At 44.4% G+C, this 64,417-nt stretch overlaps 1 protein-coding gene across 1 annotated transcript; it reads right to left on the reverse strand.

Moving 5' to 3' along the window:
* Positions 1-5,822: 5,822 nt before the first annotated feature.
* On the reverse strand, positions 5,823-60,132 carry LOC121673128 (rhombotin-1). Its single transcript, XM_042046197.1, has 5 exons — positions 60,068-60,132; positions 59,564-59,665; positions 21,127-21,340; positions 10,296-10,421; positions 5,823-6,272 (listed from the first exon to the last, which is right to left on the reverse strand). The coding sequence occupies exons 2-5, from the start codon at positions 59,586-59,588 to the stop codon at positions 6,167-6,169; spliced, it is 471 nt and encodes a 156-aa protein (XP_041902131.1). The 5' UTR covers positions 59,589-59,665; positions 60,068-60,132; the 3' UTR covers positions 5,823-6,166.
* Positions 60,133-64,417: the final 4,285 nt, after the last annotated feature.

Genomic DNA, 64,417 nt, shown 5'->3' on the forward strand with positions numbered 1-64,417 from the left:
TTGTGTTTCTTTACTTTACTGATAATTTATTTCTCTCTCTTTTTATTTTTTTTCCCTGCTTCCCAAGTGTTGAACATTCGTGCTAGTGAGCGGGAGTGGGCAGGCAGACAGGCAGGACGAGGGGGGACCGCCTGCCTGCACCCTTGGCTGCATCCCTGCATCCACAGCATCCTTGTCCTGCAAAGTGTTGGGCACCCCATCACCCATGCTGGGAGTGTGCACCCCAAACTGGCAGAGTTTTAGCCAAATTCAGCTCTGGCACAGATGTGAAACCCTCCATTGGTGGGAGATGGACGTGTTAAGAGTGTGACAACGCTGGCTCCCCCAGGTCTGGCACCCAGGGAGCAGGAATATGTTGCAGCTGGAGAGTGCAGGGGTCCATCACTGCTGCCCTGGGTGAGTTTCAGTGTGGCAAGAAGCAGTGCGACTTGCATCCCCTCTCCTCTAGCTGCCTGTGCTTCCCCAGGAATGGAGCCTTTTAAATATGTTTTCATCAGCTGACATTTAAGTATGAATAAACAACTATTATGCATGCACTAAATATTCATGTTTTACAACATTGCCGTTACACTGAGGGATTATTTATGAGGCTGCTGCTCCCCACTGGTGAGGGGACTGGCTCAGGGCAGCCAGGAGCAGCCCCTGGGCTGTCACTGTGGCCACGACAGAGCCACAATATTGATGTTTGTACCTTGCCAAAGGATGGCATTTCCTAGAGCTTCCTCTGGGGTGCAAAGGCAAGGCATGCTGCTCTGGAGGATGTTGTGTCCTGAACTTTTGCATTCCAGTTGAGACTTTGGGGCACCTTTCCTCCTCCTCCTCCTCCTCTGGCAGAGGTCACTGCCTCAGCCCCCAGGGCTGCTGTGACTGCACCATGTGTGCTGCCAAGGCAAGATGCTTCACTGCATCTCTGGGCTCTGTTCAGCAAGAATTTAAGAAATAGTAATTAAAAAAAATTAATGATGACAAAGACACACTCTTCTCAGAAAAGCAACCTGCAAACAGAATCCCTCCTTCTGAACCCAAGTGCTGAACATTAAAGGGGTTACTTAGGTTAAATAATAGACTTACTGAAAAGCCATTCCTAGAGAGAGGGGCCCTTTCTATAGGTGCCACTGGAGGGTGGGACAGGGACACCTTGGGCAGGGTTTTGGACATCCATTGCCCTTGAGCCACCAACTGGAGGCCACGGCTTGAGGAATCACCACTGTGATGGGACCCGAAGCCAAGGGGAGAAGAGCGACCCAGCAGCTTCCAGAGTGGATGTCACCCAGGGTTTGTCCTTGGAGGGTGGCAACCCATTTCAGAGCAGCATTGATGGCCACTCTTATCACTAACAGGCTACATGTAACTCCACTGGGATAGACATGGATGGCAAAGTGCGTGCGGATGCCTTTTGAGGGTGGAAAAACCCCAGGTGAGCTGCAGAGGGAGAGGCAGACCAGAGGAAATTGATGCTTTTCCACTGCTGGGATGCACACAGGCCTGCAGGGTAAGCCCCAGAGTGAAACAGGTTTTGAACAACAATATTTTCATTAAATAAAATCACAATTTTCTACAGTTTCTGCAGGGATGTCAAGACCTTTAAGCAAATACCTGAGTCTATTCAATAATAAGAAAGCTATTCTCAAGGTAATTTTCTAAGTAAAATCACCCATAACAGCTCAGGTTGCATTAGCAACATTTCTTTCCAGCAGTGTTATTATCAAGGACTAAAACAGGCAGCTGGCCCCTCTGCTCCCCTTCAGGCAGACAGCAGGCAGCACCTTCTTCCTCTCCTCAAATAATTTAAGTTAGTAGTGAAACATTCCTTCCAGGAAGCTCCTGCGCCTTCAGGTTCATGTGGCTGGTCAGCAGTGGAGCCTGGATGTGCATTTATATTTACACCTCCGCTGTTTACTTCACTTATTAGGGGCTTCATAGTGCTTTTGTGGCAAAACTGATCTCTGTTTTGGGCACTTGCCCTCCAATCACTCAAAATAATCTACCAATATTTGGTACTTTCATCTGCAGCTGGTCCCCTGCTTCATTCCACCTCTCTGTCTCTGGCCGTTTCTCTGGGTTTGGTCCTTCCAGCTCTGCTTTCTCTCAGACCTTCCCTAAAAACCTTCAGCACCACAAAACTGCCCTGCCAGATGTCTCAGCCTGGACAGAGTTGCCCCTGGCATCCTTCAGCATTTTGCTATTAAACCCAGAGGGGTCATTCCCTTCCTGTAAGCAGCAGAAGGCAGCAGCTGCTGGAGCAGGTGGGAAGCCAGGGCCCCATAAACAAGGACAGGGCTTAGCAATGGAACACAGAGTGAGCTAATGAAGAATTAAGTCACAAGCTACCGCTGGAAAGCCATTTCCTCCTCCAACAACTCCACATTTCCTGACCTAGCAGGGACAGCCCCAGGTCCTGGATCATTGATGTCACCCACAGCCACCATGGAGCATCCCCAGCTCCATCCCACCACCCTTCAAGCACAGCAGCTGGCACGGCTCCATGGGGCTGCTGGATCATTTGGGAAGGGGCTTTTGAGTGATTGCTTGGAGGACGTTGCTCACGGCTCCCCCACCCCAGCAATTTGGAAGTGAGGTGCAGGGCCCCCGCTGTGCTGGTGGACAGACAGACCTGGGCAAGTCCCTGGTGTGTGGCAGGGGCTGTCGTGGGAGCACTCTCTGAAAGCCTGGGGAGCCTGTTGGTGCTGCAGACGTCTGCCCCTGTGCCCATAGGTCTGCTGATTTCCACACTAAAGACATTTACTGTACGTGTTTGCCGCTAGGGAAAGCTGCTGTCTACGACTCAGCTCTATTACTGGAAGAGCAGCAGCGGCATTTGTGCTACTCTCAGTATTGCATTTCCAGGACCTGCTCTGTGGCTTTCGAAATCCTCCTCCCAACTCCCCACATCCCCCCATGCCAATTAGGGAAGATGCCTGGTGGGGGTGATGGCCCCCTCCCCTGTGCGGCAGTGCCGCGCCGAGGGACTGGCGCCGAGCGGCGCGAACCATCCCTTCTTGGCCTTGGGAAGCGCGGTTCATAAGCCAATGACAGAGGGATGGAACGCAAATATAGCATTTCTTGTAAAGTAAATTAAGCTAACAACGAGGTAACAAACCGCTGTTAATATTAGATTAACTTGTTTGGCAAGATATGAAATGGGGTGAGCCGCATTGCCGGTGGCGCAGTGCTCAATAGCGCTAATGCTGCTCAGGGAAGTATAACATCCCTCTGACAGACAGGGGGCATGCTCCAAAAATAAAATAAATTAAGTCTGCAGGAAGAGCCAGAATCTGTGCAGCAATTACACCAGCATTAAAGATGAATGGAGACGAAGCCTAAGATTTTGATTGCCTTTAAACACTGGCTTGTTTTTTAATCTCAAAATCAGACTGCGCTGTGATCAGCCATTAGCCCCAACCACAAAAAGTAAGAGAGACAGAAGATCCTAGATTTTAACATTTGTAGTATGAACTTAAAATTCCTCTTTGATCTAAGATAAGGAGGCAAATGGCAGATAATGCAGAAGTTAAAGCCAGTTGAGTGCAGTTGGCAGCTGGGGCTGACACAGGGAACAATGGGGGCTTGGGCAGAGGGGTCACCGGCAGCCGTGTCCTCAATGCGGGGACTGAGGCACAGGCTTAAATGTCATACTATATGCCAGTGGTCACTAAACTGATTAGGCAGTGGTTATCTTTAGCAGTAAAAAGGCTATCTGCTAATACTAAATGATTAGTGGCTAAAATGCCATTTACTCTGCTCTGATTCCTTGAATGAATATTTATGCCAAGTGATGACTGTAACACCATCAAAAGGTTTCCATGCTCTGCTCCACAGAGTGGAAGCGATTATTCAACAGCAGGTCTGCACTCCAGCACTTGTTTCTATTAAGCAAATTTGCAGCATTCAGACAAGAATTCATGATTGCATTGTCCTCCTGGGATTTTTATTCTAAAGGTATCCCACCTCCAATGCTCTTGGGGCCACGGGCTGTGGCAGGTAGGCCTTGTCTGCTGTGTAGACACAGAAAAGAGGAATACGGATGCTGCACAATTTCTCCCTTGTATTTTTATTAATAATACATGACAATTGGACATTTGCCACACCCCATTCAGCACTGAGAAGTTGTGTCCTGCCCCAGGCCTTCCTCCCACCTGATTCATGGGCCATGGTGTAACACAGGTACCTTTCTCTGAAGGACTCGATTTTTAAACTGGTACCAAAGCCTTGCTTAAGAATCTGAACTGAAACTGAACAGCCCCACCAGCTTGTTTGGTGAGTGGTTTTGGTTTGATTTTACCACTCCCTTCCTCACCGTGGGACAGCAGCCCTGCACTGCCATTGTGTGCTGGATTGCAGTAAATCCCATGGGCGGGCAGGCAGGCAGGCATCGACTCAGAGCACAGGCAGGGGGAGTGGCTGTCTGGCAGCCCATTTCAAAGCAAGGAATCAAAACATTTGGGCAACAAGCTGCTCCTTCTGTAGCCCCAGGGTGGCTGCCTCCGATAGCCCCTACAAAAAGGGCATCAACTTCACAGTTTCTCAAAAGACAATCTCCTCCAACCCCACGAAGCACTAAAACAGAATGGCAGTTTGAACACCCTATATCCATAGGCAGCTATAAGTGGCTCTATAACTGCTATTCCATGTTTATGGGAATAAAAAGGGATGAGGCCACGCATTTTATACTGGGTCTCCCAACCCAAAACATCTGTTTGCGAAGGAAAATCACTCAATCAATCCACATGTCTGAGGTAGCTCCAGATGACAGGCAGTATTTTGAAGCAGGATAAATGTCTGGTGGTGTTTTGCTTCTGCTTAGCTGTTATTCAGCACAGGCGTACATAAAAGCATTTCATGCAACAGGCAGAGCAGCACCAAGCTGCACTGCATCTGGCATTTGCAATTCAGAGAGCACACACAAGCGACCCAGGACCAGCAACCAATTAAGTCACATCAGAAAAAAAGTAGTCGGTGTCTATTTATTAAAGGAAAGAGGGGTAAATCTAAGAAAAAGCACGAAGACAAAATAAATAGAATTGCAACCATCCTTTACAGCTACTGGTGCACTATATTAAAGTGACACTCACTATACAAAGAAATGTGTTTGATACAGTCCAGTGGGTTGCACATGAATTGCATAACCTTGAAAATCATTGCACAAAGCATCGCAGCAGGAACACAGTTCAGAATTTTTTCTCCGGGAGATGCCTCAAATCTGATCACTTTTATTGTGTGAGAGGTCAAAGCACCTGGCACAGAGTAAGCAAAAAGGGCTGGGAGCAGGGATCTGCTGCATCAGCGCCCGGTCACGTCCCAGCCCTGACATCAGCTCTCGCAGCAGCTCTGACCTGGACAAGTGATGCCCCACGGGAAAATCCCACTGCCTAGCAAAGCCTTGAAATTAATATTCTGATCAATGCCCAGGCACCCACTGGCAGGGCTGAAGGGAGCCTGCTCCTCGCAGCCCAGACTGGAGACACCGTTTGAGCCAGCCAGCAGGAATTCCGTGGAACTGCTCTGTCTGCATCCACAAGGAGCCTCTCAGCCAGCAGCTCAGCACGGCACAGCAGCCTCGGTGGGACCCCGCCAGCGGTGCCGATGGCTCCCAGCCATCACCTGCCCCCAGCTCATTCCCTCCCATTCTACGGGGAAGCAGGTGGTTGGATGGAAGTGTCCACAACCCTGCAGCAGCATTTTACCCGGTTATTATGAGAGAACCTGCCTCTGCTGTGATCCATGCAGTTTCCAGGGATTTATGTACACGTTTCCAAGTCTGCTCAGCATAAAGCACAGGAAATACAGGCTTTTGCCACACGGGGAAGAAACCACAGCAAAGATGACCAGGAAACATTCATAATTTTTAATTCACACCAGTAATAAAATTGCATTACATTTTTCATAAAATAAATGTTCCAGTTTATATACAGAAAACAGACTGTACAGAGCCCTCCCCCAGACCCCAAAAACTCACAAACATACAAGCAATGCAGTGCTCAGCTAAGCAGGCACAACTGTACATCTAAAATTGTAACTGCTTTGTGTTGGGGGGGAAAAGTACTACAATGTATATAGTCCTCTCTGGACCAAGAATTAAAAAAATATTGCAGGCAAGCTGACAGACGCCCTCGCTGCTCGTGCGGCCAAGCGCCCATCCCACAGTGCTCCAGCAAAGCAGGGGCTGTTATTGAACCTGGGACTCGAAGCTCCCATTCAGCTGCCCTTCCTCGTAGTCCATCTGACACAAGATCATGTTGTTCTTCAGGAAAAACTTGTCTCCCACGCAGAATCTGGAAGATGAAAAAGGATTAGTGGGCGTGAGTATGAACGGAGGTGACTTCGGGGGGAATTTGAGGCGGTTTGGGTCTGAAGGCAGCTCTGGTGAGCAGAGTGTGATTTCTAGCTCTGCCAGTGCTGAAACCCCTTGCTGTCCTGGGGTTTTGCTGTCCCTTTCCCTGGCACATCCATGCTTGGCTCCAGGCCACAGGGAGCAGCTCAGGGGGCAGGTCCCACTCTCTGCATGGCAGCTGCAGGAGGAGGTTGGGAGCAGTTAAGGGATTTGTCCCTGCAGACAAGAGGTATTGGCTCTCCAGCCAGGAAATCAAGCGGGCAATATTACACGGAGCCTATTTGAAGTTTTTGCTGGTATCCACATTTCCACAGTTCCCTTGGGTGAAGCAGTATTTACACTAATTTCCAGGCAAGGACTGGCTATTAAGTCCTCCCTCACCCCCTTGTGTACAGTGCTGAACAATAAATAGAAATTTCTCGGTGGCTGGACTCCTAACCTTTATCTTCATTGAGCGAAGGGCACTGCTCTCTATATACCATGTAAATTGTTCTGTTTGTCTTGAAGTTGACAGAGAAGCTTGTGATATTTAACAATTTTATTTGACCATTAAGGTCAAAAAAGTTCCACATATAAGATTGGAGAGGTGCAACTTGGCAGCCAATAGCTCTGCCCGCCCTGCCTGCTTGCTCGGGAATCAGAAGCTAATCTTTACTTCTAAGATAACAAATAATGTTCTCTGCACCCAATTCAGGGGCTGGTTTTTGTCCATCACACTGGCAGGGCAGTGACAGACCAGAGCACAGGCTGCGCCAAGAGCTGAGTCTGAAATCAGCCTCAGGTCCCTAAAGCAGAGAGACACCCTGGGTCAGGCACTGTGCCTCCAGGCAGCTCTGGAGAGAGGAAGGGGTAGGTACCAGCCTCTGGCAAGGCTAAATATCCACTGGGCTTTGAAGGAAGATAATTGGAGATGACCCAATCCTCAGGAGACTTAGCAGACCTCAAATGCCCATTTCCCCTGCTCCCAGGGAGAGCTTTGGCACTGCCTACTCCTTGTCTAAAGTGCTTTCATCATTTGTAACTCAGGCAGCTTCAGGCAGAGCATCCCCATAAAACTGAGTATTTTCTGCCAAAAGAACAGGACTGATAATTTTAGAGCTCCTTCATAGGGCCAACACGGGCACAAGTTTTCTCCAACTGGACACCTGCAAATAAGCTGATTAATTTGCCAAGTTGGTGCAGAGAGAACTGGGCATTGGTTCACACTACATAGGATTTCACTGAAGACCTTCCATCTTCTTCCCTCTGTGGCACATGCTCAAGTAGTTCTGAAATTCAACCTTTTCTGTATATTAAATAGATAAAAATTACTCCTAATTTAAATCAACAGCTTTTATGGTAAAAAACAGTACAGCACACACACTCTCCTTATGACCACCTTCCCCAGAAGCTGGTTTTCTCACAATGAATAAAAGACACATCTGCTTGCTTTTCACTACTTATCCCCACCTTAAGAGCCATATAAATCTCCAGGAAGAGAAATGCAAAAATTACTCTTGCCACCAGCATCGTCAACAGCTGTCTCTTGCTAAACCTGGTTTTGGGTCTAGAGGAGCCAAAGGAGGAGCTGGAGAATTTGGGGGTTTAAAGGGCTGAGTAGTAATGCAGGAGTTGCTGCAAACCTGATGTTTTAGGGAATACAGTAATGAAAACACTGCACACTTGGTAAAAATATTAGACATTTTGCTGTGATAGATTCAGCACTCTCTACAGAGTCCAGCTATAGAACGGCAAGTAAACTGGAAGAGATCTAAGGAAAGGTCTTCATCATCAAATCTCTTCAGAGCTGAAGAACAAGAAAGGGTTTCAGGTGAGGTTTCCAATTCAGAACTAGGACTGGCATCCACCTCTGCAATTTTGACTTTAGGTTTACTTAATCTCACTGTTCTCAGTGTCATCTCTTACAGGATCACTTCCATTCTGCCCTTTCAAGCCAAAATCGCTACAGAGTAAGTCATGAAAATTTGTAGCCCTCTGGCCTCAGCCAAAAGTAAGAATCTACACGTAGCCCATCTTTCAGAACAACTCAGCCCCTCACAAACTGAACAAATCCCTTGTGCATCACAGCACAACTCTGCCAGAACGGGGGATTACCTGTGCTCTCCTGCCGGGCAGTGACAGCCCTGGAGGTTGTCTGAAGGGCAGAGTGGGACCACACTGGCAGCTGGAGAGGAAAGGGAGGGAGGGAGATGCTCTGGAGTCTTTGAAATAAAGGGTGAAATTTAAAAGAAATTCCTGAGAAAGAAAAGTAGGCAGCACTGGGTTTTTCCGTGAGAGAAGAAGGGTGAAGTAGGGGGTTGGTGACAGATACTCATCCTGCAGACCTCCAAGGCCAGTCTAGCACTCCTGCCTGTGCAGCCCAGAGCTGGGACGTGCCTCTGCCTGAGGGGACATTTGAGATGCTCCAGCCCTAGTTCTGGGGTGGAGTTTGGGAGCACCCCTCTCCTGCCCAGGAATCATCAGGAGGCTGGAAAGAGATGCTCCTGAGGGCCGAGCCTGGCAGCACCCACAACACGCCCGAGTCCGGAGACAAATCCCAGAACCGACTGGTGATTGTAGCAGTGTGGAAGGAGCATCTAGGGGAACGAGGGGATCAGCTCTGTGTTCAAGCGTCACCAAACAAGACCGGGCAACTGAAAGCTCCCGCGTGGCTTCCGCAGGGAGCCCAAGGCCAGGAGCCACTAGATGTCACTGCCGCCCGGCACTGCCACCGCGCCCGTGCAGGCGACAGCATCCATGGAGCTCTGTGCCTCCAACAAGCACTGCCCCCGCCTTCAGTGAGTGAGGGGAGCCACCGCAGCCGCCTCCTCCGTGCTCTGGCACCAACCTGCTGACACCAAATTCATCTCTAGGGCTGTCAGAGGGTGCGAGAGCAGAATCGGACAGGATCTCCCAAGTTCAGGGGCAAGGCGGCAGGGGTTTGCATTCACACATGTATGGCTGCTTCATGAGAGATCCCACTGTGACTCTTTTCTGGAGTGAGCAGTGCATGTGTAAGTCAGGCTTTTAGCTTGACTTTTACAGAATTGGGTTCTCCATCTTCCCACAAGTTTTGTCATCTCTCTCACACTTTCCCACGGGATGAGGCACGGCATCCTAGTTTCATCTTTGAGAAACACAACCACAGACCCAGAACAGGAACCCCAGCACAGCCCTTGGACCCTGGGCAGTCAGTACAGCCTGACTAAGCAAGCAGTAAGGACAGCAAGCAGTTTCAGGTCTATCTTAGACAAGGATGGACAGATGGATGCATCAGAAGGTGACACGGTCTGGTTCTGTGGGCTTCCATTCTGCCTACGATGACCAACTAACACGGCAAGATTTTTCATGGCCCTCCCAGATTCAACTGGCTACAGGTAGTCAAAGTGAAAACACTGTGCATGATGCTTTATTATACTCTCTGATAGGCATCTTCCACTGGGTAAAACCCTGCAGAAACACGTAAGCCCCACTCAAAATGATACCACCAAGATGCCCTGTTAGTTACACAACAACTGAAGGGATTTGTTCCTAGTGCTGGAAAGGGCTCAGCCAGAGTATCTTTCTCCTTCCTGCCCCTTCTCTTTATCCTTCTTCTTTTCCATCCCCAGTTTTGAGCGTGTCAGAAACATGATTTAAGCGAGATAACGTCAGTTTGCCAGAGGAGGTCCATTCACCATCGTCTGCCTTCTGCAAAGAGGGTAGATCCTGAAAGGACGCTGGAGCAGTTTGTTTTATTCAGCAGCAGCTGTACAGTCTGTGTCTATGTCCTCCCCCTTGCCCCTCCAACTCCCACCAGCTCCAAGGGGATTTGCAGTAAAAGGGCTACAGGTACTTACATGCATCCCCCAGGTCAGCCTGGCAAACCAGCCCGAGCCCTGCCAGCAGGCTGCGAGCCCCAGACGGGCAGTGTGCATCAAACATTTCCCCTATTTCACGGGCAAAGGTATAAATCAGTTTGTGTGTACAATAACTGTGTCCTCACCGCTGGTTGCAGAGCTGACAGGCAAAGCAGTCCAAATGGTAAACATTATCTCTGGCCCTCATCACCATCTCAAAGGCAGGGATCAGTTTACTGCAGGCAGCACAATTCCCGGTGGTACCAAAGAGCCTGCCAAAGAAGCACAATCATTAGAAGCCATTTTAATTAAATGGTGGAAGGACTAATTAAGTGTAATTAGCAGTATCAAATACTGTATTGCACCAATAAATAGAAGTTGCAGTCTCCATTTCACTGACCAACCAGCGTGAGGGAACTTGGGATAAAACTGCCTGGTGAGCAGGCTCCGATCATCGAGATGAAACTTCATTTGGTTTGTGAGCCTAGGGCTAATTTGCTGTCTAATGGAGAAAAGCATTAAACACTTAGAGCACTATTTTGGGGCTCACAAAATTTCAGTCAAAAACTATCTGCCTCTCTGCAGCAGTGGGGTAGGTGCTGGGAGCTGCCTGTCCTGCTCCACATGGGCATGCTGCACTTGGCCGCAGCCTGACGGAGGGACAGGCTGGCAGCAGGACACAGAAGTCCTGCAAACTTTGCCAATCCTGGCAGGCAGCGCTGTAACAGAGCTCAGGAAGAGCCTCACTTACCTGCTGTTTAAAAAGAAAAAGCACGACTTCTCTTGCAACGAGTGCCCAGCGTTTCGCAAGGCACCTCAGAGAGCAAGCCCTCCTCCCCGGCTGTGCCCCCCTCCTCCTGCCTCCCCAGCCCTCCCGGGAGCCAGCTAAGCCCTTCCACGGCGGCCTGAACAGCATGCTCAGCCGTTCCACTTCAGCTCCCCGCTCCTCCAGGACAGCCCTTCAGCACTGGAAGCTTTGCCATTTCCATCTTGGCTTTCACTATCTGTCTCCCCAGATGTCTGCTGCTGTTACAGCTCCCGTCGGGGGACTCAAGCAAGACTGCGGCATCCTTCCTGCGGCCCCCTCGCCCGAGGTGTCCCTGCAGACCCCGTGTGTGCCAGGGGCACGGTGCCACTGCGGCATCGGAGCCGCGCCAACCGGCCGGGGGCACTGATCCACGGGCTGACAGAACCAAGGTTCACCCCAGCCTCTGGTCAATAGGCATATGGTTAGTTACTTGGCCTAGAAGATGATAGAAATTGTATTTTGGGGGCGATGAGCCTCAAGACGTACGATCCCTGCTGGCCATTAGCTCTGCGCACGCAACGCGCCGCTGCCCGCAGACAGATCTGGGCTCACGGTTTGCTTCAAGCCATCGGTTCTGGCTGATTCCACAACACACAGATGAGAAGCATCAGGAAAATCTATAACCAATTTCTAAACCTGCAATTTCCAAGCTAATCAATACTAATTATTACTGGCCAGTAATTGTGAATTAAAACACCCAGCAGCGTTACAGAAACCTCCACACAACTCTCCCACCCTCCTCCACTGCCGTGCTCCTGAAGTCAGCTCGCTCTCCAGCTGTAAGAAAGCCCACCCTTATTTTTCTTTAGAAGTGGTATCAGTGGTCTTTCATTAGGCCTGGCCGGAAAACCCCAGGCCTTCCTGTGAAGAAACAGCACTGTGTTTTCCCTGAGAGCAAAACAATGCAAGCCAAAACAGAAACACTTGTGCAGGATGGAAAACTCGCAAAGGGAGTACTGAAACGTCTTGCCCTACAATTCCGTCACCTGAAAGCTGAAAGGCAGAGTAAAATCCCAGCTGTATCATTTGCACCAGCAAAAGTCAGCCCCTTTCTCCCTGCAAGCTCTTGCTCCTGCCCCCACAGGCAGGCCAGGCAGGGGAGGCAGCTGGGCATGGGCCTCAGCTGCCTAACGCCAGCAGACTGGACTGGAAAAATGCGGCACTGAGAAGCGTCCAGGTCTCCACCCTGGAACGCCTTGGCTCTCATTCAGCACCCACTCACAAATCAAGCCATTACTCCAGACATCCCTCCCTTCCTCAGCGTAGCAGCCCCTTTCCACCTGGGCACAGCAAAGCCTGACAGCTTTTGCCAGGATTTTCCCATTTCCCATAAAACCAGGCATCCGTTTTTAGAGTACCCAAGTCACACCAAACTCAAAAAAATGAGTCAAATGCATTAGGCAGGGAAACTGGGAGGTTAATCCTAGATTTGCTCTGTGCCCAGCACTACTACATGCACAAGTATAAAATATCCATTATTCATTAGCATCACAGTTGTGTGGAGCTCAATCTAGATTAAACAAAATAAAGGGGCCCCAGACAGCACCATTTGCATTGTTAAGCAGGTGCTTTTCTTCAGCCTTCAAATAGGAGACTTTTCTAAATGGAAATGATGGGGAAATTTGGACAGATGTTCACTTAACTATTTAAACAGTTAGCTTAAGAAACATGAAAAATGTATTTGGCATCGTATTCACCTGTCTCCTTTCAGGGGTTTTGGGGGTAAACCAATTGTTAAACAGCTTTGACTGTTTGCATGAGATCTGAAGCTTATGTTCTGTCCAGCTGAAATCGTGTTGCCTTCTAATGTCTACATAACGTAGCTTCCAGCGAGTCGGTGTGCTAATCTTTTTCTCTTCTAGCAAGTTTCACAGCCCTCCACACCCTCCCTTTCCCAACAGATGAACATTTCACACTTATTCTAGCACCTCCTAATTTTAATCTGCTTTTCGGGGAGTGATTTAGAGCCCCATATATTCACCATCCTTCTAAAAATACGCTGTAACTTGTACCTCAGTGAACACGACTTTTTTTCAATCTGTTGGAAGAAGACGCAAAATGAATGGAGTCTTTTCCCTCTTCTTGTTTGCTTGTGGAAAACCTGCCACCTCTGACATCTCCTGATCCAGAAGCAACTTGAGCTGAAACTTTCTGAAGTGGGGAGCTTAATGTTATTGGAAGGAGGGAGAGAAGAGAAGGAACAGGAGGAAAAGCCTTCTGCCCCAAGCCCCATCTGTGGTTAAATTTAAAATAACCCCACATGAACAAACTGATCTGCATTCTGTCCCCCAGACACCTTCGTAACAGATGCAACACTCTCTCACGCTTTCACACACACGAAGTTGAAGCGCATCAGAAAAATCTATCAGAAGATGTTTAGCCTCTACTTACCAGCTCCGAGCCATTGGCATAAAAGAAGCTGGAAATACAGAAAGTTTTCAGTTTGGGGTTGTTTTGCTTCTTCTGAAAAACCCTATTTATTCACTTCCCTTTGAAGTTAAAAGGCAACAATTCTTAAGTACAGATTTATTCCCCTTTATGTAACAGGAAGACCCAGCCAGCTTGTAAATAAGCATAGACTATGCAGATTTAAAATTTAGCACAATTAAACTTTTAGCCTGTGGTAGTAATTATGTTTAATGGCTCTTAGCCTGAACTTAACCATGTCTATTGTTGTCAGCCAGTCTAAAAGCAGGAGTTTGTCCAAGGACAATTTTCTGTAGTTTATGGGCACACTAGAAACCCTGCTATGCTCTGTTCTCATTGGCCATTGATGTCAGTGTGTATAGTAAAAATTAAAGCTAATTGGCACACAGGAGCAGCCCTGAATGCAAATGAATTAATGGGAAAAGAAGGGAGTGCTCCTGGAAGCAGTAGGCAACTGTCAAAGGATGGGTTTTATGTAGTCCTGTCTGGGCTAAAGAGCAGTCTTCTGCATGGTGATCCGGACCTCAACAGCTCCTTGAGTACAACTCAAGTTAATTCAAACTACGGCAATGTCACAGCACCCTGCAGGGTTTTTTTTTTTTTTGGGGGGGGGGGTGGGGGAAGAATGGTAAAGGGTTCTTACTGGAGGGAAAACAGTAAGAAACTTCTCATATGAACACGTTAAGTTTAGCACCTTTTAACAGATTTTTCATTCAAACAAGATGTTTGGGGGGCTAAACTGAGAACCTGATTGCCTATTTCTGTCACCACTAGGAACAACAATCTGGTTTAGTCATTGCCTACAAGGAGAGAGTCTCCATTTCTTCTCGCCCCCTCTAGCCTGGTGTCTGACTAGATAGCAGCTTGCAATCAAAAAAGAAGGAGAAAATCTTCCCTCTGCAGAAAGAGTAAAAATTTTGGAGCTGTTGACTCCACAGGAGACAAAAAAAGAGGAAGAAGGACAGGCACATATAAATAATGAGTGGTACAGAAAGGAAAGGTTGGCAGTGTCAGTCAGATTTTTTAAACACAAAACAAGTTCAAAATTCAAACAGCTGAGTCGAGACTGACAATCCCTCCCCAAAAAAGGGGGTTTTGTCAACACTGAAAGATAAGAATTATGAAATGAAAGAGGACTGAACACTAACCTACAGATAAATATCTACATTTGTAGAGATTGTGTACAACTATACATTTTTCTACATGTTTATATATCCAGATTATCTGGATGTGCAAGTTTTAGAAGAGCTATGGAACTCCATACTCATATCTTCTCCAGGTGACAGGGGTTTTCCCATACACCTTCTCTGCTGCTGTTTATTTCTTAGTTTCATCAGGACCTGCTGTAGAACAAGACGTGCTTTATGTACCTGAAACCCATCATCATGAAAAGAAACGATTTCGTCCCCACCTTTTGAAACAAACCACAAACTGGTTTTTCAGTGAGGGTGGCTCTTAAATACTGCAATCAGTATTTTTCCCACCTGTGGATATCAGAAATATGCTGAGCTACAAGCGTGATTTGACTGGAAAATTGAATATACCAATAAATGCAGGGAAAGCCTGAACATCACTAAAAAGATAAAAAGAATAAGCTTAAAAGCAACTTCAGACAACTTCCCTGTGATCAGCCTTTGTGTAATATTAGAGAAAGCCTCAGTGACAGGAGATCAGCACTGTAAATACATATTAGCTGGTGCACCCTCCTATCCAGAACGCCGTTGTCAGGGCTGCAGTGGGAAGTCGTGTCAGCTGAAGGAAAGGAAATGCATTTTGATACTAATGAAGTTGGTCAAGCTGTCCTCTCATGAAGCCTTCAAGTTCAATCCCAAAGAATTTACATCTCGCATGCCAAAGGGTTTGGCATTCAAGGACAGCATGGCAGGGGGAGTTGAACCAGTACGGAACAGCCCCTGGCCAAGTGGCCACACTGGTTCAGAGATTACTGGGCGTGAACTTCAAGGTTGCTCAAGGGAGTCTGTTTTCACTTGAAGGACACATCTGAATGTTCACTTATTTTTACTCCTGTGGCCTCTCCCTCCATCTTTCCAGCAGATATTTACAGAGGGGTTGGGACTATTAGCAGGTAGGAGAAGTCCAAGTGCTCCTCCCCTGCCCCATCCGTTCCCATGGTATAACTGTAGCTGCTGACCTTAAGCCCATCCTTGCTCTGGCACTGCTGAACACAAGTGCAACAACGTCCTCTTAGGAGAGTTTAAACAGAGCAGTCAGAAAACGGCAAAGCTGAAAGTGCTGGAGGCATGCTAGTGTACCAGAGCCAGGCAGAATTACTCCCCATTAGCTTTCCTCCTCAGTGAGAAGTTGTGGAGATGGAAAAAAAAAGGGCAAAAAGCAAACAAACAAACAGTACGGGCACAGGCTGTGAGAAACCCAGCTACTGTGGAGGAAAAAAAAAAAAATCTGTACTTTAACACCACAAAGCACACCAATATTGCCAAGACACATTGTATTTTGAGCCTAATTAATCCTCCTTAATCTGTACAGACACCAAGCGTAGAAGTGAGGGTGTCCTATGTAGCATGCAAGACACTCCCTATTGCGAGGCAAAAGCAGCACTTCTGTCTAGTGACATTTTTAGGCTCTGAGCAGACACCATTTGTTCAGACACACTGCATTTATACCTCTCCTTCCCACGCTGAACATGTCCCTTGAAAATCCGGCAGGGCATGCTCCTGGTGCGTGCATGCACACTGTGCTTCTCCAGAGGAAAAAAAATGTCCCAAATTCTCTCCTTCCTGCTTCAAAGGTGCTGCAGCTTCTGCAGGTTGAAGCCACACTTGGAGTATTGGTGATGTCTTGGGGAGATTAACTGAAGTTCTGTCTCTTGGGGCACACACATCTCGGTTCCCAAAGGCTTGTTCTCACACATCCAGCCGTGGTTTAGTGGTTTGGCTCAGGGCTGTTGTCACTGACTCGAGGAAGGCCACCAGGAGGAGGGAATTTGTCCACATTCTCCTGTGCCAATAGAGCAGGGCACCCGTGTTTGTGCTCTTATCCCACAAGAAAATTAAACCCTGCACATTTGCCAGATGCAGAACACTTCACCTAAAGGGCTCCTAAAGTGATTCACTGACAGAATGAATGCCCCGGGGTGTTTGGAGTAGAGCAAAAACCCCAGGACTCAGCATTTGAGTCATTTAAGCAGGAGCTGCTGAGGGTGGCATTCAAGCCTCCATGATACAATCAGTGCTGAGGGGTGACAGGGAATGGCAGTCCTGCCAGGAGGTCCCCGTCCCTCAGACAGGATGCAGAGGGCTGCTCTGCTCCCTGAAGGCACCAACACCAGGTGCAGAGCGATGCCGTGCCGAGTTTGCAGCCCTGATGTGGGAAGGTGGGTGAAAAGAACTGCCATGAAACCCACTGAGAACAGCATCAGGGTTTCCCAGAAAGCCCTTCTCTTTTACTGATTCACCATCATTTTTTAATGCAGGTTTTGAGCTTTCTTTGGAGTCTAATTAAGGCTCCAATCAGTTTACCTGATGAAAAACTTTCCCAACGCCAGCATATCAAACACGCAGAAGCAACAGTTCTGCTCCTCTCAAAGCAAGCCCGACTTGCCTTTGCTCGTGTGAGGGCACCATGCTGAGTAAAAAGGAAAAATCACGTTCTTCATCAGCACTTCACAGTGAAATTTAAGTTGTCAGTTCCTCATGGGAAATCCTGATGCAACACCCGGCCCGTCCCTGTGAAGCGGAGCTTGGTGAATGTTTAATTATGCCTCGGAACAAACACACATCGCTGCGTGGGGGCTGCGAGGAGCCATCTGAGCCTGCATGCTAAGCTGCTCTGTCCCAGAAGCAGTTCCTTCAATAGCATTTGCTTATCAAAAATAATTAGAGGTAGGAATGCTGGAACTGTGATTATGGAACAAATGGTAAATCTATTTGCTGAGACGAAATGTATTGAAAGATACATCGAGACACAGCTGGAGACTGAGGTGATACCACAAGGATAACAACTCGAGATCCAATTTCATCTTTCATGATTAAAAAATGAGCAAGAAAGTGTTTTATGAAATGTGAAGGTTAACAAATGTTCCTTCACAAGCAATGACGACAGTTTATCTTTTGAAACAAATGATCAGGCTGCGGTCGGCTCGCAGCTCCTGGAACACGTTGGAAAGATTGCTGCTGAAAACCCACCGAGGATCAGCACACACAGCTGGCAGCCCACCGTGCTCCCAGTGCCTGGGACAAAGCCAGCTCCAAAGGAACGCTGCCACAGCGGGGACGGAGCTGGCCGTGCTCCTGTCCCGACCCTCTGCCACAGGTCCATCCCTCGCCCCAATCCCTGCAGTGGCCGTGGTTCATCCACACCTGCCCTCAGGAGGGGTGGCACAGGAGGGTCCCAGAGCTGCAAATTGCCAACAGACTATTCCAGGAGCCCTCTGGCTGAATTCCTCTGACTGTTCTCCAGTCCTTTGGGGTGCAACTACATTGTGAAGTATGAAAACTTGTTTTTAGGAACGAGTTCTGCTGAAATTTGACTAGTAGACCAAATACTGTGAGTTGTTCAACAAGGAAAAAAAACGTGGATAGAAACTCTAAAACTACTAATGTGAAGGAATTATATAATGACAGGAATGGTTAATTTGCCAAGAAGAGAAATTCAAATTACCAGGAGGGAACAAACAGTAGAGAAGATCGTGATGGCAACTTTAGCTCCTTCTATTAATAGAACTAATAGTTAAATAGAGGGAGAAAGAAATATTATATGTAGAAGCCAACACAAGATGTTTTAAACTAAAAAAATTGCTTTATATTTCTATAAATATGGGACTGTGTACCAATGCCCTTATTCCAATCCTGGGAGCCTGAAAGGGTTTCTTAGCTTCAGGAGAACAGATCCCAGGAATTCAGCAGAACCCCCCAAAAAAACCCAGTATAAACTAAATTTACTTATTAGTAAGAATAAAAGCCATGATATCTGTAAAGCTGCCTAAACAGCTGAAAGCTAATTAACAACACTGTTACAGAATTCATTATTATTCCTTTCTAGCCGAGTCCAGGTCAAATTTCCTAGGATATGACAATTATACTGTTCTTCCCAACAAAAACACTCAAAGCTCTAACACCCTAAATTCAGATGGGGGGAAATATTTAATGTAAAGGCCACATAAGTCTTCACAGTTTAGCCATGCTGCACAAATAGCAACAGACTTCCCCCTTGTTGGGCCAGGAACTATTCCAACCCGAAAACCGGAGACAGAGGTGTTACAAGACCCCTTTCAGGCACAGAAGTTTGTTCCAGAGACTACATTTAACTGGTGCTGTGACAGAAGCTGTATGGCCATGGTCAAACACAAGTCCCAACTGTTGCCTTCCATAGTTCGTATCATGAACTGCCCTCTCTTCTCAAAGCTGGGACATGGGCCATTTCCTGGGGTCTGCAATGCCTGGCTTCTTTTCCATCTGCAGCACAGGCTTCTGGTGTGCCCCAGAAAATTCACATCATCTAGGGGCCAGTGGGAAAATCACAGATTAAGCTTTTCCACCTCAAAGCAGCATTCTCGGGATAAACCAAGGAAAGAAAGGAGTGCTCTACAACTCCAGTGATATAGAAAGGTTCCTCTAAGCCTAACAGCATCAATAGTGCTGTCCTTTGGCACTTTAACATGTCTGCTTTGATGCCACACATTATTTTTGTTATGAAACTAGAATAAACCAAAATCAATGCGGTGCTTATTAAATGGACAAAACATGGGGTAGCTCACAGGTCTCAAAAAGCAAATGTAAACTGGAAACACTGTCCAGCTCAGTATTTGTAGCAGGGTTCTGCAATACATAGAATAAAGCTGAATATCTATCTTCAGGGTCAAATAGAAAAAAAAAACAAAACCACAAGTATAACACTTTTTCAAGACCAGAAATGACAAAGTCAAGAGAAGTGATAAATAATGAAGTGGAGAATGACAGATGGAGAGACCTGGATCACTTGGCAAGCTGGGTGCAAACAAGATAAAGAAAAGATAATGTATAAACAAGATAAAGTACAAACAAATACTTCAGAAAATAATGCAGCTGTTCTTCCTGGAAACAAAACTATTCCTGAAAGTAGCTCTCCTAAGAGATTTTGGGGGTCCTTGTGATAGTATCTAGCATGACCCAATTGTGATACTGCAATGAAAGACTTCCTCACAAAGCGAAGAACCGAAATATTCTTCACTGACACATCAGAATTATGTCCACAACACAGAAAAAGTATAGCTAAGCTGAAGAAGAACCAAAATGCTAATTTGGGGGTAGAAATCTCTGTGTTGAATTTGAACCTTCTGGAGCTCAATTTTTTTTACCTTAGCACAGACAGCGTTAGGGATGCTTCCAGAGCAAGTGACTTGTGACATTAGTAAATATTCAGATTTAGGGAAGGTACAAAAATTATTTCATTATAGTGAAGATAGTTGACTCTTTCCTCATCACACCCGTTCCATTTTTCCACGGGCTGCTTATCCTGTCTTTTCCACCTCAGATGTGTTCACCCTTACCCAAGCTCCTCCTCACTTCTGGGGACACGCCCCACCTAACCAGATATGGAGCTTCAACTTCTGCCTGTGTGGCAGAATTTCAGCTGGGATATTTCATGTGTGCCCTGAAGAGTTTCAGCTCCAAAACCCTCCTGTGAGCAGGATGCTCTTGTGCACTGCTGGGCTGAAGGGCAAGGTGGCAGCTCCCACATGGCAGCTGATAGACTCAGTCCTTCTGTTTGGCTCAGCGCTTAATCTCTCATCTTTAGAAGGAGAAACTTGTTTGTTCAAGTTTACTGAGATAATATTTACTGAAGATTTTCAGAAATGCGTTTTACATTGCAACACATGAAGCATCTGAGCACTGACACTAATCTAGGCAGCCCCTGAACACTGCAAGGTTAGAAGGCATTTTACCTCCCCGCCTTCCAGCAGCGTGCTGGGTTTGCTTTGCTTCAGATGTTTTGCTGGTTGAGCTTGCCTGGGAAATGCTAGCAGTGCATGAGGAAAAATAAAAGAAAACATACACATTAGCTGGAGATCAAGTGCATTCTTCCAAAGGGAAAACAAAGCAAAACTCAGAGTGTTTTGCAGTGTGACCCTCATAATAATATTTGCATTAGGCCTGCTGTCTTATTAATATTCATTTATGTTTGCATAAAGTATCTTGCACAAAACCCCCATACACCAGGCAAAAAATCCCATGTGTTATGCATTGCAGACACACACTGACAGGATGGTTCTAGCTCCGAGTTAGTGATGGTCTCTGCTGACTTCCTCAGACAGAAACATTTTTTGAAGTTGATCTGTAATTTTGGAGTTTTGCTCTGTTTAGTTAGGGAAGAGACAAGAGCCCCTTGGGATGAACCTTACTCAAGACTAGAAGTCTGTCTGAAAGCTATGACTGAAAAAGAAAAGGTAAAGGTTTGGTCAGGTCTCAGTTGATATGCAAGGAGAATTAAGAGTTTTTCCTAATTTACTCAGCAAGCAGAGTTTGTTCTTGACAGTCCATAATAACAAAAGTCATGACCTCCTCCTTCTACCTTCACCTAAAAACAGGATTTCACCTCCCTGATTGCAAAATACGTTAAGTGCAAATAAAAAGCCCTGCTTAGACAGTGGAAGAAACTCCAGTCTCTTCTGGGCAGGGCTGGCCATGCACGAGCACACGTGTTCACAGGAGAGCTTTGGGAAGCCAGACAGCCGGCAGCACGCTGAGAGGCTTCGGGAAGAGCCCACAGTACGTCCCTCTATTTACCTCAGGTAATCTCTGCGGCAGAGAATGAGATTTGCTTTTGTGTAAAGAGTTGATCCAACCTCTCCAAGACGACAGTCACAGCAGGCACACTTTAGACAGTCTTCATGCCAATACTTATCCAGAGCCTTCAGCAGGTAGCGGTCCTTGATCTTCCGGTTGCAGCCAGCGCAGCCCTTCTGCTTCCCTTTGGGTTGTACGGATAACATGGGCACACCTGCAACGCAAACACAGCACCTCCTTTAGAGGACATCCAAACAGCTCGGCCAGGCTGCGGCATTTGGGGCAGATCTGTGAGCAAACACTGCTGCTGCTGCCATTACAAGGAGCTCACATTGCAAGGAGCTGACAGTCAAAGGAATTCTAACCTCATCTGCTGTCGCAGGCTAAGAGGGAGTGCGACACTTGCAGGAACGCAGCCCTTTTTTCCTAAGGGTAGGACTGACACAACGCACCTGACTTTTTCTAACAAGCATCTTGCAGCAGAATAAACTGGCTGCAATTTCAACATTTGTTTTTTCCCCTCATTAGCTGTACCCTTGTGTTGTTAATTACCTGCCACAGACAATTAAAAAGAGCAGAAGAACCATCAGTGTATCTAACCCCCCCATCCCGGTCCAGCATCTTGGCTGAATCAAGTTTGATGGGGAAGGGAGAGGAGTGGGTATAAAAAGATGTTCTATGCCACTGTTTTTCCTCTCTTGTGAATCCTGTTGGTGACAGAGGCCTGACTGAAAACCAGAGCAGGCCAGGGACTGCTCCAAAATAAATGTGATTCAAATACCCTTGAGAACAACTGCACCAGTGCCCCTCTGCCACTAGTGAAGCCACATTCTTTAAGCAAAGCAGAGCTTTCCTCCTCCTCATGTATTGATGGAGACAGTAGCAAAAAGCCAGGAGTTTCTTCCTCCCTGGAAGTCCCTGCTGGGACTGCAAAGCAAGCATAGCTGGGTATGAGGTGGTGACAGCATACTCAGGTCAGGAGGCTGGGGGAGACTTGCTGTGGCCACCTTCCTCTCCGTGCTGTCTCCAGGTTTTTCCTTTTCTCCAAGCAGCCAGTGCCTGCCACGGTGAGCACTGGCACAGCCGTGATACCTGTCACTCTTCTCAGTTTAAGAGCGAGGCAGGAAAGGACTTCATGGAATCAATAGGTGGAAAAATAAACAAGGTGAGGGACAGGACAGGAAATGATGAAAGAAGAAATTAACTCACTGAGACGCCAGAATTGCATTTGCTCTAGAGCCTTGATTTAATTTGTTATGATTTTTATTTTTACTGGTGTCAGTCACTAAAAATGACAATGCTGGGCCTGTAAGAAGCACACTGTGGGCTTTAGCAATGCAGAGATGATGAGAAGGGACACTGTGGCACAGTAGCAGGTGTCACTGGTTATATACTGTTACACAACGTTAATCCACCCTTTCTATAGGAAGCGCTGGATGTCCCAGAAAGTAGCAGCTTGATAATAGAATTATTAACAGTCCCTTAACCAGAGAGGACCGAGCAAGTGCCACTGCAGTAAGTGACATGTGCTGCTTTCCTTAAAAGCCAGGGTGACCTGAGAGCGCCTAATGGTCAGCACATGTAAACCCACCACTCGCACAGTAATAATTGCTTTGTCAGAGCTGCGAGCAGATGACAATAACACTTAAGACACCTCCACACAAACAGCGAGGTATTGATCCATCTGTAATCAAAGTGGTCTCAGCAGCACAGAGACAGGCCAAGTAACATTCAAAAACCCTAAAGGCTTAAAGAGGCCTCCTGCCCTCTCCTGCAGCACACTCAAAACCTGCTCGCCAAATCCCTAGAAGCAAACTTTTGATGCCAGTGATAAATCTGCAATAATTAAGTGAAAACCCGTGTTAGACTGTCACATATGCAACCTGTAATGCTGCTGAGAGAAATTCTACATACAAAGCCACAGAGAAACACACACACGTTTGGAAAGAGGGAGAAGACAGGGAAGCATCAGAAGTGGATTATGCTCCAGGTGCCAGGGGTCAGACTGCAGAAGTCCTGCACGCCTGGTGAGAGTTTCTTACGAGAATGAGGGAAGTGGCCCCATGGTTCTAGACACACCTTTTTTTGGTTTTGTTTGTTTTTTTAATCCAAAGTACATTTTAGTAGCAAAGAGAAGCTTCAATTTTCGAGTAATTTCCATGCTCTTCCCGACTCCACGGCAGCACATTGTGAGAAGAGGCTGCCTTGTTGTGAGGCAGAGAAGAGTGAGCCCGTGAATTTGCATTTGCAAGCTGTGTGAGATCAGTACCAGTGATGAAAGAAAATAGTTCGCACTTATGAAAACTAGGACCTAGATGTGCGAATTATGTTTTTAGATAGGAGCCCCAGACACCAGCAAGTCATTACTCACCCCTCAAACAGGCTCTCTACATGTGTACCTCTGTGTTAGAGGCAGAGGAGCATTTCTCACAAGGAGCAGGGTCATCATACAATTCTTTTGCAATGTTTGTGAAGGTATCATGAGGATCCTGCATCTGGAAAGACACAGATTCCAGATAACCGGCACACCTTAAACCCCTGCTCAGGAGGCCTGCTGCGTGGGTGGGGTTAGAGATCAGCTCTGTGGTTCAGAAATACAAGATCCTCAACCAGATGGGACTTCCCAAGGCCCCACCTTTGAAAGCAGTGCCCTTTCAGAGGTACAGCTGCCCTCACCCAGAGAGAGGGTTACACTGCAGCAGCATCGTCAAGCACGAGGGCAGTTGTGCAGGGATGAAACCTTGGCTGGGCCATTAGGAGAAGCTGGTTTGACCATTTAGGGCAGGTTGGGAGGGTGTCCTGTGGCAAGCAGGCCCGGATGGCTGAGGGCTGACTGCACGGGCAGTTCTTGTTCCATCTGTGGCCCTGGTAGCCCTCGCTCTCTGCAGCCAAGCCATCTGAGCTCCTCGCTATTGCAAGAGCACCACTGTCTTATGAGAGGCTCCTGCGAGTAAGGGGAATGTAACACTTTGATTTGCTTCTAATAACTAGCAAAGGAACAGGTATAGATATATTTTTAAGCAGTACCTTAAGCAAGGAAAAAAGCTATGTGTTTGGTCAGCGTTCAGCAGGGGGCTTTCTAATGAAAAAAGGTACCATTTCAGAGATCATATGATGTTCAAAGCTGCTATTCCCACTCAGATAATAACGAGCAAGGTCAGCCTCTGCTGGTCAGGTTCAGTGTTTTGAAATTACATTTTGGGCTGTGAGATTTCCCTCTGACATCCCAACCAACCGGTCTTCACGGAGCACACAAGCCACTACAGAAAGTTGCAGCTGCAATTAGCTGGTGAGTTGACACAGCAGGCAAGGCGTGAAACAAATTTCAAAAACTGCCAAACTTGATCAGCAAGGGTTCCTCAAACACTTGCCATGTCATTTCCAAGCAACAAGAGAGAAGCATCTCAGAAGCTTAACCCTTTTCACAGTCAGAGGCTTGCAGAGGGAGGACACAATCAACACCAAACCCTGCTTTCCTCCTGCTGCCTCCCACTTCCAGCAGACCTCAAGCAGCCTGGGCTCTGCAGGCAGAAACCACCTAGAGAACTGCTCTTTCTTTTCGGAATTTTCCCCACTGCAAGACTGTGATGCTGCTTCGTTTCTCTATGCACGTTTTTCCCCCAGTACTTGCCTAAAAATGCCAAGATACCTACTTCAATTTGTTAAGGGGCTGTCAAGAAACAAAGGGGTCACCTTCAACAACTTCATGTGTGCTCTGTGGGCAAGGATTAGAAAATGAGGAGTAGGGTTGCAGAACTAGAAAAATTAACAGCTGGACACTCACATATCTAAATATGTGATCACAAGGGAACACTGATTATTGCCAAATTCTGGAAGTACCATCAAGTTGCTCTCTCCTCTTCTGTTGCTAGATAACCAGTGCTCTCTTTTCTTAGAAACAGTAGATGAATCCTTTCTATTTCTGTCTACCTACACTCCGTTCTTTGCCCTTTACAACTTAATAGATTTGCTGCTGGTAAATACAAAACTAAACCCGAGCGCTCTGAGTGCTCAGATCTCCAATACACATTAAAAAATTATAGACACCACCTCTGGACATACTGAAATTTATGTCTGTGTCTAAAGAGGCTGTTATTGTAGTGAGTAATCCAAACTTTACCTCTATTCACAGCCAGACAAACAAGCTTTAATCAGCCCGTATCTGCTCAGTTGGAGTCCTTCTGTAAAATGATTCATCTGGCTTTATAACACAAGTGTCCACTAAGTACACCTCAAAATTTTTCTAAGCCATTTTACTGATATTTCTATTCACATGGCAATCAGCTGCAGCTCCTCTAAGGGCACTGTTCATAAAGCTTCCTTTCCAAGAGAGCCTGGGAACTTTTCATAAATGGCAGACCTTTTAAATAACAGTTATCTGCACTGGTCCTACGGCGCACGGCTCCACAGTGCTCTGGTCTGCAAGAGAGCTAGAGGTCCCTTCTGAAAGCAAGGAAGTTCACCACCTAATTTCTCTAATGCAACTCTAAAGGTTAATTGGCCTGAAAGAGTAATGGGGGACTGCTAGCTAATGATATATGCCTCAAGGCTTAGCAGCTTGCCTGTATTTTATACACTCCAGTCCAGAGCATAAAACACAGGTGATATCACCAGGACTTTTCAGACCCCCTCCACTCCAACTTGCCCCCCTCAGCCTCCCCTCTCTCCCCGAGCCCTTGGCTACACCCACATGTGCTGGGAGAAGGCGGCAGGAGCTGGAGGCAGCTCTGTTCCACCTGCATTTCATGCCTTATTAGAGGGGGCTCCGAGAAGTGCCGCCGCTGCACTCCTCATTACCACTGCGGAGAACTAAAAACAACCCTAATGAGGGGAGCCAGAGCGTACAGTACGGGCTGGGAGGAGGGACATCCTCCCACACTCCCCAAGGAATCCGGCCAAAATCTTCAATTTGCCATTTATGACAGCTAATTAGTTATTCTATTCAAAATCTTTGCTTTAAATAAAAGAACTAATTATACACAAAGGTCAGTCCCCCACCTCCTGTGAAGCACACATAATTGGCTTATTTCCCCAACATTGTGTGTATGTTTTACACAATGCTCTCAGGCAGATGGCTTTAACTCTTTCCCTCGACAAGTTTTTTGGTGTTGGCTTTTTTGTTGTTGTTGGGGCTTTTGTTTGGGGGGTGGTTTTTTTGTTGTTATTTTGGCTTTCTTTTTTTAAAACACCAAAACTTTTCCTCAGAGTTGCTACCATAAGAGTAAAAGCTTGCTCAACAACAAAGCAAATAACTATGCACACACTTCTAGTCTCCAAAAGGTTTGTGACAATCACTCCCGGTTGTACAGCACCTTGCACAACACAGCACTGGAATTATGTTTTTATTCTCCAGCACAAATTCTTCCTTGAATGAAGTGTCTGAAGGCACTGCCCCCACATTTCTGAACATTCTTCTGCCAAACACCACAGTTATTAAGGTTTACATTACACTTTTAAAAAATTATTATTATTTTTAAGGGTTTTTTTAAGAATTATATAAGTGGTTATTATAGGGATGCAGCATTCCAGTGCTAAAAGCAATTCTGGTTTAAAGGCCAGGGGTTTGGCAGTTGGGCAATTGAGCCTAGGTTTCAGAGTTCTATTTGAGGGGAAAAATATGTTTATTTCTAGCATCAACACCCTTTAAATGAACTGACCTCCTTTTGCCTGCTAACAAAAACCCCAGCATTTGGCTGCAAAAGATGAAAAAGTAACTGAAGAGTGGGAGTAATCTTATTAACTCCTGTCTCATCACAATAAATAGGCTGCAGTCTTATGTCTTTTATCAGAGGATCTGATATCATTTAAAAGCATTAGAGCCCTGCATCATCCATTTAAGTAAATGCAGACAGTCATTGCCAAAAAGATGCAGTGAATTTCATTCCCTTAAAAAGAAACTCACTTTGTGTTCCCAGTATTGTATTACTCACCTTCTATGAATATTGCACACTGTGAAACAAGCCAGACCTTGCACTCCCACTGAATGGAGAGTACGCTGTCTCGGGCATCTTCACCAAGAATTTCATCAGAAGAATTACGGCCAGCAAGGTGAAACTCATCCTGTCATCTGTATATCCAATTAAAACGTTACATTTGGAACACTGAGTACTTGCAACTAAATGCTTATGAGTAAGCCGTTGACCATTCATCAGAATTATTCAATGGGTAACCACAATCTTTTTTCATTTCCAGTTTCATGCTGCAATATGCAGCTGGTGATTTTTACAGTTGCTTTAGCAATTCATTTGTGGTATTCTTTCTTCCGAATCATTACTGAACAAATCTCCCAAGAATGGCAAAAAAGTAGTTGGAGAGGGCAGTTAATGGGAGAAACAACATTTTGATCACCACTTCTATCTTAACTACTCTATAGTCCTCTGCCCAGTAACACAGCAATTTCTTTTTGTCCATACACTTCATGACAGGCTGTAGAGAAATACATTTTAGAGTGTAGTGTCTCCTGGCAGTTTCAGCTGCCTAAAAGTAACCCAAAGCTTCACGAGTGGCTAAAACCCGCTTCCAATCTCATATGTAGGGACCCTGTTTCCAAGCCATTTGCTCAGACATGCTACCATATCCAAAATAATCATTGCCATCATTTGAATCTGTACCAATGCAGGTCCTGATTCAGGACATGAGGTTTACGGTTAGAATCCAGATTTTCATTTTCTTCACAAGTTTTGGGTCTTCCAATACCTGTTTTTAGCCTCTCTCAATTACAGAGTTGCTCCTACCAGAGGCCAACCTGTAGCTATAAAGAAACACATGGCAGCAGGACTAAACACAAACCATAATAATTGTTGCTGCAAGACGGTTTCTATAAATCATTTCAGGAAGCAATGTTTTCCCTGTGCTCATAAAATATGTTTGTTTCAGCTTTAATTTTTCGTAATTGGCACGTGTCCAAAGTTTATTCTTAGCACATCCAGTGTTTCAGTAAAATCCATTTTTACTGTTTGAAGCCCTGGAAGCAGTACAAAGACATGCAAATTTCTTCTGCTTTCAGCCTAATCTGAGAACATTCTGATCAACTTTTCTCCATTAGTTACAATTTAGCATACTGCAGTCTGGCAAAGACCCTTATTTCAGGTGGCCAGCTCCCTCCTTCAGTGTCTGTAGTAGAAGAAAGTCTGGCAATGGAGTGACTACCCTCAAACCAACTTTTCAGTGGTATAAGAATGAGAAAACCATTATTGGGAATGAGAAACAGATGAGAAAACTATTATTAGGGATGACTGGCCTGAAATTCATCCCATATTCCTCAATATTCCATCAATTTGCAGGTGACCATTGAAAAGACACTAAGCTCAAAAGCTGTCTATTTAGTGGGTTTGGGTGTCAGAGAAAACCAGTGGAAGAAGAGTCTCTGAGTCAAATGGTCACAAAAGTAACAACTCATGCCTCACTTTTCAGCTCTTTTAAGAATAACCTATGTACCAAAATTAAACACAAGGAGGGGGTTTGTTTCCTTCCCCCTTTTCCAAAAGGCAAGAAAATCAAATGGAAAAACCTGATATCAAGTTAAATATCCCAAAGAGTGTTTGAGAAGTAAAAACTCCTCTGTTATTTCCAGGCACATGTGTAATACTGCACAATTCTCACCTCCCAGTTCAAAGGGCCCGTTTAACATACGGAGGTTTCAAGACACAAGCAAAGATGCACGGCGCAGCGGAGCTCAGGTTTAGCAGTGAAACATTAACATCACCCTGAAAGATCTGGCATGCTATATATGTGAATCTTTTAAGGAGAATAGAACTATATCATTGCACAATCATCATCATCATCATCTTTTCTTCTGCCTCTTTGCAGACGTATACAATGTCAACCTAAGCTTTCGGCAACCTTAATAGAATTTCAGTGCCCACTGCCAAATGGCCATTTGATGTTCTGCTCTGTGTACACTGAAGAAGCAATCTGTCACAGCCCTTAATGCAGGCAGTGATGACTATCCAATCTAAAGCTTTCACAGGCTTATAGATATTTCTCAAGCTTTTTGGAGCCTATAATAATTTGCGCAATACCACAAAAGAATTTGGAATCCTGGTGCGCTCTGTATTTAATGAAATATGAATATACTCCTTTAAATGTTTCTAGAAGAAATCCTACTCAAGCCAAAAGCATATTTTATACCATCAATCACCAGAAAGTTGTGCTGGCAACTCTGAAATAGAAAATGCTATAGTGATTGCAAGTTATTGTAGTATGAATATTGTAGGGCCCCTCCTGCCCTGTCCAAACTTACTGCCAAGCCAAGCACTGATGCTCATGCCGTGCACAAGATTAGTGTAATAAATATACTAGGACTAAAATTTATTTGCATGTAAGAGACAAGGAGAGATTTGCCTATGGAGAATGTGGAGGGAATCTATCTACTTAATGCAATCTGTGTAAGAGATACAATTGCTGCTGACTGACCTTCCAGAAGTCGTGAAATACACTTCCCCAGTGATTTAGAAAGATGCAGTTATCCGCCAAACCTATCCTTTTCTCCCTTTCCTAGCAAAACCAGGGCAACCCATCTGCTATTAAAAGTTGAAAGGAGAAGGGCAAGCTATTTCCTTGTCTTCTTGCTGAATGGAAAAAACACAACAGACAGTCCTTTGCAGGACCATTTGCATGCTGAGCTGTCAGACCATGCACTTTCCATTAAAAGAGATAGCATCCCTTTTCGTAAGTCCATTTGGGATCCATTTTAGTGTTATCTAAAAATCAAATCTACATGGTAATCCTTTTAATGTACTCTTGACTTTTAAAAACAGCTTTATGTTCCTTCAGGAAATGTTTTAAGCCATTACTCAGTAATTACTACTCACCCATGAAAACACCGATCTTTTACAATATATAATCAGTTTGCTGACTTGAAAAACAAAGCAGACTGGAATTTTGTCTCATGAAAGTAGCAAAGGAAAACCAAGGTTAAGGGAGCATCCCATCTCTTCCACGCCTCAATTATATCCAAGTGGTGTGTTTTTCCTGTTGCAGGAGAGAGGCTGAGGTGGTCACAGTTCCAAGTGCCTGTGTGTGGAGACTCTCAGTCTCAGTCGTGCACTGGTGAGCAAACCAATAAATAAATACTGATTGAGGAAGTGGAGTTTGTACCACTGTAGATATAAATAATACCCTAACCTTCTGCAAGCCCTGAAGTTTCGAGTGACACTACACAACCTTCCGAAAGGCCGTGGAATTTGTGGAGCTGCTTTGGTAAGCTTCAGCTGCACAAGAACAAGTCTCAGAAGAGGTGTCAAAAATGGTTCACATCTAGTGCAGCTTTACTGGATTTATCCACACCTGCAGTGTGGAATGCCTAGTCAGACCCCAGGGGCTTGAAATTACCTTGAAAGTCCTACTACTAGCTCTTGAAGGTTTTGCCTTGCTCCTTTTTCCAAACTCCTCAATGCACCCAGGGGTGGTTGGGAGGCAGAGGAGAGCTCGAGTGGGATGGAGACCCAGAACTGTCTTGTCCTTTGCAGCAGAAGCCACAAAGAGGAGCAGAGTGTGTTCTGCTCAGGTACAGCTGCTGTCTGAGAAGGACCAGACAAAAGCCCATGACCAGTATGGTGCCGACACTCAGCTACAAGAGGTCCCTGGATATCCTGGCCTTGCAAGCAGTTTGACAAAGACCCAAGATGTTTATACAAAGTGTAGCCCACCAACAACCAATCCTTCCTCTCCCAGTGCTGACCCCAGAGAGCACAATTCCCTTCCTGATGGCTCTGGCAAAAGCAGTTTAATATTTCAGGACTAGATAAAGGGCAGGATGATGTTTGTCAGAAAGAATTTGCTGTACCTTGCAAATAATATCAACCAAAGTTGTTGTTCTCTTAATGCTGTGAAGATAGAGAAAGCAGAGAAAGCAGAGGCTAAATACTTCATTGCCTCTGTTCTTCTGCTTACTGAGGCCTAACTTAAGCCTTACTGAGCCACAGTTTGCTTCCACAGTCAGATTTTACTCAACCCCATTTTGCTGCTGCAATTAGGACAGAGAAAGTCCCGCTCTTGGACATTTCCCCTTTCATTCCCAGGAAAAGGTATGCAGACCCCAGTGCAAAGCTGTTCATTAAACATTTGTTATAGCTGCAGTTGGCTAGTAACTATATGCCTCAAATTAATTTTTATTATTCACTTCTGATTAATTCAGGGCTCACAAGCCACAGCTGGCCATTAATGCTACCCTTCTTTACAAGAAAATATGCTGATAAGAATGAAAAGTGGTTTCTTGGCTGTTGTATACTCATTTTATAATGAGTTCCTTTGAGGTGACGTATAGAGGCAGGATTTGAGCACTATTTCCCTGGACAACAGGAAAGACACAAGTAAAATTGTAAGACTTTTTTCTTTCGTTCCCTTTTTTTCTTTTTTTTTTGATATGTCCAAGGAAGGCTTTGAAAACCCTGCTGCAATTCATATATTCCAGAATAAAGCGAACACTACGGGTTTGGGGCAAGTTAGCATGACATTTAGTTTGCATTAAAACATCCTAGAAGTCATATGAAGTATATCATAACAGAGCATATTCTACTCTATTAAGCATTCAAGAGCATCACAGTGTTCAGAATATGGATGAGAAGTTGGAATTGCACAAGACATTCCTCCTCTTACGACTGACCACTGAGTTGAACTCAAGCTGATCCTGAGGGAGCCATTTTCATTAACCTACTGTAGCTCTCTAATCCTATTCCTTGAATTTCAGACCACCACCACTACAAGAATTTATGACTTGCTGCCTGCACTTTGGATGGTACTCACACTTCACTCTTTTCTTCAATGCATCCTGCTCCTCTGGATGATTACCACTATGCAGCAACCCATCCCCTTAAAAGTGCAAGCCTGCTCTTCAATTCAGTTCTTTATGCTCCATTTAATTCTCACCAACGTACGTGAAGATGACGGTGGTTACACTTGGCCAGAAACAATGAAAAAACATAATAATCGTATGACCCAACCCAATGTGCAGAACAGAAAGCCTCCTGAAATGTACCTCCTGAAGTCTGGCCCGGATATGTAGCTACTAATGCTTTGCCTGAAACCTCAGACTAAAGAGAAATTCTAAACCCCTAACCTTCAGCTCCAAAAATGCCACACTTCCAGGCCAAGAAACTTACTGAGCAGCTTTCCCTCTGCTCCATTTCCGCAGGAGCGTCCGCCGCTTGATTTGCTCAGTTTTCACCCACCTCATCATGAGACTCCTGACTGCTGCAAAGAACTCCTTCACTGAACTAATGAAATAAGGAGTCTTAAGTGCCCTGCAATCCTTTTTAGAAAACGCTGTATCTCCAGATGAGTCTCAATTTCACAGCATCAGGGAACTGTGTGCCAACGCGCTGAACCGGAACGCCAGGGCTAGCAGGAGTTGCAGACAACAATGCTAACATCAGGGTTATTTTAGATTAGAGCACTTCCAAATCAATTTTGGATTTAAACTTTTAAATGCACTCTCCAGAAGGAATCTGCACTGACTGAGTATTTTCAAGGCTAATTTTCTAAGCTTGAATGAAACCCATTCTTATCTAAGAAAAAGATGCAACTAACCTTTGCCACAAAGGCTGGGTCACAGCTAGAAAACAAGGCAGACAACAGTCCTGGAAAGGAATAAACTGCCTAACTAAAGGAATAAAACTGCTAACAACTACAACAACAACAAAAAAAGCCATACTGATTTTGTTGGGAAGAGATTTTAACTGAGACCAGAAGCTGTCAAGATATTTGGGATCCAGGGCACTTCCCCTACAGCTGAAGTACCCCATCTCCCATGAGCTGTCCTGTTCTAGGAGGGGTAAGGGAATGCTCTGGGCTCTCTGGGAGAGCAGGGCTGCACTCCAGGAACAGGCATCGTGCTGCAGTGGGATAAAGGAAGATCTGAACATCCACAGCCTGATGGCAGTTTTTCTCCAGACTGAAACTCCTGCCGAATTAAGACAGATCCTCAGCACTCTACAGAAAAGAAAGTGGTTGTGATGAGAGAAGAGAATTTGTAAGACAGATGGGAGAGTTAAGGTTAAAGTTCAGACCAGAAGCAATTAAGACGGGTAAGAGTGCTCTGCAACTTGACACAGGTTTGCTTTGTATTCAGAACTTTTCACTAGCATTAAGCATCTTAACTTGTGTATAGAGAGATTATAATTAAAACCTGACAAGCTTAAATTAGCCATTTAGAAAAGGTTCTCCAGAAAGCTTTTAAAGTAGACTAAACATATCTATTAAAATGGAAGAAAGGGGAAAAAAAAAAATCAGAGCCATTTTCAGTTACAATAGTTTTCCCTACCTAGATATTTCAAGAGATTAGACAAATTTGAAATCAAAGTTCTGCAACTGTCCAAAGCCACTTAACAGGGGGGAGAGAGAGGAAGCGTGGCAATTAGAAAAACCTTTAAAACCCCCTCTATTTAATAGCCACAATCCTCTGGATGAATATAAGCACTCCAGAAACCCCATTAAAAAATAAAAAAAAAAAAAAAAGAAAGAGGGGGGAAAGAAAAGAAAAAGAGATCCTTATTTCCCTTTGGGATTTTGAGCACTTCAGGGAGTGCTCTATTATGGTTCCCCAGGGACAGGGGAATTATGTCAATCTGCCACAAGGTGGGCAGTTAGTGAGGGAGGCAGCCTGGGAACTGGCTTTCACCAGGCCATTCCAATTAAAGCATAGGGAGCATTTTCACCTCACACTGGCTATTTAGATTAATTCCTAGTGTTTCAATGCTATACATTTTTTCTACAAGTTCAAGAAACTGAATCTAAAGCAAATTTGCTTCTTTATCAAAGAAAGGAACATATCCACCAGTGCCAAATGAAACCAGGTAATTTATTCCCCCTCCAAAGAAAAAAGCTACAAATATTTTGATATTCCAAGTAAAAGTTCACAGACTAAGTGTCGATAAACTTTGTTTAGGGTTGTGAAAATAAAAGTCATTAAGGGCAAGGCCACTGCAAAGGCCACCTTATTACAAATCATATAATATTCCTTCTTCCCCTGCCTTGCCTGTTCATAAAGCAGATGCAGTCCTGGAGAAATATGGCTGGACATCTAGCTGGGACAAGCTTTGGTTTCCCAGCACACATATCCAGCCCTGCCATGCACTCCTCTACTGCCCAGGCCAAGCAAGCAATCCCAGCTGGCTCTCAGCACACCTTTTAGTGATGAAACAGCTTCAAACATCTGCTTATTAACCTAAAGAAGCTCCTACATTAACCTGTTAACCTAAAGAACAATCCTACATTATTCCTAGCTCTGATTGCTCCCAAAGCCACATCAGCTCCTCTCAACCCTCGTTTCTAAAGGTCTGGAGCAGATGCTTTTATATGCATGAAGTACATGATATGGGTATTTGGATAGGCCATAGGGGTGCCCTTGTCACAACCTGTTGCATATTGAAGACTCAGAAGTTCCACGATCGCAGCATCCTGCTTTTGGGAGAGAAAGGAAGGTGGATAGGGAGTGGAGGAACAGAAGAGAGCACAAATGTTATAGAAAACATGGTGCAGACACGAGTACTGTAGTTCTTCAAAGTAAGGAGAGAGCCAGCACCTGTCCCTGAGAAAAATAATCAAGCTGCAGCAGCAATGATCGCTCTAAACCCATGTCGTTTATCTGCAGCCTACGTTCACTGCCTCCACATGCAAAGTGTAATCCTTTTCTCCAATCTACCTCAACTCCACTGCACTCCATGCAGCACCTCTTTTCAGAGGAGTGTCTAAATTAGCCAAGCGCAGGAAAAAAGAATGTTACTATAAAGCAAGCCACGATCTGCCACAGCAAAGCGTGAGATGAGTAATTTGCTACTTCAAGTCCTAGGAGGTCTTCCTTTTTTTTTTTTTTTCCTTGAGTGCCAACAGTATTTGAAGTGGTAATGTGCATACAGAAATCTCAATTACTTTGCTTCATCTTCATAGACCACCAGTGCACTTATTCCTCATTCACTGTGAACCCAAAGTCTGATAAGGAAAAACAACACCTGCTCCAGATCTAATACCTAATGGAAGTGTGTGAATGAGGATTTCCAAAGTTCAAGATCCATTTGTGTCCTTAATTGATTTGCTTACAAACAGGAATTGGGTGCAAAAGAATAGATATCTGCATTTCAGACACCCTAAAGTCCAAGTAAAAAAAAATCTATCCCATTTTTGTTTATCTGTAGCAGCAATTTCACAGCAGCTGCCGGGTGTGCAATCGCCACTCTGCTTTCAGAGAATTAAACAGCAGAAGACTTCTCTAGAGACTTCTCACTTTTTATACAGGTTCAGCCTTATTTTCACTTCATTCCCAAACCTATGGCAGCTAAAATCCAGCTCCACTCCCAAGCAGGTCCATCAGGCACACCAGAGGAGTGCAGGTCCCTCTTCCCAGCGCTGTAGTGGGACCATCACTGTACCCTCCACTGCCTGTCCCACCGTGCCTCTGTCTGCCCCTGCTGGCAGCTGCCTGGGGCACGGGTATTTTTCCCTGGAAGTTCCTGGCAGGAATTCCTCTCTCAGGTAAGAGCCTCTGCTCCCCTCTGAGAAGAGTTTGTCTCAGTTATCTCAAAACCCCCCAGTGGTGACATCTCCCTGTTGTTTTCTCCTCTCTCTCCCAATTCCCTCAGCCTCTCTCCATGGGTACTACCAATAAGCTGACTCTGAATTGGACTTGCTAAGCTCTCTCTACTCTGTCAATAGGACTGCTGGCCATCTTTGATGGACATGTATCTTGTGCTCAAAAGCGTACAGCTGATCTCTGACCTCTGGGGAGCAAAAACTTGTCACTGTCGTATGACATCACCAATGATATAAATGAGGTACTCCAAAACATTTACTTTTATTTTAATGAGCTCCATGACAAACTGTTTCTACAGCCTGAGCAACCAGAAAATTTGATTTTTTTAAAAACATGATTCCTGTGCTGACACTGCATGTTTTTTGTCTAGAGACTCCCATATTACAACCGCAGAACTGGGGGGTGAAACGTGTCCATCTCCAAAGAGAAGTCAAGCCAAGGGGCAGCACTATTTAAACAGCCAAGAAAACCAGGGGAAACCCTTCCAATGCATTAGTGCTCTGAGACATCCTCTATCTATGCAAAACAGGCACCACTTCCATGCTTGAGCTTTGCCCATCCCTCTGCCCAGGATCAACCCCCAGCACTAACAACCGTTCATCTGCCGCTACGAAGGTCAAGGGCTCCGCCGGCCCTCCGGAGATCTGAGCTACTGGTTCCACAGAGTCTGCCAGTATCAAACCTGACACGTAGATTAGTAGTTACTCCCCAGACATATCTAGTTTCCCATTTCTTCAGTTTCTAGTGTCAAAATACACTTGCAGTACAATATGCAAACCTCCACTGACAATACCCTCTCTCTCTCTTCACTTGTGCTGGGAGGAATTCCTGTTTTTTCAGGAAACAGTTGTACTTTTATGTTAATGTATTATAATACTCATATACCCCTGAGCTCATGATTTTGTTATGGAGCATCAAAAATGGTAAAGCTGCATTCCACAACTGCCACCATGTTATCAGCACACAGAGAAATATTTTGGAAGTTGGCATTTGAGACAGATGTTCTGCATTATAAACACCAGAGAATGATCAGTCTTTGATATGCAGTTCATGGATGGCTTCATCACAGCTCCATGTGGTGGCTTTCCTTGAGCCAATCCACTGCAACACTAAATATCACCCTGGTAAGATTTCAATAAGCACAGGCACCTGCATGTAACTCTCTTCAGAGGGCAAGGAAGAGTTAAACCAAGGGACCACTTCTTCCCATTCCACATGACAAAATCAGAGCAAACCTGTGTCCTTGCCTCTTACACAGCCTTAATATATTAAAACTATTACTCACTTTTACTCATCATGAACAGGGTTTGCCTCATTTTTATCCCAAACTGTGAAGTGGCAATTTCTGCCAGCACTTCTGCAATCCAGGTCCACTCTCACACACCCACAAAAGGCTCCTGCCACATCACACAAGAGCCACTGTCCCTTTGTTTTGGGATGCCAACATCTTAAAAGCCTTACAAGTAGAAGGGGCAACCTGAGTAATTTCATGCCCAGCTGCAAGGAACTTTTAACAGGGAAGCAGACAAAATGAAGCTTAAAGGGCAGGTATTAAATCTCATCAGTCCACTGTGTGCCAAGATTATTAAGAAAGTTTGGAATTACAACAGAGCTCTACTTCAAAACCGACAGACCTGGTTCTCCAAGGCGACGTATTTAAGTGGCTGGCAGACACATGCCTGTGTCATTCAAGATGCTTTTACACGGGCCCAAAGCTGCACAAGCAGCCTGCACACAAAAGAGGTTCTTGCACAGCACATGGGGGCAGAGAACAACTTGTCCTCATCAGCTCCACTGAGGTAAACGGGCACCAGCTTTGTTCCATTAACTACATTTATTACGTGGCTGCACTGGTTCCTTTCCCTCTCCCTCTGTCTGTCAAAGGACAAGCCAGCTCTGAACTCTGGGACTTTTTATAAAACTGCCATTGGCGGTTTTTGAGTTCCATTAATTCAGGGACAATTCTGCAGAAAAAGTCCACGTTTGGATGCAGTGTACCTTGTAAAATGTCGAGAGAAGAAAAAGAAGCCACGGCAACACAGAGGCTCAGGCCACGGAAATGGCAAGAGGATATCAAATGTTGCTTTAAGTGCTGAAATATTTGTGCTTTGAAAGAAAAATGCCTTCAGGAATCCCAGCAGGAGTCACCTCTGTATAAAGACTTCACTTGTAAAGGGACATTTATTATTCTCAACTAATAGCATTCTGATAGTCACGTTTACATTTCTAAGTGTCAGATTCAGCAGAATACAAAATGACTGAAGGCCTCGTATTTTGCTCTGAAAATGGCCATAAAAGGATCTAAGGGTGACAAAGAAGAAAAAAAAAAAAAGAAAAATCCACATTTTCTAGAAGACATATGATGTCCTTTGGTTCCTTACAGTTCTGAAGCCTGGTTAGTACAGCAAGGCTTTCAAAATACAGGTTTAAACCTGCAAACAGCAAAGCGAAATGCCACTACAGCTCCTCATGAAATTAGGTGACGACCACACTGAGAGGCAGTAATAGATCTTGATCACATCCTCCCATGGATTATTAGAGAAACCTAATGTGGCAGAACACTGTATAGCAAGTTTCTGGAAAAATGAATAGCTAGAAGCCTCAAAAAAATCCACACTTTGCCAGCAAAATGTATATAATGTTACTGGATTTCAAACATCCGAAATGAAAGGAGATAAGAGAATGAACACCTTCATCTTGTAAGAAAAGACAACCTGTTTGGGGGAAAATCTAGAAATAAAAAGCCACTTCAGTGACACGGTGTAACTGAAGCGGCAATAAATTCTTCCCACATACACACACACGCCCACAGGTTGCTGGTGGCACATCACACACATGGCCAGGACTGACACACAAACGTTTGTCACTTGTGAGCCTCCCTAGGGCTAAGGAGAAAAAGACAACATTAACTCAACCATGGGAAGGTAAGGATCATATTTTTAAAAAACCAAAACAGTAAAAATAAAAGTGCAGGTACTTAAGGCCCAAAGATATTGCAGTGCCCAATTCCCCGAGGCAATAGGTCGTCTTTGTGACATATAAGCACATGTACACCAACCATCAAATCCTTTTTCAGTCACCTCCAAATAATATATGTATCTAGAAGAACAATTTTACTCATGTTCACTTTCCTCTCTCTGCTGGAAAGAGCTGCAGCCTGTTTAACAAAAATTGGAACACGGGTTGGTTTTTTGTCATTGGGTGGGTTTGTTGTGGGCATTCTTTGATATTTTGTTGTTGTTGTTGTATTTAAAATTAAGAATACCCCATAGAAAATGAACCCTTCCCATCAGGTTACAAAGGACTTCAAATAAAACTGCCTAACCACCAATTCAACTGTATAAATCTACATGTTGTGGGCATTCCCAACGAACGGCCTGATGCTAGACCTGTAAAGAAATAATTCAGTACTCAAGTAATAGCATCTAAATTTAAAAAGCACCCACAAAATCTACCAGCTTTAACTGGAACCTTCAGTGCCCAGATTTGGTTTCTTGGGCAGGTTGGGAAATGCAATTTATTACCATGGGGGAAGTACAGGTGTTGAAAACTAATTCAGCAACGCCTCCAAGCATGGAAGCTGTCCCTCAGCCCAGGGGACCGGGGATTTGCGGGCTCTGCCACCACCTCTGGACTCACAGGACAACACCACCCTAAAAACCCTCGGGAAGGCCTGGGGTGCCAGCAGCTCCCAGTTTGGATTAAGCACTATGAACCAGAAAAGCCTCAGATTAGAAGTGCAGTTCTGCCACTGATTTTACATGTGAAAATCTGCATGGGTGCCTTCGCTGGCAATGGGGAACCAGCAACGCCGATTATTTCCAAAAGATTTCAAGTGGTCTCCAGCACCATGAAAGCACCATGGTGCTTTAAAAGTGTAAATGTGCTGCCAGCTGCAAAAGATTTAACAGGCTACACTTACCTTATCCTAAGATCCTTTATCAAAGGCCAGGTAGATTAAAGAGATTAAACTTTCTGGAGTATTTTAAAACTTCCATAAAGTCCCCACACAAGTTTACCTTTTTTTTTTTTTCCACAAAAAAACCTCTGAAAACGCTGAGGTGCTCTGGCAGATACAACGTAGATGTATCTTAACAGCAAAAAGGCAGTTTTCCCTCCTTCTAAATGATGGAAAGTCAATTTGCATCATAATTAAACCAAGGCCCTGTAACGTTACTTTTAGTTAAAACAGTAAACTACTATAATAAAAGTGTACCTGGGGAATATTTAGAGAAAGCACTAATGATTTCTTCCCTAGTGGTTAATAAATTCACTTCCAGATCAATTTGTTCATGATAGAAACTTGAGAGCATAAACAGTTACACAAGCACATTAGAGTGTGTCTTTCTCAGTATAAATGATTTATTACAATGATTAGCAGCACATAAACAATTTAAAATACAACTCTAATTATCTTTTTGGAAGAAAAGGAGAAAAACCTTCCTGACTCCTTCTACACATTATGTTTTACTTTTCTAAGTGTGTACTTTTTAATTAAATCCAAATGTCACAATAAATTTAAAGTGTTTTATTACCACCCTGGCTAACTAAGCCGTTCATGCAAACACCCATTATATTAAACCAGATGCAGGACTGAAAGTGGATGAGGAAAGAGGAGAAAGAAAGAGGGGGAAAGGCAATTACTTCTGTATTTGACAAGAGATTTGTACAAATGTTTAAAGACAAGAAGATCTTTGGCAAGGTTTCCCTGTTTTATCCAGGGAGGCTGGCCAGCTAATTGCTCTTTAATACCTGTTTCCAAGTTTGAAAACGTCGCACCCTGTTAAACTTTCCCCATCCAAAGCATAAGGAGAGGACAGCAGAAAGGTAGGAAAACCAGTCTGCATGAAACCTCGAACGATTCACCACAAACAGCAAAAGCAAACCGTGCCTCCACCTGTAAATACACACAGCCTCTTCTGTGCCTGGAGACAGCAGAGGGATAAAGACACGTCCTTCCTAAAAGCTTTGAGACCCCCCCACGAGGTGGCCGACCACCAGCCCCTGCTGCTCATGATGACCACCACCCATCTGTGGGATGAAGGGCCACCTCCCCTTAGCAGTGTCCAGCAAGGAGGTGGATGTGGCCGGTCATTCCAGACAGCTCTCCCACAGCCAGGCTGGTGCCACCAGCACAACGAGGGACAGGGGCAGCAGAGGGCATTTCCCTCTCAGGTACAGGGAGAAGGGGAAGGAAAGGCTTCAGGTTAGAGGAGCTGGGGGGCTGGGCGTGCTGTGAGATGGGCTGGGAGGGAGGGAAGGAGGGAGGAAGAGGGAAACCCAGCCCTAGAACCTCCCAACCCATGTGGCAATCCTGAAGCCTCAGGGCCGCTCCGCAGCACTTTGTTTTACTGCTTCCTCAGCAGCCTGGTCTAAACAGGACAGATTTAGCATAGTTCAACAAACGCTACCCATTAAAGAAAGCAGCTGCGATTATTAAAATAGGTTAGAGAAAACGGGCACGGTGCAGATAAAGCTTTTGACCTCAGCGTGCAGCTCTCTCAAGAACATTTTAGCATAATTTATCTAAATTAAAAACCAAACACCGAATTCCAAAATGGCACAAAAAGATCGTTTAAAAAACGCGATTAAAAAAGCAGGTCAGGGGTTGGAAATTAGTAATTACTACTACAATTAACCAAAATCAGACAGAGACACATGAATTGTGCACATTACTGCAGTTCACGTCAGAAAGGCAAATGTGAGCAGAGCGCAGAAGAAAAAGCCGCGAGTTGCAGAACCACTCGTATAATTAACCTCTGCCACAGCAGAGGACCTGCTCTTGTAAGTCTGCGCCATTTGTTTCTAGAGAGAAGTGCTGCCAGCTCCTACACCCAGCTATCACACCACACTCTTCACCAGCAACCCAGTTCCTTGGAAACCAATATTTTGATTTTCTTCCGGCCTGAGATCTTAGTGCATCTTCACCCTATTAGCAGTACTTTTGCCCTTCACCTCCTATTTTAGCAGTTCTGAAAAAGATGAGAAAGGCCAACATCTGAACGTCCTGGTATTGAGAAGAGGTCATTTGCCAAAAATGCCACCTGCTAGAGCCCATATTGTTTGAGAGCAAAAGCCCATTGAGAGCTGCAAAGAACAAAACATAAAGGTTTTCTAAAACAGACTACTTAACACTGGATGGAGACAGAAATACTCTGTATGCAACTAACATCCTTCAGATGATTTTCCTTAGGTTTTGGGGGGATAAAAGATAATTTAACAATTAGCACTTTGTTCCCACTTCAATCTCAGAAGGGCTCTTTGTGAGCTTCCTTGGAACAACTCTGAAAGAGCTCAGTGGGAAAGAACAGACTGACTACTGTTTTGAACTATAACCAAAATGAACTATTCTCTAGGTCCTCCCTTGAAGCTATCATCTACTTTAGGTTAGATGAGGGAAATCTAGGTTCAAATCTTATTCAGGCTCCAGTTTAATTTTGAGAGCTCAGAAGGCTCCACAAATCATTTTAAGTTAAAGTAATGAAAATAGGTGAACTTGAGAAGGTGGACAGGCACGAATGATCTCTTCCAAAATAGGGAAGAATCCATCTGTTCCCTTTTAAAGTGCATAAAAGTCTTTGTAGCAGTAATGAAAATTCAGGGATGTAAGTCATGGACATCATAGCAGTCTATTAGAGAGAGGACTGGGGCTGTATTACCGAATACTGTGAGCTGCGGTGATTACATAAAAGGGATGCAGCAAAGGCAGCATAGCAGAGGGCAAGCCAAATGATTCAAGGACTCCAGAATCTCAGCTCCCCAGAAATGGAGGGAGAAATGAAGATTTCTATCTTTTGAAGAGGCAGGATGAGTACAGAGCCACAGGGATGTCTGAGAGAAGCTGTGAAGATGAAGGCATAAAGCAGAAAGGGCTCCTCAGACACAGAAGGCAAATGGCTGCATCTCCAGCTTGGCGCCACAGCCAGCACAGGGACAAACAGGCTCAGCCACAGAGCTTGGGAAGGTCTCTGCACTTCCTCTCTTCATTCCACACACCAAACCATGCCGTTCAGCCATGCACTGAACCAACCACCCACCCCTCTGAGCCCTCTGCACGGGACTGTGGCACAAAGAGGAGAAATGCTGCACCCACCACTTCCCAGTTCTCTGGTTGGATCTGGTTCCTGTGAGGCACCCTGCAAAACCAGCCAAACCTCATGAGACTCGTGGGAAGACGTAATACTAGTTGATCATCAGGCAAAATAAAGACCAAACGTTGACAAACCCTTAAGTAGTTAGAAATATTCCTCTGTGTGTATTTTAAAAATGGCAGGTTCCGCACGGCCTCTGTTTGCCTCTGCATCAGTTTTTCTGACTTGGAGCCAGTAATAGCAGAAAGTCAGAGAACCCCCAGCATGTCCTGCTCTCAACTCATGCATGCCCTTCTCCTTGGGACTACACTTACCTCCTCCCAAGCACAGAGATCCAGTTTGCTTCCGCATTTCCAAAGGTACTTGTGTGTTTTGTTGCGTATCTCTTTGCTAGTATTTTTAAAACATCTCCGTGTGCCTTATTTGGTTTGTGCATTGTTCCCAAATTGGTTTTCCCTGTTTTAGAGGAAAAGCACTTTGCCATAATACACAGTATACAGCAGAGTAAATCAAGCAAGGGAGGAGGTGAGGATGACATATTAAATTGCATAAGTGGAACAAAAAGCACAGCCAGATTAGCACTTGACGCAATGTAACACAAAATCGTACACCCAGAGTAAAGTGGAAACAGACTGACAGCCAGCACCTGTGCTGATCTGCCCTTGGGTCTGGTACTGAAGCAAGAATCACATGAACTTACATGTTTTTTTTGCAATTCAGCATGTAGCATTCACACCGGAGATCTGGAGCCCTGAATTTCATTCCACCACAGATTACCAAAATGCTGCTATTTTGTGAAAGTTACTGTACTCTCATTGCACTTCTCAACCTTTTTCTTGATGCTTAATTCAAACATTCTAACTCAGAGGCTGTTTCTTGCTCTTCTCTAGGCATGCACTGACCTACACAGCATAGTACCAAACAATAAAAACACAAGCAGGATCAAGTCCTGTGGGATTTTTCTTCCTACATGATATCTTAGGGATTTCTTCCAGGACACAGAAAGGATTTTCAGCATTTATTTCAAGAAAATCCTGCCGTTCAGCATCCACAGGATGTGCAAGACCTTTCCTTCACTGGGTAGGCATCTATCCTGAACTCAAGGGTAAACAAGTGGAAGGAGAGCTGGCAGGGAAATGCTGAGTAAACACAGCCCTGCTATCAACACTACTCCTTTAATGACGAAATCATTCCGGTGTTAAAGTTGCCTCAAGCGCTTGATCATGATATGGAGCATGAGGAAAGTTCAAAATCAACTCCTCCTCCTGCATTCTCATACAACCTCAAACAGTAATAGGCACTTACCTGGCTTGCTTTACAGATCTTGCTTTGATAAGCAAAATTTTAACTAGGTTAATACCATTTGAAGAGTATTCATTTAATTGAAACAAAATGAGACTTGTCACACTGTTCACAGCTGGTACTGTAACAACTCTCATGACCCTCCCTTGTAGCAGGGACCAGCATAGCGACCTTCACAACCGACTTGTTCTGTAGATCTGATAGAAACTTGAGCCAAGACCAAGAAATGTTTGCTGTCTTTGATTAAGCATCATGAAGGAGCATTCTTTGGAGAGTCAGTGCTGCAAGCTCACAAGCTGAATGAGAACAGCACACACTGAGAAACCCTAAGTACAGTTCAAGATTTGGCAAGGGATTTGTTGAGCTCAAATTTTTATCTATCTGCTTGGGATGGGAGTAGGGTGGGAAGCAAGTCATCATTTGAGACTAAAACACTTGGAGCTTGTGCAGTGATGAGGAAGGAGCCAACCACCCCGAGCAGAAAGAAGACAGGATGAAAGGAAGCAGAAGCAAACATTGAGTAGCCATCAAGTGTAGCACAGGGTTTACTGCAGCACGTCCACAGCTCCTTAATGCACTGTTTAATTTGGTAGAAAGTTTATAGTGGCAAAAGATGGTCAAAATATTTGTCTCAAGAGGCAATCAGAGCTTTGTTTACTGTACAGAAAATGGATTCAGTTGTGTACAGTGAAACATGCCACAACTAAACTACAGTGACCACAAGGCAGCAGCCCCTCCAGGCTGGAAGTGGATGTGAAGTAAGGACATGACTGTCAGTCTCTGGTGTCATTTTTCAAGTCTTGCAGATGGAAACTGTCTGGTTTCATGGCTGGTCACCTACAGGAGACATCAAAATCATTCTCTATTCCTCCACCTTGGCTGGTGCAGTTGTTGTTGCCATCAGCTCGCTGAGGATCCCTTCAGCACATATTTTTCTTCTGAGAGTGACCACTGGCAAATTGCAGCTCTGGATGCAAGCGTGGCCAGGTGTCCATGGGGAACACAGAAATTGCACTGGGCACAATTAAAGCTGAGCAGTACATTACTGCAGCATGGCCTCTCTGCTTGCTCTAACTCGGAGCCTGTCAGCATTTCCAGCATCTCTTCCTCCTGGATTTGTTACAACAGTTGCAAGAAAAAAAAAGCAAAAAACCCCAAAAACCAAAAAACGCCAAGGTTTTAGTTTAGCCTATGATATTGCCTTACAGCCACTTGCACTCACCCCAAGACAACCCAGAAGAATCACTATGAAATTGCTCAGGGAAATCTGATCTCTTTAACACAGATGCACCAAACCCTCGAGGTTGTTCAGCTGGGAACAGCACTGGTGTCTCTACCAAAGCCCAAGAAGGGCCTCAGCGCTGTGACTGTCACCAGAAAGGTCTTCAGTGTACCAGACATCATAGGAGGCAGAAAATCCGGAATCCCCACCTTCAGCAAGATGCTCACTGACTTACACTAGCTGGCCTCTGCATCCTGGCTGAAGTTTAAATGCTCGTGGGGCACCTTCCCTGGATGCTCGGTCATTTCGAGGAGCCACTGGCTTGGCAAGGAGGCTGACAGGAGGTCAGGAGCACACCTCAGCCCAGCCTGTTTTCTTGCCATAAGGTGCCCAGCAGAACTTCCACATGACGGGCTCCGCTGCAGCAGGAGCAGCAACACTGCCTGCTTTGGTCCAGACCCTGATGGAGCAGGAATACACCAGCCTGGAATTGCTTCCCACTGAGCCCATCGCTGTGTGAGGCAGCTGCATTCAGCAGGACCTTTTTAAAGGCTTCTCCAAGGCTAGCAACTGTAAGCATGACACCACAAACCCCACAGCCTTGAGTGAGTCAGCACCATTAATGTCATTCCCACATTAACGCACGGTGTCTTTGAACACTGATGCTCACATGAAACCAGGTTAAAAATCTTCAATTCCTGAAAAAGGAGCAGTGATAATGCTGCACCAAGCTCGTTTCATTTGGTCTGGGGTTTATTTTTCTGCTGCCATTTCCATAACAAGCAATCCCATCCCATTATGGTCAAGACGATGGGGTAGACTGTGCATAGGGGAAGAGAAGGAAAGATTTTGTGATATTTAGGAGCTGCACTTGCTGAAGAACAGCTGCACCAGTCAGTATCCCAAGTATGCTACCACAAGAATTATGTTTCCCTCCCATCCTCCCCGAAGTATTTAATTCAGGGCAGAAGGGGTAGAACGTGTTCACCTTTGAGCTCCCATGCCACAAGCGAGCATATTCATTCAGCTTCCCTATTTAACTAAATGGAGTTCACACATGCTGCAGGATAAAGTTACCTCTTGCCATCTGAAAGCAGTCCAATCAATGCTGTACACAGAGAGTAGCATTTGAATCAGCCTTAAGTTAATTCTTAGTCGTCGAAACTGTGACAGCATGCTGACCCTTTCAAGTCAACTGGGAGCAGGCAATCTTTGCAGAAGATCCTCAGGCCTTTAATCAGATTCTCAGTGGGTTTTAAAGAGATACTACAGCATCAGTTTGTAAACATCTCTCTAGTGAAAATAAAGATTACTTCTGACCTAGCCAATTACTCAGTCCCAGAAGATATATCCTAGAGTTATAATTGAACGAACCATAGGGAAAGAAAATACATTTTAGGTAGGGGGTAGCAAACCCAAATCCCAACTTAGGATGCACGCAGCACTGTATCCCACAAAAAGATCAGATACAGAGTGAAATGATTATAAAAAAAGTCCATTAAATCATCTAGTCCTTTTTCCCACCATGGCAAGATTGCTCTCTTGAGCACAGAGCCCTACTAAGAAGACTGCAAATTATCAGCTGAAGGTCTTCCTGAAAAGCAGCTGTGATGGGGAAAGACCAGATCATTATTTTGAGGAGACCCATAGTACGAGGTATTTGTTTACCACATCACAGAGAATCTGGGGTGAGATGCCAGCTCCTGGTAGCCCGGATTTGCTGCAATACGAGTAAGGAATGAGAAAGAAAATGCTGAAGAACGAAAAGAGGGGACCTGTGCTCAGCACCGAGACTGTCAGAGACATTAAACAGTCTCTTGTTGCATTACCTTAGAACTGTGCTTTAGCACGGCGAGCCACTGCATTCCATTGTGGAGAGATATAATTACTGATTAAAAAGAAAAAAAAAAAAAAAAAAAAAAAAAAGAAGTTAGTTATTCTGGAGCTATTACAGACTAATGTGTAACAGACATCATCTGATGGGCCGTAAAGGCTCCCAGGGCCATTACAGCCTCACAGGTCAGGACCTATTTCAAGGTTTTAAAGTTTGTGGATCACTGCTCTCAAGCTGAACAGCACAGGCAACACCTGCACACAGAAAAGCTAGGGGAGACTTCTGGGAGCAGCAGCTGCCTATGTGTTTTCACACTCAGATCAAACCAAATCACATCACTGAAAAGGAGTTCAGAACCTGCAGACATGGCTTTTGCCATTCTCATCAAGGAGTTCACCCGTAAGATTGTAGCTTGTGCCTTTTTACTTACTTATTTATTTATTTTTACAGGGAGCACTGAGGAAGAAAATGACACTATAACCTCCATGCTTCCCCATCAGGGCCCCCCTTCTATTTCACTTTCACAGAAAACTAAAATTCCCAGCCAAGTGACAGGTTTATAAAATTTTAATAGGGAAGAAAAAGGTAACCTCAGGCAGGATCTTACATGCAGACTTTCGCCATGAATGAATGTTCATGAAAATACGGGGCTTTTATGGAAACATTGACAGAGCTTCACAGGCTGTGGCATAAATGCCTCAACATGGACTGATGAGAAGGACTAGTGAGTCCCAGCTCCTACAGCCAGAGGCTATGGCACCATGCCTTTCTCTAACCCAAGCAAGTCAGCTTCATGCCTCCACTGTCCTCTGAGGAAAGCTGATCTAGAGACCAGAAGCCCAGAAGCTTTTAAATTGGTAGCCTAGAAACATTCTTAGCCATTTCCAACTACTTGTTCTAATGTTTTGGGGTAAAAAGTCCACTTTCCTTCCTCCCTGGTGTTTCCCCTCCCAGAGTGCTTATCCAGACCAGTCAGCCTTCATTTTGCAAAGGCAGATGAGCTGAAGCACAGATTGCTCTTCATGAGGATCCTCTCTGCCCCTACTTCCACATGGATTTACTGTCCCTTAGCATGAGGGATCTGCAAGTTACCCATAGTAGACAAGGTCTGTCAGTGCCTCTCTCCAGCATTATTAACAGGAATCATTATTAGCAGTTCCTTGTTCTATTTATTCCAGGATTGCATTTGCCTTTCACCAGCTACTTCACACCTCAGTCCTTTTGAGGTCAACCACCATCTGTCCAAGCCACCCTTTTCCTCTTCTTCTGCCCTTTCCAGCTGGTGGTAATTCCTGCTTGTAGACATTCCAGTGAGCCCCAAAAAGATCAGCTGGGATTTCTGGGCTCCTTTTCTTACTGTTTTGAGCTTCATACAGGAATGAAACCAAGGGGCAACAGCACAAGACTTCAGTTTCCCTCCCACCAGTTACTTGCACCACAGAATCTATCAGTGGTGGTTTTATACCATCAGGAAATCTGTTCTTAGTGCTCACAAAGTAGGTATCCCACCCTCTGAACTGAAAGGTCATCCGAATGACTCGTGTTGGAAAGCAGAATTCATGGCTTTGGTTTCAGGATCTAAAATACCACTTCTGAAGACTGGGATTCCTGAGGTTCATTGCCCCTCTTCTCCCAGGTTCGGGATAGAAGGATTATTTCTCATTCACAAAAAAAGAAAGAGATGCCACAAGGAACAGTCCCATCCTGTTTAGACTGCCATTTCTTAAAGCAGCAGCAATCTAAGAGCAGTGCTCCATAGCTAAGGTAGCACAGAATCAGAATGGTTGGAAAAACCTTATATAACCATCCCGTACAGAGCTAAAGGAGTTTGTTACTTTTTGCCAGGCACTGAGTGTGCACAAGCACTTCTGCAAGTCAAAATTTTTCTTCTAGAAAACTTGAAGCTTCTTAATTGCAAGAGAAATATGGGTAGCCAGGAACGGTACCTGTGCCATAGATAAAACCAATGGTTCTCTCAAGCGTGACAGAGACCTAAAGTGGCCAAGAGCCAGCTCCACCCAAAAACTCCTCCTGATCTCTTCAGAATTTAATTGGCATTCTTTTTAGCACACACACAAGGCAGATTAAAGAAAAACCCAAACAGTGTGCAGGGTGGAAGCACCATTACACGGTATTAAAATGTCAGAGGTTTGAGCTCTGTGTTGGTTTAGTCATGAGTTACCAACAACCACTGATGGCAGACATAAAGCTTCCCTTAAATTATTAAGCATAAAACAGCAGACTGTAATATTTTGCTAAACCAAAGTACAGACACAGACAAAGATGTCATTTCAATATTTGAAACCAGCAAGTTTAATTTAAAATAAGAGCAAACCAATAAGCTCAGAAAATAGCAATGTGTGAGAGGAAAATTACACTGCTAGAGAAAAAAGTGGAAGGACTTAAGAAATTTATAAAAGTAATCTCCAAGTGGAAATTAGAAATCAACCCCTAGAAACAGAATAACACAAAAGAAATATTACTGTCCACTTTCTAAATCAATATAACACTGCTACACGACAGAATTACCATGGTAACTCAAGTAAAAAGAATAAAGCAATTCTTATTATTTCAAAATAAAATCACAGCCTGAAGCCCAGCTTTTATTACAACTGCTGATAGATCGCTGGCTTGTATTTATCTGAAATATTGCTTTTCAATCAGCTATTTTATGAATGTACAAATTTCACTGAGCAGCCCACTTAGACCAAATGCTCAAAACCTGCCCCCCAAAAAACTAGTCAAGGAATCGATTATATATATGCATACTTTTTTTTTTGTTTTTAAAGGGAGCGTTACTCTATATATATATATATTCTTTTTCCACTCTCTCCAAGTTAAAGAGAGATAAGGAAATGAGCGAGAGTAAGTTAAAACCTTGTTTAGTCTGGCCTCTCTAAATTCCAACTTAGATTCCCTGGAAAAACAAAACCAAAAAAGCAACAGAACAACAGTAATAAGAGAGAACAAAGAGGAATAACAGCGCACCCTAAATACTGCAGCCCCTGCACAAGGACAGGGAACGCGAGAACATCAGGGGGTGTGCACAAACACACACATGAGAGGAGACACATCTGTTCCCTCCTGATCAAAGGCAAAGAGAAAACACTGTCTAAATACAAAGTTGCTCAAGGACGTTTTGACTTGCCCTGCTGGGTACTTTAGACTTTTCAAACATTGTTTGTACAGCTTGGAAAGTGCATCAAGCTCAGGATACTCGTCTGCGTTTCAAGCACGCTGAAGGCACAGCTCAGCCAAGTTCCCCCACGCCCCCACTGCTGGTGCCACCTTTTAAACACATTAGTGCAAGGGGAAAACCAGCAGGTCACCTTCTGCTCTGCTCCCCCAGACGTTCAAAAGAGCATCGATCGGCACCTGAACGCAACAATCAGTCTTAAAAATAACAGGCTCCTCCTCTGCCCCGCCCCTGCCGCAGCAAACACCCCGGAGCAGCCCGGTACCCAGGTATGGGGCAGAGCGCCGGGGGGATTCGGAGCCAACACACGGACATCCGACACAGCTGCTGGCTGAGAAATTAAGGCACCATCTATCAAACAAGAAGGCCGCTGAGGAAATGCCTGTAGACTGTCAGGATGTTTTCCAGCACAGTCTTACCCCATTTTTTCTGTTGCCCCCGTGAAATGGCAGAGGGGGACGAGACCGACACTCACAGTCATCGAAGGGGGAGGACGGGAACGTGACCAACGCTCATAATTATGGCAGGAAGATTAGCTAGAGAAGGCTTATCTTCAACAATTTGCAATTGCTTGGACTGGACCTCAGGGATAAAAAACCCCCAAAATTAAAACTGCCAACTGAGAGGGGATCAATAAACCTGCCCCTGAAACAGTTAAGGAGAGCAATTGTTTCAATAGCACTCTGTTCTTCCCAGGAGATCCAGAAGTTATTTCTCCCTTCTTCTGCAGATGTCTGACCTCCTAACCCAGCATGGGACAGCAGGCAAGGTGGGACCCAAGCCCAGCAGAGAGGAACAAACCAGGGACAGCTGAAACACAAAAGCCCACCCATGCCTCATGGGGGGTCAGGCACATCCCCCAGATATCCAGGCCTTAGTTCCAGGGGATGATCACTTGGGGTGCACAAATTCCTCAATACTGGCAAAATGCTTTGAGGATTAAAAGCAGCAGTGATATGCCAAGTATCATAGCTGGAAGTAAAGACAAATGCTGCAACAAGAGCAATAAGCCACCTGCCAGCTGTCTTTTATACTAAAATATTTCAGTGTTCTTAGAGCCGCTTAATTTCCCATCTCGCTCCAAGTCCAGAGGAACTTTGTGGGTTGCTAGCTTTGCCATGCAGCAGTGACATAGCTCATTATTTTAAAAACAGATTTAGAATCTGTGATCACCCAGCTCGATCTAAAAGTATGCACTGTCTTTTAGTATAATGTGATCCTTCGCCATCTACTGCAAATGGGTTTAAAAGCAGTGGTGGAAACAATATGTGCTTAATCTGAATGTGGACTGCAGAGAGGTTGCACACTCAAATATCCTGTTTTGTGTGGTATCTGGTTGTATTTTAAAACACCTTTTAGACTTGGAGCCAGCTGAGGGCACAAACAATCATATACAGATTAGAAAAAGGAAGAAGTTGGGGGGAACAAAGAGGAGCCCAGTCTGGCACACTGAAATAGGACACTCTAAATATCACTTAGTATTTCTTTAAAAGAAAAACTGGCTGTAATAGTAAGCTTCAGAGAAACAATAAATGCAGAGGTGGTTAAAGACTTTTTATTCAAATAAAGTCTTGCCCCAGGAGATGGAAGTAGAGTCTTGAAATATGGAGATAGGATTTTACATGTGCTAAAAGCATCAGTGTGACACTTTTTGGAAAAAAAAAGGGGGGAAAATACCTTCGTTGTTATACATGACAAAAGAGCAACTAAATGTTTGCTTTGATCCCAGCGTGTAAAGGGTGAAGCTTTTAGGCAAGGAGCGGCAGGTGATCTCAGCTCTTCTGCAAGTCCTAATGCTCCTAAAAGCCACTCTTCCAGTTTCTGTAATTGGGCATCAGTAGTTAATGTAGTATTGACTGCATTACATGCTCCTGTGCATCCTCTCACTAATGCCAATTGCATCACCTTGTACATTTACCATATTGCTTAGCCAATAGCTGTTAAAAGCAATCCAAATCATGAATCATATAGGAAACTTTTAGCAAGACACGACATCCAAAGGAGACAATTTACAGTTGAGTTAATCTGGGTACATTAGCGAGACATGGATTCAGGAAGACAGACCAATTTATGTTACTTTAGTTTTACCCTTTATTGCTTTGTATAGGCAAATGAATGGAAGGGCATGGAGTAAAAACAGATATAAAGGAGTCCTTTTCAAAACAGATCTCCATTCTGTGCAGACAGGTCAAAGGGTTTGAGACTGATGCTTATTTAGGCTTTCATAACCGTAACAGGGTACTTACAGAAATCATTTTCCACAAAGGAGTATAAGGATAAATATATAATGGATTCTGAATAATGTTCAGTACCCACCCTCACTGCAAGTACATTAATGCAGAAACCTGGCTGCTCAACATTATCTAAGGCACGGCCTGCCCAGGAGTCACCTGCCACCAAGAGTGCCAGGAAGAGGAGTCACACGAGGTCTGCCCATGAGCTCAAGGCAGGAGGCATTCCAAAAAAGACACCAAGGCTCACCAGCTCAAGCCAGTCCCCTTCCCAAACATCTCTACCATGTCACTTGTCAACACACAGAAAGTCCAATCTTCTCCTCCCTACCTGCCCTGAAGAGATGGCATCCTTTTGAAACATACACCCATTTCTCTGGAACAGAAGGAAAGGACACAAGCGATAAAGAGGTATTGGTTAACCCACTTCAGCTGCAAGGTAGAGCCAACCAGGAGATAAATTAGGAGTGAGTTCCCTCTGAAAAAGTACATTTTACAGAACAATTTCACACTGGATGCTTGACCAAAAGATGCATAGCGAATCGACATAGCCCCTTTCTGCTTTTCTGATCAAGCTCAGTAGCATCAGTAAAATAGAGATGGGAAAAGAAAAAAGGACAGCTAGGAAGTGTGCTGTTGCCTCAGCTTTTATGGGTAGTGAGTAATTGCAGTATTTGTGGAGGGGAAAGAAAAATAAAATTTTTAAAAAGTGGTAAAGGAAATCTAGGGGAAATAATGGCTCTTCAGCCAAAAACTTTACAAAAGAGAAACTGAACTGCATCCTTAAATACTGGATTCCAAAATGCTGGAAACTGTGGTGCTCTAAGCCTTGTTTAAAAAAAGATCATGATTCCCCTTTGAAAACCTTCCAGAGGTCCCTTCGAAAGAGTTGCACATGCAGGGAAAATGCCAAAACAAAACATTTTCACTAGCTGATCAATTTAAACAGCTGTGGTAAAGCTGCAGCCACTGGCACCATCATTAACAATTTAAAGCATGGCTGCTTTTGTCTTCCTTCCCAGTTACATTCTCATTATGGCTTTTTATTTATTAGAAACACAGTCCTCTGGAATACATTTCTATATCTCGGATCCATAATAAACCAAGTAGGAATATCCCTGGCTTCTACTCAAATGGATGTTTACATTGGAGAGAGGGTTAATTGTTTAATTCTGGTCCAAGTTCTCTGCAGTTCAGTCATGAATATGCAACAATCATCCACTTTTTCTTTAGGAGAAACTTGAACTGTTGATATCAGTAGTTTAAAAGGAAGGCAAATAATACTTTCACTGCCCAAACCACCCTTTCAGAGTTTGATTAGCACACAAGGAACTCTGAACATTGGCATAAAGAGTTTGAAAATATTCAATGACATTTAAAAACCCTCTAAATTTGGGCAAGAGCATCCATTATCTGCTTTGATACATAATGTAAGTAGAGAGTAGTTTGCAAGAACATTCACTGGAGAGTTGAGCATCTGTTTGCAGGGACAGCACCCCACATTGTGCTTGGAAACTTGGGCTTGGGAGTCATCCCATTGGAGGGCAGAGAAAACACACACAGAGAACTGAAAAAACAGTAGCTGTGGTGGATTTTTCTCAGACCATCTATAGGTTTAATTATGTTAATCTAATAGTGAACAACTTTCATTTTAAAGCACCCTTCCCTCCACCCCCAAGTCTTCAGTGAATAGGAGCTACATTCACTGAATAAATCGTTCCCTGGCAACAGTTACGCACATTATTGAAGTTGGGGGCAGCGATTTCTATACGGTTTAAAACAATGTCTATGTATTCTAAATGATGACAATTCTGTCCAATTTTTAAAAGATATAGACCCATTAGAGTTTTATAGTTCAGCATTTAGCAGCATCTGCAGTGCCGTCTTTATTCTTATGCTGCAACACTTAATGCTTGATGCCATTATTCTGATTTTGAATTGATTTCAAGTAAAATACCTTATTTGCCATAAACTTTCATATTCTTTACCTAAGTAGGACTCCTCACAGATGCAATCAGTCATAATGCTAGAAGAACAGTTTGCCTTTAGCAGAAATGTAATAGTTCATGCTAATGACAGCGAAGCAAAACTTTGAGCGGCAAGCACATTTCCAAAGAGAATAAAACCACCTCTAAACACAACGCCTGAAAACTTTAAGAAAGCCTCCAAATGAAATCAATTAATCCTCCAACCATGATAAATTTCTTAACCATTTAAGAAACGCATTTCAGACTCTGCTGTGACCCTTTATCACCAGACCTAATGGATTACTTTATTAATAATGCACTGCTCTTAAAAGGAATTTTTCCGAAGATTCTACCATAAGAGAGCATTTTTGGAATGACTATGACAAACAAGCTGACATGTTCACGTTGTATTTATTAAAGATAATAAAATTTAACACTAACTCCAAAGAAGACGAATTATGTTCTGCTGCCAGGGTATCAAGTATACCTTCTACTGCATTAAAGCAAAATTAGAGCAGACTGATTTCCAAGAACAAGCTGCTTCTTTTGCCCTATTACCCAAGCTGGAAAATGTCCTTACACTGTTTCAACGCTTGTTATGTCAACTAGACAATTATCACGTGTCAACAGCATCTGGGAATGAAGTATGATGACATCCTACCCAGATCCTTCAGCTATCTGGTCTGAACAAACACTAGGAACTATGTGATTGCCTGCCATACTCCTGCACAAAGCAGTTTGCTCCTCTTAGGCCTGCTACCTCCTTTCACTCCTCTTCTTCCCATAGGATGAGATTTCTTTAAAAGGATACCTAAGGTTATCAGTGCTCCAACTACAGCAGCCTCAATTTCTTGAACAGCTTTAGGCAATTACTTTACTACCCCTTGGTTCTATCATGCTTCCATATTTGCCACTTCAGGGGCAGAGGGAAGCTCTAGGAAGAGCTGCCTCTAGCTCCACACTTGATCAGCTTTGGAGAAACAGTCCAAACGGTTTTTAGGTCCTTTATGACCAAACCGAGTCTTATGTTCTGCTGCCGAATGTGCTCCGATTTTATTCAGAATACTTCTTTGAGAACTTTTTATCTCCTCTTCATGAATATATTAATCCACTGCTGTACTTCTGAGTCACAAAAGGACACTGTCATGAACTAAAGCCAGACCAAACCTCCAAAATTACACCAAAAGCATATGTGTGAAGATCAAGCCCTCAAAAAAACCAACAGGTAACTCAGCTAAGTAGGCAAAAATAAGATCTTTGGTGACCTTTATTAATCATTCTTTGAATAAGCTGATGTCTGGGAAGATATGTAGGGATTCCTCATACATGGTAAGCTAGATACCAGTGGACCATGGAGGAGGTCCGTGGTAGAGGGGCACAGGAAAGAACGAGAGAGCTTCAAGAATATTAGGCAAAAGAAAATTGCCTAATTTTCATGTCACATGAGGAAAAGCCACTGTGCCATGTCCCCTTCTCTCTCTGCATGACTCCTCAATAGGTACCCCCGAGAAAGGTACACTCAAAGGCAAACAAAAGATAGCAGCAGCACGCAGAACAGCTCTTCCTCCTACGTGGCACAATTTGTACCTGCTTTATTTCTGTGCCTATGATGACTTTTTTCGACACAACAGGACCGCTTGGACCTATGTTGCTGGAGATAGGCAGGTGGATATGGAGAGACACCTCTGTATAGGCAACTCCATCTGGCAGCTGGCATACTCCCTTGTGAAGCCAGCCCACAGCTCTGCTGTCCTGGCCAGGGCGCTGTGGCACAGTTCCTGTCACTGACATTACACAATCCATTTCTCAGCTTTTCTAACGCCAAATGCTGCGGGTTTTTACCTTCTGTGCGGGGCAAGATGGGCTCTCACACAACAGGGAACCCAACTGCTGCTACTAATGCAGTTTCAAATTACCTAATATTCATTGCCCTAAATATCTCCCATCCACCTAAGACCCATTCTCCAACCCCAATGCACACAACCACTAAGTATCCATGTTTTTCCTTCCATTTTTGAACAAAATACGAGATTTTCTTTCTATGTAAAACCAAGGTACACGTTTAATGGAGTCCACTGATGTGTTATTTACTCAGCCTACTCTTGTGATCTGTTTAATCAGAGTTCTGCTTGAAAACACAAAGGATCCATGATTTGGGGTGCTCCTGTCTATGCAAACATCGGGATGAACACACAGCTGATCAGTGTTTTTACAAGTGCATGCACACTCCACAATTTGGTTGAAGGATGCTATGTCTGGTTAACACAGCACAAGTTAGCTGAAAAGGAAACTTTCACCCCACACACACATAACAAAGAGCCGTGATTTCTATTAGCGCATTTCATACCATACATGCTGATTACCAGGCTGTGCTTCATTGTTAGCAGAGATTACAGCTGGGATAAGCTGCAGCTTTTTCCTAATTGCTATTATGATGACTGAATTTTTGTTTTGTGTCAAGCATTATTCACACATTATACTCCAAAATTTGATCCCTCTATGATGCATTATTGATTCCATGCAGGCAATCATACTGCCGCCGATGTGAAGAATTAATTTGGGCTATTTTACTTGATTTGCATTGCTCCATCATAGCAGAACATAGTTCTGTGGGGAGGCACAAATTGAAAAGGGAGCTTTAACAAAATACAGAAAATGCTGCCGTCCTTTAAAAGAGATGAATCCTAAGGAGGGAAAAAAACCCCAAAAAACCCAAACCCAGCACAACACGTGTGGTCCTGAAAGAAATAAGGTCAGTCAGCCAAATTCATCTTAGTCAGAGGAAGGTTACAAGAGTAGCCTTATGCCTCTAATAAAGTAAACTAGCTTGCTTCAACTTATATTGCCAAAGAAAACAACTGAACACCTCTGAGAGTGACACTGCTTCAAAGCCTTTGAAACCCTGTTAGCTTCATTTGTTTTCCCAGCATAAGCAATACTCAAGCACTTAGTGTGTCTTTCATCCACAGGCCAGTCAACTGCAAAGCTGATCTAGAAGATGGGTAACAGATGCTCCACATCTACTCATTTTTTTTTTAAAGTTCTACTGTGTTAATAAAGGAACTTAGGAGATCTTAACAGAAATAAAGCCCATGATTTATTTTTTTTCCCCCCTCAATAAGATTATTTCACAGTTTTGGGATGCCAACTTAATTAGCACAGAATGAATTCAGAAGGGCACAACGACTTACACACAGACTTTGATCTCACATTGGTCAACTCTTAGTCCAAATCTGATTGAATCTACATACAAGAGGGCACTGATAATGATGCATTTCTGCTTGGTCTCATATTTTAAAGGTGTCAAGTCTTTGTGAAAAGTCCACGTTTTTTCATTGTCCCAAATACTTCGTGAAACGAAACCTCACATGCCATCCCAGAAACTAGATGCAAATTCTACCTGCATGAACATGCCAGACTGAGAATTTTAGAAATCAAACCTATAATGAGAGAAGACCTCAAAATGCTATGTCTAAAACACTCCCTTTTTTTGGGAGGCAAGGAAAGGAGAGAGGGAAAAGAAACTTTAGTAGAAGACTTCTGGTCCTTCAATAGTCAAAGCCTTCCTAATTAGTCTCCAGTGCAGTACTAATTCAGTTTTAAAATACTAGAAGACAGATATGGGTTGTGGAATAAAAATCATAGAATTTCAACTTAATAGCAGCTTTCAGCATTAGTCACAAAACATGGTTAGCATGACCCCAACAGAGGAAAGTAAGTGACTTTGAATTACAAGTTATTTTTCTCATAAATATTTTAAAAAGCAATACATATATTCAAGTAAAATCAATGCTACTGCCCAAATGCCCAACTTCCAATTTCTCCAAGCCCTTTTGCTCCCAGTGAAAAGCTGCTTCCTGTCTACAGTGTTACAAATATTCAGTAATTTCTCCTACTTTCAAATGGCAACAGCCTACGCTATGACTTTTTTTTTTTTACACTTAAAGAGATTTCTAAAATAAATTTTAAAAGATCAGGGAAATCCATTACACGGCACACTTCATCCATTTATAAAGATGGAATGAAATAAGGAGATAATGGGTAGAAATGCCTGTTAGAAGTTAAGATGCAGTTCCCACTTTCCATGCACAAAGTGCCGCCAAGGTGGAGGTCCTTGGCAAGAGGCAGCACCATCGATAGAAGTCCATGTGGATGGCTACAGAAATGTTCTGCTCTGCCTCCGTTTTAATCCTTGCTCTCAGGCTATGAGCTATGAGGGACAACCTAAGCCAAAAAGCAGCCCTTGAAAAAAAAAAACTTAATTAAAAAGTTGCGATTGGACTTACCACCTTCATCCCAGAAACTACTGATGACTGAGCAGTTAAGTTGCACACCCTGGCAGGCACCATGCAAAAGATAGCATCAGGTCATTCAGGCTACTCACTAACACTGTCTGATATCACTCAGATCAATTTGTTCCCCTTAAGCATCCTTAATGAGGACTAGCCAGCTTAAAAAAATAAGTATATGTGAAATCCTAAAATAAGTCAAGCTCTCCTTCAGTTTCATTCATGAAATTACCTTCCAAATGAACCTCCACTTCTGCCATTAATTCTTAGAATAAACCAATGCTTTTTTTCCTGCCACAGCAGCTTATTAGCTTATTGTCATTATGTTTATAGCTATGAAGAAAAGCTGTGAGAAATAGATATTAGAGGCGCACATTAAAGAGACCTAAATGGCATGCAATGAAAAGGAAAGAAAATCTCAAAATTAGATTTACAATAAAAGCTGTTAAAACAAACAGGCTAAAATGGATATATTAACTTGCAGAAAGAAAAATCTACATAGATATTAAAAAAAAAAATCAAGCTGTTTCTGCTATGTCCATCAGCAAACAGAGCCTGGAGTAAACCCTTCTTGGCTGTCCGATCATGTCAGAGAAGAGATAAAAAAAAAAAAATAAAGAGCAAGCATGCTTTTACCTACACAAGAGAAAAGCATCAGAAGCTCAAAGCAGAGCACTCTGAAATGCACAGTGCACACCTGCTTCAAAACTATTTATTTCTACATTAGCAGCACACAGAAGACACCAAGCACAGGCTTACACAATCTCAGCCCACCTACCGTCCTCCTTGTCCAGCACCATCATCTCCGCAATCAAGAAAAGTCTGGGCACAGATGCTTCTTCTCCAGGAGCCTCCGCTCAGGGGAGAGGAGAACAAGTCTCTGGGAACACAAATGAGCTACGGTACAGCTGATCGTCCTTTAGCAGCAAGCGAGCTCTAATTACCCAGTTGTCCAGCTTTTAACCTAGATTGCACTCAGTTAGAATTACACTCAGAAATAAAGCACTTTGCAGATACAAAAGCAGTCTCACCTACTTTTGTGCCTCAGAATTGCAAGGAACTAAAACTGCAATTTAGAAAGAAGGGGGATCAGAGCTGTTTCTTTGGTTCTCACCTTCTAAATGGCTCAATTTACACAGTATAATCTATTTTAATGTAATTGCCTTTGATAGCTCATAACCCTGGCTGTTGCAACTACACAGCTTTCAGCCTTATAAAGTGTTTTCCCTTTGGATTTAAGCTGACTCTAAATCCGGAATTGTATTCAGAGAGGGTAGAATACCTAAGCCCGACTAGTGCTGCCTCTGCCTCTCAATTGGTGAGCCTTGCACACTTGCAATGAATAAATGCGCGCGTTTGGCAGGGCCCCCTCTCGTGCTGCTGCCGGGGATTCCTGGCGGAGCGCGGCTTCCCGGCTCAGCAGCACCACCTGCAGCCCGCCCGGCCCCCGCCCAGGTGCCGCCGGCCGCGGGGCCACCTGCGCCGCCGCCGCTTTGTGCTCTGCGGGGCCGGGGCACGGGGGATGCTCCAGCTCTGCTCCCTGCGGTTTGGTCTGGCAGGTCAGAGGCTCAGAACTCTCCGCAGCTGATGCCGGCTGCGTTACAGCAGCCCCGCTGCTCCCAGCCGCATTTCACACGTCTCTGGTGACCTAAAACTTGATACTAATTTTCTGCACAAATATTTTGGGTTTGTTTTCACATGTCGGTATTAGTTTCAGGGTGTACTCCAGAGAATGCAGCTTCATTTTCACTAGGTCGATATTAAAATGAATTTACCTAATCAAACACGGTACAAGCCCTTACAGGTTGGCTTCACTTTTCAGAAATGCCATCAATGCCCAAATATAAAGTGACAAGTGGGGAGCCCACGTCTTTTATCCTTCGTCCTGCACCTCTCAGTCCTTTTTCAGACAAGTCATCTGTTGTCTCCAATGGCTCTCGTAAGGAGTGTGGGATCAGATGCTTCGCTACCAAGATCAACAGCACCGTTTCACTCATCTCAGCCTTTTAATCTGAGAAAACATTTCATTTCTGCTTTAATGATACTTCTTCCTCCCTTTTACAACTGATACAACGGTACTCTAAAGAGCATGATAGCAGGCTCCAGTTATATATCCTTAATACTGATTTTTAATTAGATTCCTTATCCCCAGCTGAAGTGGCTTTTCCTTCCCCCTTCATTCACAATACTTAATCCTAACAGTCCTTGAGAATATTTGATGTTAAATGTATCGTTTTACATTGAACTGTTTTCATCTAGTGCTTCCAACAACTCCTGTTTCCTAGTGATACTAGTTTGCAAGTGTTGAATATGTATTTTAGCGTAAGAGTGCAACCACCATAAATAATCACTTTCTTTCAGGGAGTGTCACAAGCTAAAAAGGAGGAGGACTTTATCCCAAAGATTAAAGTCTAATAGTTAAAAGCATCCATGCAAAAACTAACAAAACTGCAGGCTTTTCTAGGTTTGAGGCACTTTAATACTTTCAATATGCCATTGGCCTCCATCAGAAAATGGTGAACTCCAAAAATGTTCTATCTTTGCGTACTTTTCAACCTTGTCACCTTCAAAAACGGCAGATTTACCCCAAAACATACGGTGCATTTCAACTTCCACTATTTGGTAACTACAAGAAAGGCAGGGTTTTGATAAAAATGACGTTGGCCATTGTCTGTCACAGCTGACTTCTGCAGCAGAGCAAACTAGCAGACATAATGCACTCATGAAAAAATACGCAGTACCGGATCAATGTACATTTTATTCCTTTACTGCTCCATCATGTCATAGAGGCTGGATTACTCCCTGTGCAAACAGATTTTTTTAAACACTTTATCTGCTTACTCATTTCACACACCAACAATTAAAAATAAAAGTTTTCTAACCCCCAACACGTTTGTACAGCAATTTAAGTCAACTACAATTAACACAATCTGTTGGAATTAATCATGCTACCTGACGTCAGTTTACTTTTCTAAGCAGAAATCTGGTCTTTGCAATCAAAACATTTATGTATTTGAGAAATATCGTAACTCTCATTATCTCGAAATTTATAAATGTGCTGCACGGTGTGTAGGTTGGCTTGCCCACAGCAAATTCTGCCATGATTTATGCAGTGGAACTGACTAAAATGCGAGCCTTGAAGTTCTTCTCTTTCAACCTTTCTCTCCCCCACCCCTCTTGCCCCTCTTCTCTCAGTTCCTAACATTTTGTTCAGGGAAGATACCTGCCAAAGTTCCACTGTGAACCAGTATTTTCTGATATCAAGTCATGTTGCATCAGTCAAGTTATATTATGTCACTTCAAACATACAAAATGCTGTTACCTCCCCGACATAACTTGACGCGATGCCACAACACATCAAGTCAAAAACATTATTACTGTTGTTATTTTTTCAATCTGCCCCTTCATCCTCAGTGGTATCTGTGAAGAGCCACAAAAAAGTATTATTGAGTCTCTACTACTTCTCGGCACCACAGAGCGTGCCTGCCAAGGAAGCTTTTCGCTCACAAACGCGGAGCGGAAGCACATATCCGCAGTTATCGCACCGCTGGGGCGATCCTGGTGTCACACTGGGGCTGGCACACACCCCTAAGGCCCCAAGCTGAAAGAGTGGGCAGCTGCCTCTGAGGCCATGGCCATGGCCCAGCTTCCCAAGTAGCCTTCAGGGATGCAAAAGCAAGGGACACATATCTACAAGGCAGCAAGTGTCCTCCTTGCTATGCACCAGGACTTCTGGGAGGGGTAATCCTGAAATCCTGCCTTCTCTGTGCAGTAATGACTATGAATACCCCCACTGCTGCCAGAGACCTCAAAAGAAGAAAACCCCTCAAAGAAAAACCCTACATGGCAAAGCCTCTTAAATCAAGGGGAGAACTGGACAGTAGCCACAACGCTGGGATTTTTAGATGGTAAAAATCAGACCGGCTTCTGGGAAAAAGAAAAATAAAAGGGAAAAAAAAGGGCCATTTATGGGAGTAAAACAGACCCATTTTTATTAACAAGCTCATTCAAGCTTGATTTCAAAAGGAATTGGTTTAGTTAGCAAAAGCTTACATTTTAGTCCATTTGTAAACTGTGCAGGTCCAGCATCCCCTTTTAACATTCACAGATGAGCGGGCAAGTGGAGCCCATTTGAATCAGGCAGAAAGAAACTTGAAAAGGTAAAATGACCTCTTCATAAAAAGAGTTTCTTCTCTGAGTCTCACTTCCTATACCCCATTTCTCCAGTGCACCTTAGAAAGTGCCCATAATTTCTCCTCAAGCATAACTACTCATCAACAGCACAGGAGATTCCTAGGCATTACCGCACCTTGTTGCTCTGATCTTCACATCCTTCTCATCAGGGGTTTGTTTCCTACTTTGCTCCTTTTTTAAGTGCACCCCACACTAATTTCCTCTTTACCTCTCCCACCCACCACCATTATTCCCTTTTATACAGCCGCTCGTGAAATCTCCTGGAAGGAGGCTGTTGAGAACTGTCTGGATAATCAACGGTTCTAGTTTCATTTCCTTACAGCACCACCACACCGGCCCCGAGCTCCTTGAGTTTAATGAGTGTGTCTGCGACACTTGAAAGAGCCCAAACATCCCTATTAGGAAACCCTCTTCAGATCTCGGTCTCTCCTCGCAGCTCACCTGTGCCTCTCGCCCCTGCAATGGAGGCAGCATCCTGCTGGCAGCCTGTCAATCACAGGGAAGCAGACACAGGTCGGCAGGCACCCCCTGACAGAGAGTCATGGGGATGAAGACATCACCCTGTTGTTATTATTATTAACGGGTATTAATAGAGATGTTAAGAGCCCTTCCTCCCTTTTCCTTCAGCAGCTGAGCAAAATCAGGGGACTCTTCCAACGCAGGTCACCCCTGAAAGTGAGGTCAAGGAGAAACACAAACCTTGTTGCACACATCAGTAAGAAATTACCCGTGTTTAATTCCTCGGCCGTTACTTCACGTTTTTACCTTACTGCACAGGGAGCGAGGGATGAGAAAAGTCTTTCTACCGTTCTCTCTCCCTGACCAGTTAGGTAAGTTCATTCCCTCTTCTCCAACACACGCGCTTTCCACTGGAGCACTACAGACCCCATTAATAACACTACATCAGTTTACTTCAGAGGGCTTCAAGAAACTGGAGGAAAGAAAGATGCTGGCAGAGGGATTCTCCGAGGGCCCAGAGGCATGTGACGAGCGTGCAGCGAGCTCCCTCCCCACGCACCTCTCTGGGGCAGTGAGCATTTAACCTTGTGGTTGTCAGCGCTTCGGCCCCCTCCCACACGGCCGCTCGCACAAGCCAGCCCGGGATTGCTCTTCGTGCCCCGTCCCACTCGGCGGTGTCGCGGCGGGCGGACTCCCCCCATTCTGAGGCAGAAACTCCAGACCAAAAGGATAGGGGAAAGGGAGGGAAAAGAGGTAGGGGGAAAAAAAAAAAAAAAAAAAAAAAAGGAAAAAAGAAAACAGCGAAGGAGAGCATCTCCCACTTGTCCCTTGAGCCTGACGTCCACTTTTCCGAGTTGGAGCCCCCGCCAGCCCGACACAGGGACATTCTGTGGCCATTTACACAAGCACGCAGGGCCGCCCTGCCCGCAGTGGGAGCGCGGGGCGCCGTTCGGGCACCCGCGGCCTCGGGAGCCACCGG

This window comes from Corvus kubaryi, unplaced genomic scaffold, assembly GCF_017639235.1.
Source record: "Corvus kubaryi isolate FWS band 111438036 unplaced genomic scaffold, C.kubaryi_AGA036_p1.0 65227, whole genome shotgun sequence".
NCBI classification, from domain to species: Eukaryota; Metazoa; Chordata; class Aves; order Passeriformes; family Corvidae; genus Corvus; species Corvus kubaryi.

Coding starts and splice junctions, on each gene's coding strand:
- LOC121673128 (XM_042046197.1), bottom strand. CDS start 59,588: ATGATGGTGCTGGACAAGGAGGACG. Junction 21,341..59,563: donor GGTGCTGGACAAGGAGGACG/GTAGGTGGGCTG, acceptor TTTGCGTTGCAG/GTGTGCCCATGTTATCCGTA. Junction 6,273..10,295: donor TGTCAGCTCTGCAACCAGCG/GTGAGGACACAG, acceptor TTCATCTTCCAG/ATTCTGCGTGGGAGACAAGT.